This window comes from Haliotis cracherodii, unplaced genomic scaffold, assembly GCF_022045235.1.
Source record: "Haliotis cracherodii isolate W230 unplaced genomic scaffold, xgHalCrac1.p SCAF_11, whole genome shotgun sequence".
Classification (NCBI taxonomy): domain Eukaryota; kingdom Metazoa; phylum Mollusca; class Gastropoda; order Lepetellida; family Haliotidae; genus Haliotis; species Haliotis cracherodii.
In genome coordinates this window covers 41,710,355-41,782,443 of record NW_027266266.1, presented here as the reverse complement: position 1 = coordinate 41,782,443, position 72,089 = coordinate 41,710,355, and the positions used below count along the sequence as shown (strand labels likewise).

The following is a 72,089-nucleotide window of genomic DNA, read 5'->3' as shown; positions in this document are numbered from 1 at the left end:
TAAATGTTTGGACTGAAGGTCGAAGTACATATTATTTGTTACCTGTAGGTGAAATGGGGTTTAACGTTGCGTCCAAGATAATTACACTTATATAGATATGTACATGCACGTGTGTGTGGCTACTTGTACTGGTCCGGACTGATGCCGATTTATAGTGCTAGCCCACTGAGATACCAGGCCGCAGTTTAACATAAATACCCCACTCAGACACTATATACTGACTCCGAGCCGACCAGTATTTGTTTTAGCCCCTTAATGCCGAGTGCAAGACAGGGTAATAACAAGTACCATCTTTTAACGTATTTGAGTTTGACGTGGCCGATGAACCCCGGGCCTTCCGCCCTACCATCAGACCGCAGAGGCGGTCTGCATATTATTTGGTATGTATTGCTTTAGAGTGTTTTCTGAGGATGGACTGATACAAAGGTGAAATGATACAGATCTTCGATATTGTTTAGGTAACAATGTATAGATGATTCCTGATTTTTTTAATTTGGTGGTTTCATCCAATATACACCAAAAAGAATTGCTTCAAGGGTTATCTTAAAAATGGTACAATATTCATATCGAGTACTAGGTTATTACGCAATAGTCGATTCTTGGCTGTATATTTCTTTCAATCTGGTTTGAAAAGGGTTAAGAAAATACATCCATTTTCTTGGTAAACCCAGGAATAGTTAAAACATGAACGAAATAGAATATGTCTAACATTACTTGTCCAGTTCTGTCTACCTACTGAATCAAGATTGAAACACCATTTCGAAATCCGTTTCAAGTCTGAAAGTGTAATGAAACTGGAGAACTTTGTTTGTTTGTTTGTTTGTTTGTTCTCTAACGCCGCACTCAGCAATATTCAAGAGGTCACAAATATAATCGAGCCTGGACCAGACAATCCAATGATTGCCATCATGAGCATCGACCCACGCAATTGGGATACGATGACATGCATCAACCAAGTCAGGGAGCCTGACCACCCGATCCCGTTAGTCGCCTCTTACGCCTCTAGTCGCCTTTTATGGCAGACATGAATTGCTGAAGACCTATTCTACCCCGGATCTTCACGGATCTCATTACATGAATATAGTTTGATATTTGGTGATTATTTTGTATATTTTACGCAAATATGCAGACTTTTCTGGAGCTCCGTGATTCAGAATTCGTTACTCCCGTGAATGTCAAAAATGTGGAAATGTGTTTTTTTCGGAACAATCTATTTTTCCCCAATTGGAGCCAACAAACTATTTATTTACTGAGCACCAGCAAACACCTTATTCATTTTCACCACAAAACATTTGACGTTTGGGTACTTTCCAACCGAAGAATCTATTAATTTTTTACCACTGCCAACAAACTATCCTTTTAAAAAAATCTCCCCTCCCTCTTCCCAAAATGGGTGCTACCTTTCGACTGTCGTTGCTCTGAGCAGCGTTTTTAATGATGCCCTCATAAAAGGTACCAAAACGCTTCATACAAAAGAACCAAAGAGTTACTTCCCCTGAAAACGATAATTGGGTTTAAGACGCTTCACTAAATTTATTTTAAAAAAGCCACGAGGGCTGAATGGTTGTCGCATTCCGACGCAGGATAACGATAGGTTGGAGTGTGTTTGAATAGATTAACTTATAAAATAGAATGGTCAATGGCCACCCTAGGGTGACAATGATTGGACGCTGAAAATAGTCAATAGGTGTTTGGAGAGGGTTGCCATGTGTGGGTCATGTATTTTAAACAAACTTATGGATAAAACAATATCAGCCTGTTTTATAACTTCATTGTATTATCATTGCAACCTGCTACTCAAAAGTGGCTAGTTTCTGTGAGATTTCCTTACAGGTAACAATGAGAAATGAGAAATGTTTAAACTCTTCAGTGGGTTAACTAGCTACACAATGCAATCGCTCTGAACATGTGATGTTTCTCTTTCATTATTCTTATTTTGACCCATTTATTTTATTTAAAAAAACCATCTCCATGAACCAAGTAACACACACACAAAAAGACACACACTGTCATATGTTAACACACCTGGATATTAATTTCTGATTAATATATAACTCTAAATACTACTACTTTGGAGTGCTCTAGAAACAATGTCAGCATGGGTTAACTTCAGCTCTATGGGCCGATGGCCTACATCCAAGCTGAACTAGAGATAATGAATAATAACTGTCTATGTTTTTGTAATGTCTAGACCGCCTCCGTGGTCTAGTGGTAGAGCGTCCGCCCGGAGAGAGGTTTGATCCCCAGCCGCGTCAAAGACGTTAAAAGATGGTACTTGTTGTTACCCTGTCTGGCGCTCGGCATTAAGGGGCTAAAACAAGGACTGGTCGGCTCGGAGTCAGCATACTGTGTCTGAGTGGGTATTCATGTTAAACTGTGGCATGGTATCTCAATGAGCTAGCACTATAAATCGGCATCAGTCTGGACTAGTACAAGTAGCCACACACACACACACACACACGTCGCTATATAAGTGCAATAATCTTGGACGCGACCTTAAACCCAATTTCACCTCACCTCACTTCACCTCACCTCACCTCACCTTGTAATAGTCTATGTGTCTGTTGGGTAATGAAGTTCCATTGTATAATGTAAGACCTTGTATCTCCCAATTTTGTACATGTTTTTTGCAACTAATACAGGGTAAGAATTTGTCTCCATGTACAATGCTTACATAAAACCAAAATAATGCATAATAAGTATAGTCACGACTTAGTGAAAGTGTTCAATTCCCTATATGGGTACACTGTGTGAAGCCTATTTCTGATGTTCCCCGAAGTGACATTGCTGGAATATTGCTAAACTAAAAGCGATATAAAACTCAACCCACTCACTCACTGTTTACAAAATTGTAATATATTTATGTGAAACGGAACATGTATGTTGAGCCCCAATACTATCTACATATGTTCCAAATTTCATTCCAATTTTGCTAATGCCATACAATGTTTCCAAATGTTTCTCGAGGAACACACTAAATTCCTAATGTCATCATAAGAGTGAGTGAGTATGGTTTTATCCTGCTTTTAGTAATATTCTAGCTATCTCATGGTGAGATCTTCAAACATATTACCTACATGGATGATCAAACCCAGGCTTTTGGTGTGACAAGCGAACACTTTAACCACTAGCCTACCTTACCGCCCTCATCATGAGGAGAAACATGCAGCTTCCTCAGCTATTTCAGAGCTGACCGCAAAGCCAAAAATGTATATTGAGCAGAAATGAATGAGCAGTGACCATACATACAGCTGCTTTGGTGCCAGTTCCAGATTTCAGAAGGGTCGAAGTACAAAGGTCATATCAAGGTCAAAATAAAAGATATCTCAAAAACGCAACACATAGTTCAGCCCTATAACTAATTACACATGTTCCAACTCGCATTACATTTTGGACACAATGACTGAGTAATGGCCATCAATAACCTTTTCAAAATGGCTGTCGTGGTCGCCATTTTGAAAATCAGATTTAAAACTCTCACACAAGTTCAGATCTCATCACTGGTGGGAACAGGTATATCTTCATCATCCTCATTGGTCAAGTGGTTTCTAAGCACTTTATTTTTACAGTGTGGGAAAATTCATATTAAAATAATTTGGGAGCATGGTCGAAGGATGAAGGTCAAATGAAGGTCAAAATTTAAAAACTTGCAAAACAAAAATGGAACATATGTATTGAGCATGTTGGGGCTCACTCTTACCTACAAATAAAATATCTACACCAAATTACATTACATGTTTATATAAAATGGCTGAGTAAAAAAAGAGCATTTTCAATATGGCTGTCAAACCTCTTAGACAGATTGTCATCGCTTGTGGGAGCATAGATGTGAAGATTTGGTTCAGTCGTTTCTGATGAGATGATTACGACAAGCTCTGAACAGAGTGAGTGAGTGAGTATGGTTTTACGCCGCTTTTAGCAATATTCCAGCAATATCAGGGCGGGGCTTCACACTTTGTACCCATGTCGAGAATCGAGCCCAGGTCTTCACCGTGACGAGCGAACGCTTTAATCACTAGGCTACCCGACCGCCCCTGAACAACCAGACCACAAAATAAGCAAGATAAGCTAAATAAAGTCATAACATTTTTTATTATCACTAAACTTGTTCATGAATATCCAAATAAACCAAGAAATAATAAAAGTTTGACTTAGAGCACAATCATGTTAAAAAACATAAAACAAACATAAACAAAGTCTAAGATCTTTAATCAGTCTTTGAAAACAAGTCTGGCTGTTTGGATTTCACTGATATCATCTCTCTTGTTCCATCCAGGAAAACACCCGTCAAGCACTTTCCATACACACAACCAGTGTCAAGGCCGGTAGCATATTGATACATCTGAAGACCACGTACCGCATCATGACCGAAGTACACATGATCAGGGCCCGGCCACAAGGAAGCCCAGGGAACTCCGTCCTTTGAACTCTCAGATGGGATGAGGGTGGGATACAGGCCATGAAATACTGTATACAACTGTTCTATATTCCTCATGTGAGTCATAGCCGTGAAGTCTTGCCCTTCGAATCCCCAGCCCGGAATGAGACCTGCGTGAACTATGGTTGCGTTCAAACTTGGAATGGATATCGTGTATGGTAAATCTTTTAAATATTCAAAATCGGTCCATGGTAGGTCTTTTATCCATTTATTTTTATCCTTCATAACGCAATTTGGGTCCCCGATGGATCTGTAATATTCATGGAGGACCACATCGTCATGGTTACCACGGACTGAGTAGCAATCCATGCTTTGAACTAGTTCTAGTACTTCCTTGCTCTTGGGGCCCTTGTTGATTAAATCTCCAACAAATACACACAGAATATTGGGCTCTTTCTGTTTAGCTTTGTCAATCAGTTCACACAGTTCATCATAGCAGCCGTGAACGTCACCGATTACGAAGACTTTCCTGTCCCGAATGACGTCTGCTCCCAATTCAAGATGGCAGACCCTTGGTTGAGGGAGGTTGTGTTTGCTGGCCCTGGGTGGGGGTCTTCTTTTCAGAACAGATAAAACATAAGACAGGAGGGATGTCATTTTCTTGTAAGTGTACTTTGTTCTTTCAATCAGTGCACTTTGACTTCAGTGAATCTGGAAGAAATTCAATAAATTCTCACACATCGCGTTATAGGTTTGAATGCCGAGAACTATTATGATTTGATACATTTTTATTATTGCAAATAATATTTCTAAATTATAAATTTGACATTTTGGATAGTAATCTCTATTCTCTGACAGAAGTAGAATAAAGTTACACCTGCAAAAAGAATGGCTGGCCATATTCCCAGATTTTAATTTTCAAATATTCAACAAAATAATGCTGACGACATGTATAAATTGAAACTAACTACTTGTTTCTTCTTGCAAGGTTTTTATATTCATGGGTGTGAAAAACTATTTTTCTTGTTTATCATGACAGGAGTGTTAGATGATGACGTGTTAAACTCCAAATTGTTTTTTTTGCACTGGATTTCTGTTTTTCTGTACATGCTGTACCATTCATCATCCGGACGAGGATCGGGATCAGGATCGGGATCGGGAAAAATTTAAGGATTGACTGTGTATTTTTCATTAAGGTATGAATCGAAAAACCGATGTGCAAACTTTTGTAAGAATCCGTGTTACATATTTGATGGTTAGGAGTGTAAACATATTTGATGCTTAGGACTGTAAACATATTTGATGGTTACGAGTGTAAACATATTTGATGCTTATGACTGTAATTACTGTAAACATATTTGATGTTTACGAGTGTAAACATATTTGACGCTTAGGACTGTAAACATATTTGATGGTTACGAGTGTAAACATATTTGACGCTTAGGACTGTAAGCATATTTGATGGTGATATAGTACTGTGTCAATCAAGCAGGGTAGAGAATAGACCCAGGGTATGTGTAATAATAAACTGAGTAAACAACACCCTGGATAACTGAGGATGTCAGGTCATGACAAGTCAAATGTCTGACATCTATGGAGAAATACTTGAATATTTATAAACAGATGAAACAGAGCATGTTCTTACCTGATGAAACTGTCTTGTCAAAGTGACTTAATCTTCTCGACTGCAAATAACAGACAGATCAGCATTTGATATTCTGTTGAACAACCAGCATGACTTCTAATAACATCAAAACACTTGCAACAAGAGAAGGGAAGTAGTACACAGCCTTGCTGTGTCCCCTACAGTAAACATGTTAAACAGTCACATACAGTAAACTATGATTAAAACAAACACGCTTATAAGACCTGGCGGATATATAATGAACTGTTTTTTTGGTCCCAGCCATTTGCTGTATATATGCTGTATATATGTTTATAACGAACTACGGTTATAAAGAACTAAAATTAGTGGTCCCTCTGAGTTTGCTATAACCGGTGTCTACTGTACTTATCGTCAATGAAAAATAATTTGTTTGTCTTCAAGGATATAGGATATGAAGCTTGGTCAGCCCTGCTGAGCGGTTTGTATCCATTGTTGTGTTTATGTTAAAGGTCAAAGAGATTAGCCACTGTTATCTGGAAAGTTTTAATGGTATTGTTATAAACTGATAAAGGTTCACAGTCTACTGACACAGATACTCAGGTTCACTGATATTTTTTATATACATGCGATGGTGAGACATCTTAAATATTTTTTTGTGATAATTTCTCAAATTGTTATGTTGATTGGAATAATGTGTTTTAATTAAGTGGGTTGGTTCTTATGATAAATTTTCAACAAGTTTTAATTGTATTTTAATTACTTTATTTATCATGTTTATATTGATCATGTTGATAGTAACCATGGTAACAGTACATGAGTATTTCTTAAACATTTTACTTACTTCTGGGTGGCAGAGTACAAAACACACTGATTTTCATTGTATTTTTTTTCCACATTTAATTTTTTTAGGGACTCAAGGGACTGGTTGACAATGAATTTATCTTACTGGCATACCGTATTCGACGTAATAAGCGCCCAGGGCGCTCTCAAAATAAGAAATAGGGGGCTCTTATTAGAATATTATTTTGAGTTGAAAGATCATAAATTTTGTGGTTTATGCTGACAGCCTGAAATGTTTATATACGACAGATTTATTTTTCCAGGATTTAATAGCCAATAATTAAGGGTGCATGTAACATACGAGTGCATATTATACACAAATAAATAAGTCTTGTGTACATTAATCAATTGGAAGGGGTGCTAATTGAGATTGTTCACTAGCCAATATATTAACAAATATCGTCGTGGGCGCTTATTAGAGCATAGCGCTTATTACGTCGAATACGTAATTGTCATTTGTGTATCTAAAATGTCTACATGGGCACGATGGGTATGGCTAACGAACCATTTCATGGACATCTCGACGGCTAGTAGACGACATTAAACACAACCAGTTAATGCCCATTATAATGTGTTAACTTCTCGAAACTGCATTTGACAGGTTGACAGGTTCTACATAACATAATCCCATCATATATATTGATAAGAAGTCAGCATTTCCCAGCAGGGTATATGAGATTGGAACCACTTGGGGTACATGGGACAAACTGCCTGTTCAGTTACGTGAGTAGCCAATCAGAAATGAGTATTTCAATGCAAGGTAAGATGATTCACTAGGTGAGCAACGAGGCACCAGATTATATTTTTGAGCATTGAGTATTTACTCACAAGTAATCCTTCACATTGGGTATTGATGGTTTTAATTGGGTAGTCCATACATTTTTACTCCCTTCGGTCTAGTCTATTGGGTGAGGTGAGGTGAAATGGGGTTTAACGTCGCGTCCTTGATTTTTGCACTTATATCATGACGTGCATGTATGTGTGTGTGTTTGTGTGGCTGCTTGTACTAGTCCGGACTGATGCCGATTTAAAGTGCTAGCTCACTGAGATACCATGTCGCAGTTTAACATGAATACCCCACTCAGACACAGTGTCCTGAGTCCGAGCCGACCAGTCCTTGTTTCAGCCCCTTACTGCCAAGCGCCAGGCAGGGTAACAACAAGTACCATCTTTTAACGCTCTCCGGACCGACGCTCTACCACCAGACCACGGAGGCAGTCCCTAGTCTATTGGGCTTTGTAAACCAATGCATAGTGAGTACTAGCCCCAAGTGTGACACATATCATATAACCTTATAGCAATACATGTCTAAGTTACATTAAGCAAGATGTTGCACATATGTGCATTATTCACTGCAGTAGAGTGCATGTATATGTGATACCGGCATTCAGCGAGTAAAAGAATATCTGTAAAGACATATGTACGCAGCTGAAAAAGCTACATTAGATATATCACATAGTGTAGTTATCATGGTTATACCATTGGGTAAGAAACATTTTTCATGTTACTTGTAAGAAATAAGTCCAAATTAATTAGGTTATGGTGATTCTATTATAATTTGTGTATCTTATGCAAACATGGCAAATACACAGCTTATTTGTAACCCTGGATGTATTTACCAATCTTTGGGGTAAGATGACACACCAACTCAAGCAGGTCACAGACAAGACTTAGGCACTCATTCAATACACACTAACTAGACATTCTGGCAAAACAATACCCATTTCCGTAACAAGCACTAGGCACTGTTGTCAGGATTCCAGCTGCCAATGCACTTATCATCTTCAAACAGATGAGGTAAGTCAGCGCCATTGATGAGTGGGTCAAAAAATGCTTTGAACAATATTTCAGTTATCATGTCTGGTCATATTATGATGTGTCAACTTACTAGGGATGTACTGTGATACTTTATTTGCACCAGGTTTTTTTAAATTCTCCATAGTCCATAGGTTGCAACATTTTTCAGTGGTAGAAACTAACATTTTCAGTCTACTAGTCCTTATAATGAGGGGCGGTCGGGTAGCCTAGTGGTTAAAGCGTTTGCTCGTCACGCCGAAGACCCGGGTTCGATTCCCGACATGGGTACAATGTGTGAAGCTCATTTCTGGTGTCCCCCGCCGTGATATTGCTGGAATATTGCTAAAAGCGGCATAAAACCATACTCACTCACTCACTCACTCCTTATAATGATAACATATTGCCAAACCCTTATTTCTACTAGTCCTTATGATACCTAAACTACTGAGCAGTTTGGCAAGGACTACAGGACTGGTGCCAGTTTCTAACACTGTTTTTGTGTTTCAAAGTAACGTTAGCAATCGTATTTGTCGTCATGCTTCTTGGCCAGGTTACAAAATGTAGAAAATATCATCATATATCTTTTTAATAGATACAGAATTAGAACATGAATCTAAACACGGGTAGATCTAGTAGGGTTGGGACGGGTGGCGCAGGTACTCGGGTCGGGTGGGTACTGAGTAGGACCCAGGTACCCACAGGACTACCTGGACCTGTGGTTAGTCATGTGATGTATTGTTTAATGACAAAATTGATCTAGAAAACTATGGTTACACTATCAGTGACTAATTGTTTGCATTTCTTTCTGACTATGCACAAATTCCTTCTGACTAGGCCTATATGATTGAATAAAGATAAAACTTTATTTATCTCGTAGTACTTGTTTACCCGTTTGATTTCACGTGTAACATGTTATCCAGAAAATCAACATTAACCTCGGCTGTTAAGACCATAGCGAAGAAATAATCTTGCTCTAATTTCACTTTCGCCGTTTCAACAATGACAATAAGGCCACCAATATCAACATTGTTGGACTGAATATTGATCGTGTTATTTGGACTCAGAGCAAGTATAATTTTGTACCATGGAATCGAATATCAGAAAATGAATATGCTATGCTCACCAACAATCATGCGTAGGACATCAACGGAATAATCGAGCGAACCATTCATGCTTATAGTTTCTCATAACGTGTCCACAGCCAAGTTGTGGGAAATGACTTCAACAAAGGGACGTCACTCTAATAATTTTATGCTACTCTAACAATTCTATGGCAAAGTTGTTTCCGGAACACCGACACAGGTTCGAACCTGCGAAAAGTATTGCAAGCATAAACCTCATTAAAATGAGGTTATATTGATTTCTTACATTTTTTTCAATTTAATATGAAATTGTGAACTCACAGATGGTTGAACCATAAATGCATTTATGTTTAAAATTCTGTGTAGTGTTAAATGGTAGTGCACATGTATTTTATTGTTGAACAATGATTGTAACTGTGTTGCAATGTTTCTGATGAGGTTTGGTAGACGCTCACTGTATTGTGTGTGATTAGTTGTCAGAAATGTAGTACTGTTTAATGTAAGCAGTTTTGAGAAAGTTACTATGTTTAGATACTTGTGCTGTGTGTAATCTTCCGGTATACCGTGGACTGATGTGTAATATTCTGTAATGTTCTGATGCCGGTAGACTGGTGAGGGCACTGTGTAGAAATTCCAAGTAGCTAGGTATAACTGTATATAAGGGGACAAGAGTGTGTTTACGTATCTCTAACCCATTTAATTACATCAAGACCAGCTTTCGTGTGAAGATCACTCATCACCCCTGATTCCCTGCCAAGGCCTTTCTCAGAAGCTTGACCACTGTCGCCGCTGAGTGAATATTCTGTTATAACTGACTTTTGCTTTCACCACTGTATTTCTGTATTTGATACGTACCACTGCCATCATATCATATTGAATATTGTACTAACGCTCTATTGTGTACTGCCATTGTAATTGCTGCGCTGTGTTGATTTTTAAGCCTAGTGAATTTTGTATTACATTTGTTGATTGTATACCTTCTGTTGTTTGTTGGTTGGTTTCACACTTAGTTCATTTACGTAGAGATTTCTGGAATAACGTAGTGTTTCAATTTGGGAATCGACACGTAACAGCAGAAACTCCAATTTGAGGTTTCAAACGATAGGGTAGCCTAGTGGATTAACCGTTTGCTCGTCACACCGAAGACCCGGGTTCGATTCACATGGGTACAATTTTTGAAGCCCATTTCTGGTGTCCCTCGCCGTGATATTGCTGAAATATTGCTATAAAAAGCGGCGTACAATACGTACTCACATCCCGTATACATGGAATACGTTGCTCTTCCTCCCCTACTCCTTTAATTCAAGAAAAACGGAAGCATGGAACCGTATATGTATGTAATCGAGACGAACAATAAAGGAAACAGAGCTTGCATAGGCTTGTAGTTATTCTACAACTTGGTATCTAACTCCCTTGGGCGTGCCAGAAACCTATGATTGTGGGTTCGAATCCCGGTTCGCCCCGATTATGTTTCTAAGTTTGTCAGCACCATGCCCGTGCTCGTGGGTTTCACTGAAGTGGTAAACGTCTGAGACCTGCATGACAAATCGACATTAGATGTCGGACAGATCAATGCCGTGTCTAATCTCTTCTTTTTCACACTCGTATCTAAGGTCAAACAGTTAAGGTTCGATGTCTGACGTATTGTCTCTAAAACCAGTTTATAAAAGATGGATACTCACCTTGGGAAATAACGCTTAATTTACCTGACCCCTTACGGTTGTGGATACATGGCCTCTCGTTTCGATCGGGCGAGACTTTAAGAACACAGTTGTGTCACTGATTTATAAAGAATGTTTCACGTTAGTGCCCCGAGATGCCACACTCTAGACTTGATATGATAGGGGAGGAACTTTCAGACTGAACATGTAACCACCGTTTTAAGTCTCTCAGGTACTGGTGATTGGGAATGCCCGGGGTTATGTCCCTTGTCTTTGCTTAGCGAACCAGCTTTGCGTGTGTAGCGACTACGTGCCATTCAGCCCGCCATAACTTATCTGTGGACGAAGAAATCTACCCCCAATTTTGTTAAATGGTATTTTTTCCAAGGGGGGTCCAGAGGGGGTGGGGGACTCCCTGGCCTCCCGTTTACCTATCAGTGCTAATTACCCCCAGGCTCCCGTTTGCCCATTGCCCATTAAGGGCGGTCGGGTAGCCCAGTGGTTAAAGCGTTCGCTCGTCACGGCGAAGACCCGGGTTCGATTCCCGACATGGGTACAATGTGTGAAGCCCATTTCTGGTGTCGCCCGCCGTGATATTGCTGGAATATTGCTAAAAGCGGTGTAAAACCATACTCAATCAACCACTGCCCATTGCCATTTACCTATCAGTGATAATTTAATTCCACCATTTGTTATCTTATTACTTTTGTTGTTCTTACGTGTACATGTATATGCTCTCTGCCTCATATCATTCATTCACCTGATGAAGGAGTAAGCATATACTCCGAAACGTTGTGTTCCTCATAATAAAGAAGTTGACATCCATAAATTTTCATCCTTAATTCTGATACAATTTGAATTAAAAAATAAACGACGAGTGGGAGTTGTTTATTTCTTATATGCGATATCAGCAGTATGAACATCCTCTTTAAGGATGTTGACAAAATGTACAAGCTTGAAACATATTAACCCCTATCTAAATAATGATGACTCCCTCAATAGAATCCGACCTCGGCAACGACGGACAAGTCCATTTTATGCACAGGTGGGTATTTCCCGCATTTTTTCACAATCATCACGTCGACTACCGGTACCTTTTCTCCCAATACCGATTGTCATATCTCTCTCGCTTTTGGGCGCGATCGTTCGGCAATTGCGTTCATCTGCGTTGCCCTGCTGCATCTATAGCAAACAACTCACTATAGATGCTCCCCTCTAAAAAATGACGTCGTCAAACATACGACATCATCAAATTGCGAGCGCATGTTCGAATCTCTAGAAATAACGTCATGATAGAACAATGTTTTATCGTGAAATAAAGCACGCTTCGTTCTTCATTGTTCTTTGCGGTTTACCGCGTTGCTATCTTATATAATGTAATAAATATAGAATTCTAAACGAGCTCCCGTGTAATACCAATTTTATGAAACGAATGAATAGTTAGCGAAATCGAGTCAGATACCACAATTATTCATGAGTTTCATAAAATTGGTTTTACACGGGATCGAGTTTAGTATTTTATTTATTACTTGCCATTTATAACGTTTTTAGAATTCTACTGTTGAATATGAATAGGCCGACACCTACACGATCCACGGCATAGTCCAATTGAGTTTAACAGAATAATACTTCAAACACGTCAAAAGTTGAAACGTACGAAACATACAGCGGTCCACCTTTAGAATTCACAAAATTATCGTAGGGCCAAGACTATCGCAACTGACATACTTTAACTTAGACTAACGACTGTCGTTGCGCTACAATACGATTGCTTTGTGGAACGAGCCTTGCACCTCAAAGTTTACAATAATGTCACAACACCCGATGACGTAATTTGTGGAATTTTGTTGCAAGATCCATCGGCGAAACAATGCCATGTGACGTCAGCCTAGCAACAACGTTGCTGGGGCCATCGAGTGTGCATAAGCTCCTCTCAGTGATCTATCAACTCCATACACAATGTCGTTGAATAAGCCAAGGGATGTTGAGAGCTTTCAATATTTGTTCGTGAAACGTGTTCCGAGAGTACATAAGCACGCGTTTTGGTATTACACAATGTGTAATACAGCTGTATGTTTATTAAACGGGTGATCTCTTCACGGGCAAGAGATAATACATTTTACATTTAAGAATTGACCTTCACTTTGTGTGAGTTCATTGGAGTATGACCCTTCATATAGTGATGGCCAAACTGTATGAACGGAGCTTGCGACGACGTTCATACAATGTTTGGCCCTCACTCTATGAAGGTTCATACTCCAATGAACTCACACAAAGTGAAAGTCAATTCTTATAATTTTTTCATCACAATTTCTTACCTCAAACGATGTAGGCCAAGATCTAAACACAATACATACGTGTGACTTCATGTTTACACTGACAGCCATACAACAACCAGCTATATCGCGGAGTAAAATAGTTCCTCAAAAAGAGAGGTGACATGGGCCTATGGATGCACAACTTGCTCTTCAGAAACATCTTAAGCAGCACATGTTTTCAAAGCATATCCTCATTAGATGAGAAAGGTCTGTAAAGAACTACCTCAGTAAGTCAGTCACAATGACAGCGCATCGTAATACATTTACATCAAGTACAAGACGTCAAAATGGCAGACACCGATAAACGTGACGGGAGAGATTTCCGAAATTGTTAATGAACGTGTGGCGGTTACATGTGTACGTCATCATTGATCAACTGGCCGATCATTGAAAGGTGAATAAAGATGCGTCAAACAGACACTAAGGTAAATTCATAGATTGCTGGAGACGGTCAATGTCAGCCTTGGCACGGATCGAGTCGACACTACGATAGTTTAGATGTACATTTCATCGTTTGTTCATTAGGATAGGCCGCAGCGAGGATATGCGTGAACAATCAGGCAGTCACGCTCTCTGATATTTCTCATCGTATACTGAAACGCTGAGACCAAGAATAAAGGTTCTAAATGATCAGAAAGAACGCTTATGTGTGTTTTCGTGCTAGGGAATTCCCAGGGGTGACCAACCTCTCGTCCAATGGAAAAGCTGTATATCGTGTAAACTTCAAATTAAAAAATTATTTAAGAATTGACCTTCACTTTGTGTGAGTTCATTGGAGTATGAACCTTCATAGAGTAAGGTCACTTATGAACGTCAATTTCGCGGTCATGTGACCGACCTCTCGTCCAATGGAAAAGATGTATATCGTGTATACTTCAAATTAAAAACTTATGAACGTCAATTTCACGGTCATGTGACCGACCTCTTGTCCAAAGGAAAAGCCGTATATCGTATAAACTTCAAATTAAAACATTATTGGGAGATATCCCTACAATGGATAGCATCACAATGATTTGAAGACCATTGTGACGTCATCGGTTACCATGACGTCACAACTACTCACCTCTGTAGCTGGTTGGCATACCCTTTACACTCAAGACACTGGTTGGAAGGCTGATTTTGTATGTTAAAATAACAGCATCATGTCTTTTGGCAAGCCTCGCAGTTTTAAACTTGTACCGATTTGTTTCCATACATTCGATATCAACGACACTGGGTGAGATGTTCTATTGGTTTGGAAAAAAAGCGACATCTCGATTTTCACGCACCACAATACGAAATTACACCCGAGTGTACTATCAATGTAGAGCCTCAATTACCGGGGCCCGTTCAGTCGGGTCATTTGATAACGCGGGTATGAGTGATAGTTAAAAATAACACGCCCGTCTTTACCCTTGATCAAAGACCATACGACTCGGTATATGGTCTCTGCCTTGGCATTTAATGGTGGCAGAAGAGGAACAGGTTGACACTGAACACATACAAAGATGATAGCATTGGGAATTGTTGGTGTCTTCTTGATAGCACTGGCCATCAGTGTCTTCGTCTTCAAAGTTCTTCCTCTCGCCAGGACACTGCGGAAATGGCACACTGGGTTGGACGACAAGTTTCCCCATTTTCCCATTCATTGGCTGTGGGGAAATTTGAAACAGGTACGTGGTATAATATACGAGAAACGTACTGTGATAACACTGTAACATTGTGTAGGATGTGTGTTGAGGACATAGAGGAGTGCGTGGTTGAGATCGGAGTTAACGAATCAGCACGAAGTGGGAATTATATGGCCTTGGGCATATGGTCAGGGCCTGCCACTTCAGGGCCTGCAACTTCAGGACACATTCAAATTTATGTTTGCACCAGAAAGAACTGGTGATTGATAGCAGGAGCAGCAATCCACACATTCAGGGTACAGTAGTATCCAGTCGGGGAGGTGACCACTGGATCCCCATTTTGCATTGTACCTGTGACAGGTAATTGGAACTAGACTCATATTCTGCATATCAGATGAACTACAGATCTAAATAATATATATTATATCCAAATCATTTCCTATAAGCATACAACATTCAATACATCCTTGAGTATCCAGTTTCTTATTTCTCCATTATATTTTGATGAATACGTTGCACCTACTCTGATCCTGATTGGCAGCATGCTATCACAGGGGGATGGAGGAGAAAGATGGAGGTGGTCACTTTACTCCACAAATGACACTAGAAGGTGAATAGAGAGGAGAGGAGAGAGTGTACTAAAATAGAGTGAGTGAGTGAGTGAGTTGGGTTTAATGCCGCTTTTAACAGTATTCCAGTTATATCGCGGCGTGTCAGCTTAATGTGGGAGGAAAGCCCGAAGTGATGCAGGTCTCAGACGTTTACCACTTCGGTGAAACCAACGAGCACGGGTACGGTGCTGACAAACCTAGAAACATAATCGAGGAGAACAGGGATTCGAACCCACAATTATAGGATTCTGGCGTGCCCAAGGGACGCAAACTAAAATATAGATATCATACACTGGTAATCAAGGATGATATTTATGTATGTTCATTACTCATATTAATTAACAAACTCAAGAAAGAAAGACATTTCTCAATCACGTAATAATGTGCTCAATTTGTGAATTGTTAATAATGTGCTCAATTTGTGAATTGTTTTGGTCAGATTAAATTTTCATGTGCCTTCTTTTTCCTGACATTTTATTTATATTGTTTATTGTTTAAAAATCTCATTCAGCAATATTATCGATATATGATGGCAGCCTGTAAACAATCCAGTGATTGGTGTTATGAGCAGCGATCCATGTAGGGGTACGATGACATGGAATCAGCCAGCCAAGCCTGACCTCCCAATACATTAAGTCCCCTCTTGCAACCAGCAAAGCAGGGACATATTTACAGCTTGGTCTAGAAGTCGGTCAGGATGCGTTTTCTTGCAGCAGGATACTTATACCGTGAATAGAACTCGTGAAGATACTGAGTAGAATAGGTCTTCAGCAACCCATGCTTGCCGTGAAAGGTGACTATGTTTGTCGTAAGAGGTGACTAAAGGGATCAGGTGGTCAGGCTTGTGGACTTGGTTGATGCATGTCATCGATCCCAATTGCGTGGATCGATGCTCATGATATCAATCACTGAATTGTCTGGTACAGACTCATTATTTACAGACCGCCGTCATATAGCTGGAATATTGCTGAGTGCAGGGTTAAACAAGAAACAAACAAAACAAACAAAACAAACAAAATATCAATGATCTTATAGTGGAATTAAGTATATGTCAAGGCAGTATTATTAGACCTGTACTCTCTTACAGTTCCGGTAGGTTGAAATGTTCCATTTTTTTTTTTTGCAGATTAAAAGTATCAAGACCTTTTTTGAGGACACTATGGTATTATTGAAAGATGGATCTCAAGCATATATGTTCTGGATTGGGTTCTACCGACCTGTTGTAGTTGCCGCCCACCACGAGAGTGTGAAGGCCATTCTGAAAACATCCGAACCCAAGGCCAAGGGTGGAGGTGGATATGAATTCTTGTTGCCATGGCTAGGTGAGTGTAAACTACACATCTGACTTTGATTGGCACAGGGCGCCCAGTGGGTTGAGGTGCTGCAATTTGCTGTGCAGAGTTACGTCCCTTAGTGATTCGATTGTGAGATGCGAATGGTTAAAGCATCTGCTTGTCATGTTGAAGACCTGCATTTGATTTCCGACATGGGTACAAGGGGCGTAAAACCTCTCTCTCTCTCTCTCTCTCTCTCTCTCATCAACACCCAAACATACTCATTAGGTTACAGAAAAGTTTTGTTTGTTTGTTTGTTGTTTAACACACTCAGCTATATTCCAACTGTATGACAGAGGTCTGTAAATAATCAAGTCTGGACCAGACAATCCAATGATTGACATTGTGAGCATTGATCCTGTTAGTCGCCTCTTACGACAAACATAGTCACCTTTCACAGCAAGCATGGGTTGCTGAAGACCTATTCGAATCCCGATCTTCACAGGTCTGGTAACATCTACAACAAACATCTCTCTGGGCCCTCCTCCCTCATCAGTACTGAAATTCTGTTCAAAATAGTGTTAAACCCAACAAACTCACTCACTCATTTGTTACCTTGGCAAGGTGAATGTTAGATTGTCATTTCAGTTATATGAGGTGCAGGGAGCACATTGTTTAAAGGACCTGCAGTGTAAGGACCTGAGTTGTGGCCCTTAGTCATGCCAGGATCTGATGATCATCTGTTTTGATCTCGGATTTAACCTGAATAAGAATCTTGGATTGTCAGCACAGCCTTTTCACCAAAGTGGTAAAAATCTACACCCTACATTACTTTAGGGTTTAGGGCGATTGGCTAGCCTAATGGTTCAAAAGCATTGTTATGCTGACAACTTACCAGGGCAAGGGAGCTGACAGACTTTAAAAGTCCAGTTTCCATCCTTGCCAAACTAATCCACTGGTTGTGTTTCCATGGTTACAGGGGATGGATTACTAGTGAGCGATGGTAAGAAGTGGGAGAGAAACCGTCGCCTGCTGACCCCAGCCTTCCACTTCGATATTCTTCAGCCATATGTCAGGGTCTACAACCAGGTCGCTCAGACGTTCATGGTAAATGTGACTTCAATACCTTGTTAAACAGATGTCGGCAAAGTATAAGCTCTAAAGCCTCATCTTCAGTTATTTGGTATGTAATATCTTTGTCCTATCTATTATCAATAGCCTGGACCCATTCACTACCTTGCTTAGTGTTGAGTCCCATGTTGAATGACAAAACGTTGAGTAGCCTCCGAAACTGGAGAAATTAAGAGAGAGAGATAGTCAATCTCATTAAAATCAGATCTTAGTTCTCGCTCCCGCTAAACAAAGATCTGAGGATACCCCATTACGGGTCACGTCAGACCGACCTTGCACGAACTTTGACCGACCAGTGGAATGATCAATCAGAAGGCAGCTTTCTCGTGCTTTACGGCACCAATTTTAAGTTGGTGTTTACGCTTCGAAACATATTTTGACAAATTCTCGATTACAGAATTGAAACCTGAACAAAAGAACATTCTGGAATGGCTAATAGATGGTCTAGATTGTATGGATACAGTCGTTGAACCCGTAACTATCGTTTGGAGTTAAAGTTTTCGAGTCTGCATGATCAGAAATCACATTCCGACTGTCACTTTCATAATCTGGTAAGCGATGCTCTGATTGGTAGGATGAAAGGTCATTCTGACGTGACCCGTAATGGGATGTCCTCAGATTTTTGTTTAGCGGTAGCGAGAACTGAGGTCTAATTTTAATGAGATTGGAGCGATTGTCAGTTGTCCAGAGGATTTATTAATATTATAAAATGTAATAATAACACTAAGATAAAATACATTGGATAATCAAGGATAGAAATGAAAAAACTTGTGAAAAAGCAGATAGGATTCTTTGTTTTGTACCCAAATATGTTACATAAACTGCTCGAAGAAAATAGTACATGGAATGTTTATTTTTAACTCACTGGGTCTACCCATGAAAGATCCATCATTCACTTTATTTGTAGTTAAGTAACAGTTTTTTCAAAATGTTAGAGTCTATATAATTAGCCTTTGAATTTTGTCATGCCTTCCTTACAACTTATTTATCATTCTCATGCATCTCGATTTCACAACTTTCTCTACGTTCGGAATCTTTCAATAACCTGGCACAAGTTGGTGTGTTGCAGTATCTAATTAAGCCCAACACGACTGCAAGTTGCACCCAATCTTTTCTATCTTCAGAGAAATGTGGAGAGCCAAAGTAAGGGAGGTAACTCCGTTGAAGTGTTTGCCCCGGCTGGACTAGCCACTCTGGACACGATGCTGCAGTGTGCGCTGTCCTATAAGGATGACATCCAGGAAAAAGGGTGAGAGGCTCCAAAGGCATTAAGGGGTGGTCGGGTAGCCTAGTGGTTAAAGCGTTTGCTCGTCACGCCGAAGACCCGGGTTCGATTCCCGACATGGGCACAATGTGTGAAGCCCATTTCTGGTGTCCCCCGCCGTGATATTGCTGGAATATTGCTAAAAGCTGCGTAAAACCATACTCACTCACTCACTCCAAAGGCATTAATGAAGAAATACAGTGAATTTTTATTATCTCGGTGGGTTATGTAGACTTTAGGGCTGGGCTGAGTCCAAATTTACTACCCGGGTACACTTTTACCCGACCCTACCCGGGTGCCCGCTGCACGTCTCAAGAGATAGGTCCAATTGTCCGACTGGGAATAGTTTGACCGTAGCCCTGGCAAAATGTATTTAGATACACGAATGAAAACGATCTGGTCATGCATAAACTGAACTTGACTGAAGTTCTATCTTTAATCAAACAAATAAAGTCAGAAGGAATGCAAACATTAGTCACTTATAGTGTGTGTAACCATAGAGTTCTAGATCATTTCAATCATTAAACAATATATCACGTGATTAACCACAGGTCCGGGTAGTCCTGTGGGTACCCGAGTCCTAATCAGTACCCATCTGACCCGGGTACCTGAGTTACCCGCCCCAGCCCTAGTAGACTTTGTTTCAGCCATGTGACTCTGACATGGTCTGTCTGTAGAGTGGATGGTTGGATCTTTAATATCTCGGGTGTTATGTTGATTTGGTTTCAGCTGATGTGACACTAACATAGTCTGTCTGTAGAGTGGAAGGTTGGTGGCTCGATCCCCAGCTCTGTCATACCAGGGGGCACGGGTGGCCCAGTCGTCTAAGGCGCCCCGATCGCACTGCAGAGTTGCGTTCCTTGGGCATGCCAGAAACCTATGATTGTGGGTTCGAATTCCGGTTCTCCCAGATTATGTTACTAGGTTTGTCAGCACCATACCCGTGCTCGTGAGTTTCACCGAAGTGGTAAAGGTCTGAGACCTGCATCACTTCGGGCTTTCCTCCCACATTAAGCGGACACGTCGTGATATAACTGGAATACTGTTAAAAGCAGCGTTAAACCCAACTCACTCACTCACTCACTCACTCTGTCACACCAAAAGCTATCACTTGCTGTTAACCTGACACCAGCTTTTAGGGGATTAGGACAAGGATTGGTCGGGACGGAGTCAGTATACTGTGTCTGAGTGGGGAGTCCATGTTAAACTGCGGCATGGTATCTCACTGGGTTAGCACTATAAAACCAGCATTAATCTATAAGTTTGAACGCGACATTAAACCCCATTTCATTTGATAAGCCTCCTATCAACATCAAACATGCTTCTCAGGTGTTTGACTATGTTTGATTATTTTGATGTTACAAGGGTTTACTACCTGTGAAGATCCTGGGTAGAATAGGTCTTCAGCAATCCATGCCCTCCGTAAGAGACGACTATGCTTGTTGTAAGAGGCGACTAGCGGGATCGGGTGGTCAGGCTTGCAGACTTGGTTGATCTGGTTCATCTTGGTTCATCTTCCTAAGGCAAGGGAGTTAACTGACCTTAAAAATCAAGTTTCCACCCTTGCTGAACTCTGAATTTCTGGGCTCGACCTTAGCACCACCAGCAATCTCATTAAAATCAGATCGTAGTCCACGCTACCGCTAAACAAAGACCTGAGGACATCCCATTACGGGTCATGTCAGCTGACCTTGCTCAAACTTTGACCGACCAATGGATGACCAATCAGAAGGCAGCTTTCTCGTACTTTATGGCACTAATTTCAAATTGGCGACTACGCTTCGAAACATATTTTGACAAATTCTCGATTAAAAATTTGAAACCTGAACAAAAAACATTCTGTGATTGGTAATAGATGGTCTAGATTGTATGGATTCAGTCGTTCAGCTTTCATGTACGGGAGCCATGCCAATTTACCCTTGTCAGAGGGGTACACAAAATATGTGATGTTGACTACCAGTTGTCGGTCTTTCATTTTGTGGGAGCCTCGGTGGCTCAGTGGGTTCAGTCGCTGACTTTGTGTGCTGGCGATTAAGTGCCTCACTCTGGCAGTAGGGGTTTGAATCCTGGACAGGACTCGACCCCAAAAAGTACTAGAATCTTTACCATGAAAGTGTTATCCTAAATATAACATTTGTAATCTTGACTTGCTGTCCGTAAAAGGTCATTCTGACGCGACCTGTAATGGGATGCCCTCAGATCTTTGTATGGCGGTAGTGAGAACTACGATCTGATTATAATGACGTCAAGCATGCGTATCTGAGTCTTCTTCAAGTGATGTGGGAAATTTGAACAATATTTTTTATTGGCCATAGAACTGACTGATGCACAGACTTAAAGTGACACACTGATGCCTCACATACAGTTCCTTGTTTTTCACACTTATGGAGTTAAGATGCACTTTTATCTAAAATACCTCTTTGTTCCAGACAGAGTCATCCTTATGTAAAAGCTGTCATCAGATTGTCAAACCTGGTTCTGGCAAGATCCTTGTAAGTAATTGAACAGCTAATAAATGATGCCACTGGTTTGCTTGACGTTCTGTTTGCCTCATGACTGACTGGTTAACTGGAGATGTTGGATTTAGTGTCTTTCGCTGGTTAACAGGACATGTTGGTTACCTTGTGTCAAGCTGGTTAACTTGTCATGTTAGCTATCTTGTATCGAGCTGGTTAACTGGATATGTCAGCTATCCTGTCTCTAGCTGGTTAACAGGACGTGTTAGTTATCTTGTATCGAGCTGGTTAACAGGACATGTTGTTTATATTACGTGTAGCTGGTTAACTTGACATGTTTGTTATCTTGTATCAAGCTGGTTAACTTGACATGTCAGCTATCCTGTCTCTAACTGGTTAACAGGATATGTTTTTTATATCACGTGTAGCTGGTTAACTTGACATGTTAGTTATCCTGTCTCTAGCTGGTTAACTGGAAAAGTCGTCTATCCTGTCTCTAGCTGGTTAACTGGAAAAGTCGGCTATCCTGTCTTTTGCTGGGGGCAGTCGGGTAGCCTAGTGGTTAAAGCTAGTGGTTTGCTCGTCACGCCGAAGACCCGGGTTCGATTCCCGACATGGGTTCAATGTGTGAAGCCCATTTCTGGTGTCCCCTGCCATGATATTGCTGGAATATTGCTAAAAGCAGCATAAATCCATGCTCACTCACTAACTGTCTCTAGCTTGTTAACTGGCCGTGTTGTTTATCTTGCGTGTTGCTGGGTGAAAGGCTATTTGTGTATGTATTTTATCGGTGGTAGTTGTATGCACACTCACCCACGTCCTCCGTGTTCCAGGAACATCCTGCACTACATCCCTTTCATCTACAACCTCTCGGCCAATGGGAAGGAGTTTGCCAAGCTCTGTCAATATGTTCATAAATTCTCGGAGGACATCATCATGGCTAGGAAAAAGGCACTGGTAAGAATTTCATTTGTAGTCAATATAGACACTCATGATGCAGTAAGTATCCTACCTGTTGGTGGTTCTAGTAGCACTGTGATGAGAACGACGAAGATTGTCACAGATAGTCAAGGTGACCAAGGTAGCCAGGGTGGCTATGATGTACAATTTGGAAAGGTGACCATAATGTCCAAGGTAACCAAGGTGACCAAGGTGATCAAGGTAGTTAAGGTGACCAATGTAATCAAGGTGATTAAGGTGACAGAGATGACAGCTTTAGATGGTCCTGGTCCGTGGTTGATCAAAGCATCCAATATGATCAAGGTGACTTTTGTAGCCTTTGTAGTCAAGGTGACCAAGATAGTCAAGGTGACCAAGGTAGTCAAGGTGACCAAGGTAGTAAAGGTGACAAAGGTAATCATGGTGACCAAGGTAGTCAAGGTGACCAAGGTAGTCAAGGAAATTAGGATGTGACCAAGATGACCAAGGTTTCCCAGTTTGTGATTATCATATACCTCCCATGCTCACAACAGTATTAGGGGGCATGGGTGTTCCAGTTGTCAATCACGATTACTTCATGAAACTCCTGTTAGCATTCCAGGTCAGAATAGGTTCCTAGTAACTTGTTTAAACCAACTAAAATGAAGATTGGATGGTCAGGCTCAATAACTTGTCTAATTGTGAGTCATCGTTCCCAGATACTATGTTTGCCTAGGCCAAACTCGATCATTTACAGGCAGCCAGGATAAAGCTTAAATGTTGCTGACAGAGTCCAGTGTTTGAAATAAGTTTAGAACCCCACAAGCCGGTCAGGCAGGTGACCCATAAGTGTTGCCTGCCCTTCTTTAAAGTAACCACCAGCAACCCATATCTGCCGTAATAGGCAACTATGCTTGTCGTAAAAGGCAATTAACGGGATGTGGTGGTCAGGCTCGCTGACTTGGTTGATGCATGTCATCGATCCCAATTACGTAGATCGATGCTCATGATATTAATCACTGGATTGTCTGGTCCAGACTCGATTATTTACAGACCGCCGTCATATAGCTGGAATATTGCTGAGTGCGGCGTTAAACAACAAACCAACCAACAACAACCAACTTTAAAGTAACCGTCCTGCATTCAAGAATTATAAATATTGAAAAATCACAATAAAGTAAGAGACAAATTGTGTCTTGATTCAATTCAGTTAAATTAATATTATTAACAATTACTTGAGAATCTACAGGGAGTTATAATAAAACTAAATATGTAAGCAGTCATAAAATATCTGTCAGACAGTTGGGTAGGTGGGAGAAAATTTCATGCAGCCTGACAGAAACAGCCTGGCAGGCGGACAGGCAGTTATTTGGGACACTGATTGAGTGATTGACTAACTTTATGAACATTAACTATATGATATATATGTTTACAATGGTAATATCAACACTCCAGCAATGCAAAAAATTGGTAGTCTGGAGTATATTATAGCTTTTGTTTCCAGGAATCAGATCCCGAGTTACTAAACAAGCGTCGTTTGGACTTCCTGGACATTTTGTTATCAGCGCGAGATGATGCAGGTCGAGGCCTGACTGACCAGGAGATCAGAGACGAGGTCGACACATTCATGTTTGAAGGTAGGGCACATGATACAGGCTTCAGAGATGAGGTCGACACATTCATGTTTGAAGGTAGGGAACATGATACAGGCTTCAGAGACGAGGTCGACACATTCATGTTTGAAGGTAGGGCACATGATACAGGCTTCAGAGATGAGGTCGACACATTCATGTTTGAAGGTAGGGCACATGACGCAGGCTTCAGAGATGAGGTCGACACATTCATGTTTGAAGGTAGGGCACATGATACAGGGTTCAGAGATGAGGTTGACACATTCATGTTTGAAGGTAGGGCACATGAAGCAGGCTTCAGAGATGAGGTCGACACATTCATGTTTGAAGGTAGGGCACATGACGCAGGCTTCAGAGATGAGGTCGACACATTCATGTTTGAAGGTAGGCACATGATACAGGCTTCAGAGATGAGGTCGACACATTCATGTTTGAAGGTAGGGCACATGATACAGGCTTCAGAGATGAGGTTGACACATTCATGTTTGAAGGTAGGGCACATGATACAGGGTTCAGAGATGAGGTCGACACATTCATGTTTGAAGGTAGGGCACATGAAACAGGCTTCAGAGATGAGGTCGACACATTCATGTTTGAAGGTAGGGCACAGATTCAGAGATGAGGTCGACACATTCATGTTTGAAGGTAGGGCACATGATACAGGGTTCAGAGACGAGGTCGACACATTCATGTTTGAAGGTAGTGGCACATGATACAGGCTTCAGAGATGAGGTTGACACATTCATGTTTGAAGGTAGGGCACATGATACAGGCTTCAGAGATGAGGTCGACACTTTCATGTTTGAAGGTAGGGCACATGATACAGGCTTCAGAGACGAGGTTGACACTTTCATGTTTGAAGGTAGGGCACATGATACAGGGTTCAGAGATGAGGTCGACACATTCATGTTTGAAGGTAGGGCACATGATACAGGCTTCAGAGATGAGGTCGACACATTCATGTTTGAAGGTAGGGCACATGATACAGGGTTCAGAGATGAGGTCAACACATTCATGTTTGAAGGTAGGGCACATGATACAGGCTTCAGAGATGAGGTTGACACATTCATGTTTGAAGGTAGGGCACATGACGCAGGCTTCAGAGATGAGGTCGACACATTCATGTTTGAAGGTAGGGCACATGACGCAGGCTTCAGAGATGAGGTCGACACATTCATGTTTGAAGGTAGGGCACATTATACAGGGTTCAGAGATGAGGTTGACACATTCATGTTTGAAGGTAGGGCACATTATACAGGGTTCAGAGATGAGGTTGACACATTCATGTTTGAAGGTAGGCACATGATACAGGCTTCAGAGATGGTGGTAAAGGCACATGACACCTTACATTAGGGTGCATGGTATTACCAGTATATATGTAAAGTGAGGTTCATTCTTTCCACAATAAGTTTCACAAATCTACATTTTAATGCGCAGTATATCGGGTGGTTTCAAATAGTGATTTATATCATGTGTTTAATGTTATACACTTACCAAATATCTTCAAAAACTTTCCATAATTCTAAAATGCAGGTTTGTTTCCGTAATTCCAAAATGCAAGTTCACAAAGATGTAGGTTAATTCTGAGTTACCTCCCTTATGTGCCTTCGCATTTGTACACGTCATCAACATACGGGAGCTTCAAGAAAAGACGAATTGTGGAAGCTCTATGGTCTAAAATACAGATGGCAAACTTGATGGACATATATTGCAGTCTGTCACGAGTGTGCTTCTGAATTTAAAATTTAGAATTACAATGTATCGTGCTACGTATAGCAGTATGGCCTTGTGCATTTCCCAAAATAGTGTGATGCTCTGTAAACCCCCTATACACGTTCCTATACATAATAACTGACACAGTTTTTACTTCACTCAGTATTGAAAGACATCTTTGTATACACACAGATTATCATTTAATGGCATAGTTACTGTCATACTCAAATGTTATTAAAATTCAATATTACACAGAATTTTCATTCCATCACTTCTCCGTTTGTCGAACCACCTCCATGGTCTAGTGGTAGAGTGTCTGCCCAGAGAGCAAAGGTCAGAGGTTCGATTCCCGTCCGCGTCATTCCAAAAGACGTTAAACGATGGTACTTGTTGTTACACTGTCTGGTGTTTGGCATTAAGGGACTAAAACAAGGACTGGTCAGCTTGGAGTCAGTATACTGTGTCTGAGTGGGGTATTCATGTTAAACTGCGGCATGGTATCTCAGTGGGCTAGCACTATAAATCGGCATCAGTCCGGACTAGTACAAGCACCCACACACATGCATGCACGTCGTTATAGAAGTACAATATAAAAGTGCAATAAAGTGCTGTTGAACCCCATTTTACATCACCCCACCTCAGACTGATTTAATAAGACGTGTTGTCTGTGCCCAGGCCATGACACCACCTCGTCGGCCATCAGCTGGTGTCTGTACACGCTGGCCAAGTACCCTGCCGAGCAGCAGAAGGTGCTCCAGGACGTCCAGCAGGCAGTCGGGGACAAGAATGAAGTCGAGTGGTAAGGAGGTGTTTGTGGTGACCTGTGTACCAGCAGTTACTCTTTGTCACACACCGTCTCTGTATTTATCAATGTTTATCACCCACTGTGTCAGTGTTTACCCATGTTTATCTAACATTGTACCAGTATTTATCAATGTTTATCACCCAGTGTGTCAGTATTTACCCATGTTTATCTAACACTGTACCAGTATTTAGCCATGTTCATAACCCACTGTGTCAGTATTTAACGATGTTTATCACCCACAGTCTCAGTATTTACCCATGGTTATCACCCACTCTCAGTATTTACCCATGTTTATTCCACAGTCTCAGTATTTACCCATGTTTATTCCAGTCTCAGTATTTACCCATGTTTATCCCACAGTCTCAGTATTTACCCATGTTTATCCCACACAGTCTCAGTATTTACCCATATTTATCCCACACTGTCTCAGTATTTACCCATGTGTATCCCTCACTGTCTCAGTGGTTATCCATGTTTATCACACACTGTCTCAGTATTTACCCATTTTCATCCCTCACTGTCTCAGTATTTACCCATGTTTATCCCTCACTGTCTCAGTGGTTACCCATGTTTATCCCTCACTGTCTCAGTGGTTACCCATGTTTATCACACACTGTCTCAGTGGTTACCCATGTTTATCCCTCACTGTCTCAGTATTTACCCATGTTTATGCCTCACTGTCTCAGTGGTTACCCATGTTTATTACACACTGTCTCATTTACGCATGTGTGTCACACATTAACCGTATTTACCTTTGTTTATCACACACTGACCAGTTTTTGTCCATGTTTATCACACACTGACTAATGTACCTGTTTCAGGGACGATCTAGCCAAGCTCAAGTATTTACCCATGTTTATCCGTGAGAGCATGAGGCTGTTTCCCCCTGTGCCGGTGGTCAGCAGACAGCTCAGCCAGTCACTGGTCATTGACGGCGTCCAGATTCCCAAAGGGGTGATAGTCGACATCAACATGTACCAGATGCACCGGAACGCTAATGTCTGGCCAAATCCCATGGTAGTATCAGATTTCAGATTTAGTTTAAATATCTCAAGGGGTTCAATTGGATAGGTTATACTTTGTATAGTCTCTTTTACCTACTTATGGGCACACTTGCATAAAGCAATCTTAGCACTAAGATGATTGGAACTCCCATACTTTAACATAGGCTTCCAATAGTCGTAGCGGTAACATAGCTTTGTTCAAGTGGCCCCTGGTCTTTTAATGGTTGTTCATTCTTTTTGAGGGGCGGTCGGGTAGCCTAGTGGTTAAAGCGTTTGCTCGTCACGCTGAAAACCCAGGTTCGATTCCCGACATGGGTACATTGTGTGAAGCCCATTTGTTGGGAAAAATATGTTGGGAAAAATATCCCAAAAATCGCCCAGGCTTTTAGGCCAAATAAATTTTTAGATTTTTATTTTTTAAAAAAGTGGGGCAAGAGGCTTTTTTTTCAACAAAGTGTTGAAGGCAAATGTGTAAACAGAGATGTATTCACATTTAAGTCAATTTATTCCCAACACAGACATGTTTTTGGAATGGCAAGCTCTGATGAGCAACATGTGCAGAATGGTCAACATTCAAAACGTCCTGTCTTTTTATATTTGATTTGTTTGTCTGTTGTTCAATGCTGCTCCAAGCTATGGGCTGTAAATAAAAGATTCTGGACCGAGCTATCCAGTGATTGATATTGTAAGCAATGATCCACGCTGTACAATGACTACCAAGCCACTAAGCCTGAATATAGACCCGAAAAGATCAGGGGTAGAATAGATCTTCAGCAACCCATGCTTGCCGTAAAAGGTGAGGTGAGGTGAAATTGGGTTTAACGTCGCGTCCAAGATTATTGCACTTATATAGCGACGTGCATGCACGTGTGTGTGTGTGGCTGCTTGTACTAGTCCGGACTGATGCCGATTTATAGTGCTAGCTCACTGAGATACCATGCCGCAGTTTAACATGAATACCCCACTCAGACACAGTATACTGACTCCGCGCCGACCAGTCCTTGTTTTAGCCCCTTAATGTCGAGCGCCAGACAGGGTAACAACTAGTACCATCTTTTAACGTCTTTTGGTATGACGCGGCCGGGGATCGAACCCCGGACCTTCCGCTCTCCGGGCAGACGCTTGCCGTAAAAGGAGACTATGCATGTCGTAAGAGGTGACTAACAGGATTTGGTGGTCAGGCTCTCTGACTTGGTTGATGCATGTCATCATATCCCAATTGCCTGGATCGATGCTCATGATGTCAATCACTGGATTGTCTGGTCCAGGCTCGGTTATTTACAGACCACTGTCATATAGCTGGAATATTGCTGAGTGGGCATTACACAACAAACAAACAAAAATATGGTCACCTCTTACGATCAGCATAGGTGTTGTGGACCTATTCTAACCCGGGATCCACCAGGAGAATTTGATGTATTTTTCAAAAAGAAGTTGTGTCACAGATCAGATAGCCTCTGCCAGGTGTAGCCAGGTGAGCTACAGTGCACTCATTGCCACCCTTGTTTCAGGAGTTTGACACCGAGAGATTCAGTCTTGACAGAGCTGCCGGGAGGGACCCCTACTGCTTTGTGCCATTTTCTGCTGGACCAAGGTATGACATGCTCGATCATCAAGTCTACTATATCACCATGATGAAATATACCCTGGACCCGTTCACTACCATAGGTTTGTTTTGAGTTCTGTTCAAACGAAAACTTCTAAAAATAGCATCCAATCAAAATACAGTCCTTTGATGACTGCAACAAGGCAGTAATACCAGGAATTGAGGTGTTGTAGTATTCAAGCCTTTGTCTCAAGTACAACAGGGAACACCTGGAAACATGAGTACTTTCGTCTCACTGTCTAGATGTTCCCGGAAACATGAGTACTTCCGTCTCACTGTCTAGATGTTCCCAGAAACATGAGTACTTTCGTCTCACTGTCTAGATGCTCTGGGGTACTTCAGTACTTCCGTCTCACTGTCTAGTTGCTCTTGGAAACATCAGTACTTCCGTCTCACTGTCTATAGTCTGGAAGGTAATTTAAGGTACTGACGTTTACTACAATATCTGAAAAACTATCGGACCTACTCCAGTCAAAGTTGGTATGAGATTATTTAACAGTCATACATAACTGGATATTACATTTAAAGACAATCGGTGCATGAATAAAAAATCTGTCCATTTAGCTATCACTATATTTCATCAACAACCAGACCTGTTCGTCACGGGTGGAACGAGCATTCATTGAAACGGCCATCTGCATAATGCTACCCCTGTGTCACAGGGCCATATGGCACAGTTGAACCAATCAACTCAACTCGTTCCACCCGTGATGAATAGGTCTGGTTGTTGATAAAATATAGTGATAGCTAAATAGACAGATTTTTTATTCATGCACCGATTGTCTTTAAATGTTAACAGATTCTAGGATGTGATGATGAACAATCAAATTGGATGATTAGGTAGATATAAGAACATATTTTTAGCAGGCCATTATTTGTAATATCGTATCGGCAGATGAAAACCACAAAAAAAATTACAGATGGCCACCTTAGTTACATATAGTCACAACCAGGTCCATATAAGACAGTCATCGAGGGGATGTTAGTTTTCAACAGTACTATATTTAGGATGTTTGTGTTGTTTTTTCAGGAACTGTATCGGACAGAACTTTGCTGTGAATGAAATAAAAGTGATGCTGTGTCAAGTTGTTAGACGGTGGGTGTTGAACAATTGAAGGAGACCAAAGTGTCATGATCTGAATACATGGTGATATAATTATTTCAACAGAGCATGGCCATATGTGAAGTATTGTGAACAATGCTAATGTTTTGAACAGATGTTACTGTATGTGGTATGCCGGACGCCAGGAGGGTAGGGGTTTGGCACCCTCGTTGACAGCTCCAGCAGTAGCTTACTGCATAGGAATAACCCCATGATACATGCAGAAATATTTCATATTTTCTGCTGTATTATCATCACACTACTCAGGAAATAACTGCGGGACAGATGTCAGTTATGTTACTATTAATTCTTTGCTTTTTTTCTGTAAGCTGCAATTTTGTAAGCAGTTAAAACTGGCAAATTGAAGGATGAGTAACTAATGTATTATACTGTATTAGTACAGATTTAAATGGAACTTTCAACAAGCTTTGACATGAAAACTGAGTCATATAATGGAATATTTCACTTCACAGATTTCACATCGAGGTTGACCCTGCTAAACCTGCGGTGCCTTCTCCAGAGGTCGTTCTTCGGGCAGAAAATGGCCTCTATCTGAAATTCTCCGGCAGGAAAAACACATGAAAGAGAGTCTTTTTGTTGTTCTGTGATTGGGACATCTAAGCATTGTACAGAACATGCGCAGAGCAACAACATTGTGGGTCAACTGTTTCTGCTTCGAGGACGGGGACAATTAGGGCTGGGACGAGTCCAAATTTACGACCCGGGTACTCGACCTCTTATTACCTGACCCTACCCGACCTCTTATTACCTGACCCTACCCGGGTACCCTATGTAGGTCTCAAGAGTTGGGACATAATGTCCAATTTGGAATTGTTTTCCCAAAGATGCTATTTATATACACGTATAAAATGATCAGACCATGCATGCACTGATGTCGACTGAAACAATGTGTGCATAGCCAGAAAGAAATGCAAACATAAGTGACTTTTATTGTTTTTGTCATTAAACAGTGTATCACGTGACTTACCACAGATCCTGATAGTCCTGAAGGTACCCATGTCATTCTCAGGACCCACCCGACTTGAGTACCTGAGTTACCCGTCCCAACCTTTGTGTCAATGTTATTTCCATTATCAATACTTCACAGGGTATATATACACTGAGTACCTCAATCGCGCATAAGTACACTCGGTTTGTAAGAACAAATGAAGTCATGACTTAGTTTCAGCAAAGGATTTAGGAGCGAGTGCTCAGATTACAGCAATATTTCTTGGACAGCTTGCGCCATAGCCTTGCAAGAATCTCCACATTGCTTCAATTTCATCGACACCTTGCATTGATATAGGGCAATGTAAGGGTCCACACAGTTCCGACACAGGTGATAGAGGAACTTGGTGTATACACACCCGGAAGCACTGACAATGTGTTATTTCCTGCTGCACTTTGTTGATACTTGGCAGTTACTGATCATGGCCATTGAGTTTAAGTGATTAGTATTGATTTTGCTTGTTGTTAAACGACGCACTCAGCAATAGAGAAATGACGGAGACCCGTAAATAATCACATCTGGACAGACAAATTAGTGTTTGTTTGTTTGTTGGTTGTTTAACGAAACACTGAATATTCCAGCTATTTGACAGAGGTCTGTAAATAATCGAGTCTGGACCAGACAATACAGTGATTAACATCATGAGCATCCATCCACACAAATGGGATACAGTGACATGCATCAACCAAGACAGCAAGCCAGACCACCTGATCCTGTTAGTTGCCTCTTTCGACAGGCATAGTCGCCTGATTAGTATTAAGGCTTAATTGTTTGACCTGTTATGTGAGTGAGTGAATATTGTTTGATGCTGCTCTCAGTAATATTACAGCTATTTCACAGTAGCTTTAAATAATCAATTCTGGGCTAGATAAATCAGTAACTTGGATTATTTACAGGCTCCTGTGATTTAGCCGAACACTTCTGATTTTGGTGTTAAACAATAAACAAATCTTACCGTTTATTCTTTATCACTGACAGTTGCAGTAATAACCTCAACTGATTGCTATGTTACTTGGTGTCAATGTTTCTGATTTGTGTGTCAGGATAATGAAAGATCATTCCAATTTATAGCTGTCCCTATCATTGAAATAACTCTGTTGTGTAGTGTTTTGCTACTTTCGAGTAAACCACTTTTATATGCCCATACTGTGCCTTATCATTGCAAATGTTTTACATTTTCATTCGTGTTGTGAAAATGAATCTTCCCAAGAAAGTGTTAACACCATTGTCAACAGATTTAGTAAAATCTGAATATTTTTTACATTTGCATACTTATCCTGCATTACGAAGTCTAAGTGCCCTCCCTTCGCTACACTGCCTCCCCACGAAGTTTCAGATGTTGTGTTTAAAGCAGTTATGTGTTTTGATGTTACGTCATGACTTCCGGGTCACGTGCCGACTGTGTGAGAGGGCGCTGCTGCTTCCTGTACCAGTGAAACAACTTTCTTCAGCAGCTGGATCTCACACAGTTCGTCTCTCTGTCAAAGACAGCAGTAAATGCAATACGGAGTAAATGCAATACGGAGTAATGCAGGATAAGTTAAAACATTTGCTACTTTCCCTATAACGTAATATAGCCTAGATAGGCCAAACAAGTGGTTGATAACATGAACACCATGTTACCATGGTTAGGGTACGGTGACAGTCAACCTGGTCACAGATCACAAAGTGCTGAATTTTATTTTGTCCGAAATCCCAACACGGCAGGTAATCTGTGTGTCAGGACATTTGTTTGTGTTCATATAGCCCCGTCTCATGTGAATAAATAATTTACCTGAATATAAATGTCCAGACTCAATTAATTGCAGGCCTCCCTGATACAGCTGTAATATTGTTTCCTGACTATCACCACACCATAGAAAACAACACTCCCCAAATTCTGAAGATATTGAATAGATCGCTAAGTGAACCCTCAATATGTCATACACACAACAAACATGACATAGAAAACAACACTCCCCAAATTCTGAAGATATTGAATAGATCGCTAAGTGAACCCTCAATATGTCATACACACAACAAACATGACATAAAACATAACACTCCCCAAATTCTGAAGATATTAAATAGAACGCCTACTGAACCCTCAATATGTCATACACACAACAAACATGACATAAAACACAACACTCCCCAAATTTTGAAGATATTAAACACAACGCCTACTGAACCCTCAATACGTCATACACACAACAAACATGACATTAAACACAACACTCCCCAAATTCTGAAGATATTAAACACAACGCCTACTGAACCCTCAATATGTCATACACACAACAAACATGACATAAAACACAACACTCCCCAAATTCTGAAGATATTAAATAGAACGCCTACTGAACCCTCAATATGTTATACACACAACAAACATGACATAGAACACAACACTCCCCAAATTCTGAAGATATTAAATAGAACGCCTACTGAACTCTCAATATGTCATACACACAGCAAACTTGACATAAAACACAACACTCCCCAAATTCTGAAGATATTAAACACAACGCCTACTGAACCCTCAATGTCATACACACAGCAAACTTGACATAAAACACAACACTCCCCAAATTCTGAAGATATTAAACACAACGCCTACTGAACCCTCCGTGTGTACAACCACAACACAACAAACATGATGTAGAAAATTTGATTTATTTGAAATGATAAATGATGTACATGAATAATGACAATGAATGACTTGACATTATGAACTGACCCAGTAGAAACCCTGGGTGCACCATATGACAGTGCGACGTGGCAGTGTTAGCTGTAGGAAGTCCATAGTCCAGCATCCTCGCATACACAACACTTACTATCAGTCTTCATCCATGATTAACCCTATGTGTCCCTAACATACTTACCGGTAATGTAATTACCTCCGCAGTTCAACTTGAATATCAAATTATCTGTATCAATGGGACCTGTGTTCGAAACATCCTATTTCCATTTTTAACGCTGTTAACTGTCAGATATTTAAAAGTTTAGCTCTACGCCTGAAATCCCCTTTGATAACATTACATATGCTCACAGTGTTGAAAGGAGTTGCATCGTTTAAGTCTAGGGTTGCACATGATGGTAACACAGTATAAATAAATTCATTCAAAGCTTCTGTAATGGTCCACTAGGTGTCCACCAGGCCTTCCATCTATGACATGTGCCAATTTACAGATTTCCCAATCCACCTCACTCCAGCCCCCCGTCTACCAAACCAACCCACACTCGACCATACATATCGCCATCCCACCCCATTTTCCATTCCTGACCCGACATTCCAACCTCGTCCATGCAAATCCCCAACCTACCCTCCTCATACCACTCCCATATTTCCCAGCGCCCACTTCACCAAGCTAACCCACACTCGATCATACAAACACCCACCCAACCATCCTCATACCACTCACATATTTCCCAGCGCCCACTTCACCAAACCAACCCAGACTTGATCATACAAACACCCACCCAACCATCCTCATACCACTCCCATATTTCCCTGCACCCACTCCACCAAGCTAACAAAGACTCAATCATACAAATACCCACCCAACCATCCTCATACCACTCCCATAATTTGCAGCCCTCACTTCACCAAACCAACCCAGACTCAAGTCTAAAAATCCCAATAAATACCAACCGGCTAATAATAGTCCATATGATAACACTAAAATCTACTGAAAAAGACTCTGAAATACAAGGCCTGGCTAGATGACAGATTACCACCCCTCATTCACTCAAACCTTCCCATCCCAAGCCAGCATCCCCAACTAAACTCCAGCATCCCCACCCTCCTACCCAGCAGTGATCCACCCCCACCCCCTGCCCTTGACCCCCATGGTCTTGTCACCAGATCATCAGTTGACTCCTCATAGTGGACAGCACCTTGAACATGTCACTTTCAGAACCTGCCATGTACATTGCACTCATACTGAAGAAGTCAATGGCTTCCCAGGTGGACCAAACTTGTCAATATCAACACTTGAAACGTCTTGTTCACCAGGAAGGTGCTGTGTTGGCCAATCTTCGCATACGTCTGAAAACAAGATATAAATACTGCATGATATGAAATCCGAGTAAGAAAGGAGGGGGGTCCAGTGATCCTTGAGATTACCTTAGATAGGATTTAAATCCATGGACCACAAAAATTAATTTGTAATATTTAGCATTATGGCAATGGCAATGACGTCTTGAATTTGATGCTTAAAAACTTCAAAAGTCAAATTGTAGGATGTAGAACCTAATTTGACTTGCAACAGTTCCCAAGACGGGAAAAGCAGTCTAGGAGACTATTTGAATCCCATCAGACTCAGTTTACAGGCATATTTCCTTAGCTTTCTAAAACACACCCCATGTGATAGTACTGGCAGGAGACTAGTTGAATCCCATCAGACTCAGTTTACAGGCATATTTCCTTAGCTTTCTAAAACACACCCCATGTGATAGTACTGGCAGGAGACTAGTTGAATCCCATCAGACTCAGTTTACAGGCATATTTCCTTAGCTTTCTAAAACACACCCCATGTGATAGTACTGGCAGGAGACTAGTTGAATCCCATCAGACTCAGTTTACAGGCATATTTCCTTAGCTTTCTAAAACACACCCCATGTGATAGTACTGGCAGGAGACTAGTTGAATCCCATCAGACTCAGTTTACAGGCATATTTCCTTAGCTTTCTAAAACACACCCCATGTGATAGTACTGGCAGGAGACTAGTTGAATCCCATCAGACTCAGTTTACAGGCATATTTCCTTAGCTTTCTAAAACACACCCCATGTGATAGTACTGGCAGGAGACTAGTTGAATCCCATCAGACTCAGTTTACAGGCATATTTCCTTAGCTTTCTAAAACACACCCCATGTGATAGTACTGGCAGGAGACTAGTTGAATCCCATCAGACTCAGTTTACAGATCCAACTCTGGAGTTAACTAGAGTCCGTGTCGTACCCACCTTGTGTTTCTGTCTTGATCTCGGATCTTCTTCTCCATTTCTGCATCGGTCAGTGTCTCCAGGAATGGACACCACTGGTCAGCCTCGTTCTGGTTCCTGAGAGCAACTTCAACAATTGGCAGTGGTGCCTCGCTGCAACATCAGAGATTCATATGAAGCCTGATTTCACCACCAGCTCGGCAGTCGAAAGTTGGAAAACATTGTTACGTTTCTATGCTTTTCCTTCATGTTGTATGTCTGTAAACATTGTGAAGATGTTATTACCTAAATTGTCAAATAAGCAGTATTATTCACTTAAAAGCCTATGTACTTGTCAGATATTAATGTATTATCGCCATTTACCAAGTTCTTAACACGTCTTTTCAAGAACTGTTCCTCTTAATAAGTGAGTGAGTGAGTGAGTGAGTTTCTGCGATACGTCACATCGGCAATTTTCAGCCATATCGTGACGATCTTAATAATTAATTTTGTTAATTTGAGTCTGTACATCTTCATGTGGCAACTCAAATTATGATGTGAAAAGTTTTCTCATTTAGCTCACATGGCGTTTAATGCAAATAAACCTGTCTGTCTTTCTAAGTTTTATCATGCTTATATTTATTTTGTTGAACTATTGAAAAAGACTCTGATAAAAAAGGCCAGGCTAGATGACAGATTTCCACCTCAAACCTTCCCATCAAAAGCCAGCATCCCCAACTCAACTCCATCATCCCCACCCTCCCAACCAGTAGTGATCCACCCCCCATGAAAAATGTGTAGCCCTGTTAATCCCCTATTCCCAAATGTAAAGGAATCATGATGTTTATCTGGCAATGTCTGATAATATCACTAATTCTCATAATTCAGATCAGAGATAACAAAGTTAAAATGTAATATATTCTCTTGTTTGTTCATTAACTTGTTTGTTGTTTGCACTCACCAACATTCCAGCTATATGATTGGTTGGTTGTTTTGTTGTTTAACAGCGCACTCAGCAATATTCCAGCTATATGATGGTGGTCTGTAAATAATCGAGTCTGGGCCAGGCAAGCCAAGGATAGACATCATGAGCATCGATCCACCCATGTGGGATACGATGACCAAGTCAGCGAGCCTGACCACTTGATCCCCTTAGTTGCCTCTTACGACAAGCATGAGTTGCTGAAGACCAATTCTAACCCAGATCTTCACAGGGGTGTCATATTCTGTCAACCCCTTCCACTTACCTGAAGGCATATGTTCTTTGATGCCAGCTCAGCTGACCTCGTATACTATATGCAATCGCCGTCACAAACTCCCCACCAAGACCTGCAACATTTCAACACATGTACCGACATCTACATACCTTTTTGGTATAAGGCACAGAATAATAAACTCAAAAGCCAAGGGGAGACAATCCATACATGTGCCATTCGAATTATCTCCCTTTGATAATGTTGCTACATTATTCTGTGTGTGTGAGTATGTTTTTACGCCACTTTTTGCAATATTCCAGCAATATCATGGCAGGGGACAACACAACTGGGCTTCACACATTGTGCCCATGTGAGGAATCGAAACCGGGTCTTCAGCGTGATGAGCGAAAGCTTTAACCACTTTTTTTAGAATTTCACTGTCCTGTCACTGTCATGTATGAATAGGCAGACACCAACATGATCCACAACGTAATCCAATTGAGTTTAATAGAACAATACTTCAAACACGTCAAACATTGACACATATTAATTCAATAACATACAACCTTTAGAATTCAGGCGTCTGTTCCACAAAGTTATTGTAGCGCTAAGGTTATCGTAACTCACATACTTGAACAGAAACTTTACGACTGTCGTTGGCTACAATATGATCGATCGCCTTGTGGAATGGGACCTGCACCACAAAGTTTACAATCACGTCTCAATACCCTATGACGTGATTTGTGGAATTTTGTTGCAAATTCCACCGGCGAAACAATGCCATGTGATGTCAGCCTAGCAACGGGGTTGCTTGGGTCATTGAGTGTGCATAAGCTCCTCTCAGTGATCTATCATCTCCTCACGCAATGTCGTTGAATAAGCCAAGAGATGTGGAAAGCTTTCAATGTTTGCTAGTGTAACTTGTTCCGGCAGTACATAAGCACGCGCTTTGGTATTACACAATGTGTAATACAGCTGTATGTTTATTAAACAGGTTATCTCTTCACGGGCAAGTTATAATGGTTATTACCAATAGCTAAGCTGTCCTCACGCTAACAGTCAGGTATGCTGCTTTGTTCAGTGTTACCATCCAGTCATTAGCATTGAGATGATTCTTACCTAGCTCTGCACATAGTTTGGTGGAGAACTCCTCGGGACTGTTTTCTGGCTCGGAGAGGTCCCACTCAAATTGGTCCACTAGTGAGATATTTCCTACATGAATGTTTAACTGGAAAAAAACATCTGGATATCAATTCTGGAAAATAATCAAACCTGAACCTTATTGCTAAAACACAAAGAAACCTTCCTAGTCTACAGTCATCCAGATAGACACGGGATCGGTGGGTCAGGCTCGTCGACTTGGTTGATGCATGTCATCGATCCCAATTGCGTGGATCGATGTTCATGATGCTAATAACTGGATTGTCTGGTCCAGACTTGATTATTTACAGACCGCCGTCATATAGCTGAAATATTTCTGAGTGCGGCATTAAAACAACAAACCAAACCAAAACCAGATAGACAAGTCGAGATACTTCCAAGCAGGAATCAGAACTTCAGATTTGAGTAAAATATGCAAAATATATCGCCATTACCCAATTAGTTTTGAGTTGTATGTGTACAAATACGCATTAAAACTTTCTAAAACCCAATGGCATAACACCACTGCGTAACTACCCAGTGTATCCTTTTCATACTGTACCTGTATTTCTTTACATATATTTTTCGGTTCCAGTGCTGGCATCACACATACTTGAACTCTACTGCAGTGAATAATGAGTAAGTGAGTATGGTTTGAGGCCGCTTTTAGCAATATTCCAGCAATATCACGGCAGGGACACCAGAAATGGGCTTCACACATTGTACCCGTGTCAGGAATCAAACCCGGGTCTTCAGGAATCAAACCCAACGAACGAACACTTTAACCACGAGGCTACCCGACCGCCCCGCAGTGAATAATGGATAAACAAGGCTCCATGTCTCACTCATTCTTAATTAGACGTGTATTTCTAAATGTGTTTTATGGTTTATTTGTCAATATGTACTTAAATTGTGGTGAGGTGAAATGGAGTTTAACGACGGATCTATCACTATTGCACTTATATAACCACTTTAAGCATGTGTATGTGGTTGCTTGTACTAGTACGGACCAGTGCCGATGAATAGTGCTAGCCCACCGAGATACAATGCTGACTTAAACAGAACCCCACTCAGACACAGTATACTGACTCTGAGCTGACCATTCCTTGTTTTAGCCCCTTAATGCTGAGAGCCTGACAGGGTAACAACAAGTACCATCTTTTAACATCTTTTGGCATGACATGACCGGGACATGACCCGGATGGATGCACTACCACTAGGCCACGAAGGCTGCCTAATGCTGCTGTGAACTGTACTCTCGGGTGAAGCAATTCCATTTGAGTTAAATTGCACTTAAATTTGAGTTAAATGAGTTTTGTATGTATTTTATACCCTTAGGAATTTATGAAACATGTTACACACTTGGGGCAGCATAGGAACAGATACATATCTTGCTTTATAAGGCTCTCCTAGTGTGTTGTCATAATAATCCTTGAAAACAACTGGTTTTGAGGTTATATTTTGTTGATATCGCGTTGTTTACTTTGAGTATAACTCTTTGATCTTTCTGGTCCTCCACTATAGTGTCTGTGGGCGATGCTTCGATCTGCTGCCGGATCGCTTGGGCCACAGCTGACACAAAGTTGATTGGGTTAAGGTCAAGGTCATCACATAATACTTCAGCAAACTGTTCAGGTGAGATGAGCTTTTCTGAAATTACATGACACATGTATTGAAAAGTCTGTGAACTATAGATTTTACATATATACATCCTGCCATGTCAGGTATTTTCCAGTAATACAACACCAACTTACAAATAACTTACAAATAAGTAACACGTATCAAACAATTCTGCGATAGATCTTTGGCAGCTGCAAAAACTTACAATTTCAAGTTGATTTGTTTGATGTTTTACACCGCACTGAGCAATATTCCAGCTATATGTCTGCAGTCTGTAAATAATCGAGTCTGGACCAGACAATCCAGTGATAGACATCATGAGCAACGATCCTTGCATTTGGGATACGATGACATGCATCAACCAAGTCAGCGAGCCTGACCACCTGATCCCGCATAGTCGCCTTTTACGGCAAGCATGGATTGCTGAAGACCTATTCTACCCCGGATCTTGACAGGTCTAGAATTTATCCCAAGCAGCCTATGCTTGTAATATGATTGTGCATATGACCTGTGCACTTGAGCCACCAGCTTTTAAATTGTCAAAATTGTAGACCTCAGCATGCTGGATGTGTTGAATGAACAGAATACATGAGACAATGCAGGCGAAAAATCAACCACCGTCACACACGCCCAAACCGCTGCAGCCCAAATTGAAAAGAGGATGTAGTCTGGTGGCTTTGTCAAGTAGAACAAGTCGAGATAACTGACTGGTGTTTAGAAATATGTATAGCAAAATATAGAGTTGTGTCTTGTTTCCTGAAGCTAGAGGATAACAGGTAAAGGAGTAATGTTATACAGTGCTTTCTCATCATTTCCTGAAGCTAAATGATATCTGGTGATTAAAGCATGGTGAGTTTTATTTTAAAGATTACTGATACCCAATAATACCTGTGCACAAAAAACATGGGTGAGGTAAAAAGGAATTTAATATTGCATTCAAGAATATTTCACTCATATATGCAAGCAGTTCACCCCTATTATGTTTCTAGGTTTGTCCGAGACCTGCATCACTTTGGGCTTTTGTCCCGCATTAAGCGGACATGCCGTGATATAACTGGAATACTGTTAAAAGTGGCGTTAAACCAAACTCACTCACTCATATATGCATGCATGTGTGTTTGGCTGCTTGTACTCATCCAGGGTTATGCCAGTCTTAGGTACCATGACGCAGCTCAACATAGATACCCTACCCAAACACATGACACTGACGTCGAGCCGACCAATCCTTGTTTTATCCCCTCAATGCCGAGCGCCAGGCAGGGTAACAAGTACCATCTTCTGACATCTTAATTACCGTTTTTATTCCATGTGAAACAGTCTCTCAGTTTTTGGCCGTCAAACTCCATATCAAGTCTGATTGGGATGAGGGATTCATTTTGGCCAGCATTCTCGTGGATAGTAGCTGGATTCGTGTCATCAAAGCTACAACAAACATGTGGTAGGTCAGCAACAAACGCCAATATTCACACAACTGTCTCCTTTGTAGTTTCGTTCCAACATCAACTGCAGCAATGCAGACCAGTAACTAAGGTTTCAACTAGTCCTTGTGACGATTCTAAAAAAAACCTCGAAATTCTGAGGCTAAATCTGCGAACATGTTTTTCGAATTCTATCAATCAATCAATGTTTACGATTCTGTTATTTGTAATATACCTGATGCAGAGAGACAATGCTCACATTATGATGCTCATATTCTAATTCATGACTGATGTTTGTTTGTTTGTTTGTTGTTTAACGCCGTACTCAGCAATATTCCAGCTATGTGATGGCGGTCTTTAAAATAATCTGGTATAAACCAGACAATTCAGTGATTGACATCATGAGCATCGATCCACGCAATTGGGATCGATGATAGGTATCAACCAAATCAGTGAGCCTGACCACCCGATCCCGTTAGTCACCTTTTACAACAAGCATAGTCACCTTTTACGGAAAGTATGGGTTGCTGATGGGTCTTCAAGGGTTTCCTGACTGATAATTCATTGATCATCTATTGCCTTTATTTAAACAAATGATCCATGATAAATCTTTAATCAATTCTCATCCTAAATTCTAGCATGTTTGTGTCTAGACGGCCATGATTACTAGGTAGACAAAATGACAGCTTTCCTAACACCATGTACACTGTTTCTGAGAGTTCTACCATCATTACTTCCTATCACTATTTGACAAGTATATGGCAGCAGAAATCCATCCAGTCTGTTGAGGCCATCGGTTTACCATAGAGGGAATGTCCGCACTTTGCCTTTGCCAAGTCTGTTTCTGTTGATGGGAGTCGAACAGGGAACAGCATCAAGATGGTGAGAACTGCTTGGAATTGTGGGTACCCAGGTACTGCGTTTTGTCTTTGAATCTCTGTTGAAAAGAATGATTCAAACATGTTAGTTTGTTGTTAAACGCAGCACTCGCAGATATTCCAGACACATAACCGAGACCCATAAATAATCAAATCTGAGCAGACAAACCAGTACTTTGTTTGTTGTTTAACGAAACACTCAGCAATATTCCAGCTATTCTGTAGTCTGCAAATAATCAAGTCTGGACCAGACAATCCAGTTATTGATATCATGATCATCAATCTACGCAATGGGGATATGATGACATGCATCAACCACGTCAGCGAGCCTGACCACCCGATCCTGTTAGTCACCTCTTATAACAAGCAAAGCCGCCTCTTATGGCAAGCATGGGTTGCTGAAGACCAATTCTCTACCCAGATGGTTCCAGACAAACCAGTAATTGGTGTTACAACAGTGTTGTTGGGGTACAATGACATGGATTAATGAAGTCAACTAGTCTGACCATCCGATCCACTTAGTCGCCTTGTATGACCAGCATAGATTGCTGTGGACCTATTCTAACCATGGTCAAAATTAGAAATAGGGGGCTCTTATTAGAATATTACTTAGGTGAAAAAAAACAGAGTTGAAAGATAAATTTCAAGGTTTATGCTGACAGCCTGAAGTGTTTATGTACGACAGATATATTTTTCCAGAATTTAATTGCCCATAATTAAGGGTGCATATAACACACGAGTGCGTATTATACGCGAATAAATAAGTCTTGTGTACATTGGTCAATCAGAAGGGGTGCTAATTGGGATTGTTCACCAGCCAATATATAGGCAAATGTCGCCGTGGGCGCTTATTAGAGCGGGGCTCTTATTACATCGAATAAGGTAATTTAAATTTCTTTTTGGTTCATCTTAAAGAGTTCATTATGGACCTACAGCTCCAGCAACTTTGATGTAATTCAATATGGAAACAGATTTAACAGTAAAATGTCAGGAGGAAAACAGGAGTGAGTGATAAGTTGCTTTTAACAGTACATGTATTTCAGTTATATCATGGCATGTCAGCTTAATTAGGGAGGAAAGCCTGAAGTGATGTAGGTCTCAGACAATTACAACTTTTTTGAAAACCACGAGCATAGAATTGGTGCTGACAAACCTAGAAACATAATTGGAGCAAACTCGAACCCACAATCATAGGTTTCTGGCGAGGCCAGGGGAAGAGGAAAACAGGAAGAAGACATTCTAAAATAATCAGTCACTAAATAACATAGTTAACCATGTTAATGTGAACCCCACTTGTATGAACAGAATTCACTGTTGGACTTCACAGTTTGACTGGCAAACCAGTATATTTTTTCTGTAATCCACTATAATGGGTAACAAAAATTGAACAAGTTCCATTATTCTTTGTATCACTTAACCTGAAATCTACACAGAAATTCATGTACAAATGATGTTTCCCTACGAAAATGATTGAAAAAACGGTGGAAACGTGGAAGTGATTTTTCTCTCACATTGTTATCTCCCCTGTATCCATGACAATGTCATGGCGTCAACAGACCAAGCTGAGTAATATTCACTTCAGTGTATAGAAAATAGAATCAGCATGTACAATAAGTGTAAATCACTGTCAAACGCTTTAGTTCCCAATGTATCACAATAATACCAGTTTATTTTGCTGATACAAAGCCCTAACACGTTATGACTTTCTGTGAAGCTTAGGTCATGGCCCAATCCTGGAGATTCAGAAGATGATGATGAGGGTAATTTGTAATCTGAAAATTGATATAGTTTTGACAAGGTTGATTGTTTACATGTTTACCTCGTAAATGACGGTTCACTACTGATGGAGACAGCTTTGTATTTGTCGTCGTTGCCCTCGAAGATCTCGTCCACCTCGACTGCCTTCAGCAGGGTGATGTTTGTCGCCAGAGAATGCTGACCGAACCCTGCGAAAACTACAGTTCTCCTGATCTATACTGGACAATTCACAGACAGCACAAAACACCAGCGGTGCAATAAGCAAACATCAACATGCGGGCTGAAGATGAACAAACACTTCCTCCTGATTACCTGGCAACTAAATATAGATTACTGACTACAGTTAGTTTTTCAAGGCTGCACTCAGTAACATTCCAGCTATATAAGGCTAAAAAAGATAATAGTCTTGGTTCCCAGGCACATTCTCCTTCTTTATTGAAGCAGTTACCAGTGGCATACAAGACGCCTCTACAAATCCATATCATGAGCATTACTAGGGCAATTATTATTTTCAAATAAAGAATTTGAAGTGACATTTCCTGAACGTTGTGAAGACTTGGGGCTGAATATCGGTCCAAGAGCATGTCTAGATACATTCCATTTCCAGTGTTGCAGTGAGTGAGTGAGTGAGTATGGTTTTACCCCGCTTTTAGCAATATTCTAGCAATATCACGACGGGGGACACCAGAAATGGGCTTCACACATTGTACCCATGTCGGGAATCAACCCAGGTCTTCGGCATGACGAGCGACCGCTTTAACCACTAGGCTACTGACCACCCATCCAGTGTTGCATGCAAGAGTTATTTTCCTCCTGCAACTACAACTGGTAACTAAGAATGAGTGGCTAAGATAATAGTTCCACTTATCACTTATCGAGTTCCATCAGAAGGCAATTCTTCATCTTCTTCCCACATGTAAGCAGCAAATGTTACAATGCAGAGAATGCAAGAGTAATGAACAAGAATTCTACCATGACATCTTAGAAACCTGCATTCTGATTGGCCTGGCAGAGATACTGGATCAATGATAGACCATGATATTGCTGATGACTGCATTACCGCGAAAAGAAAATATTTATTCAGAAGCACTTCTTTTGCAATTTCAAATACCAATCTTACTTCCTTAACATTGCTAAATGTGTTGCAGTTCCTACATAATTTACAGCAAGTGTGGCCATATATTTCAGGTGGAAAAATTGATGAACAGATACTAACAGTGTATTGTAACTTCAACATGGCTTGACTTCAGATGCTACTTTATCACATTGTGACATCATGTCTACAACGTCCAAATAGTTAGACTTCCCATCTGTAGAACTTTATGACATCACAACATTTGTATGTAGTTTAGAACTTTTTTAATAATGCTTGCAGGTGAGTGAGTGAGTGAGTATGGTTTTACGCCGCTTTTAGCAATATTCCAGCAATATCACGGCGGGGGACACCAGAAATGGGCTTCACACATTGTACCCATGTCGAGAATCGAACCTGGGTCTTCGGCGTGACGAGCGAACGCTTTAACCACTAGGCTACCCGACCGCCCCTTAATGCTTGCAGGATATATGCAGATTAAAACTGATCTTCACTAATCCCTCAATTCACCCTTTCAGCCTACGAAACAGTTAAGGCTCAAACGATGCCACAACACTAATCTTTCCCATAACCAAAATGGTCATGTTTGTTTTGTCACTGTGTCATGGTAGAATGGAGATAAACATGGTATGTTTTCAACGTAGAGGTTTCAAACTTCAATTTGATACCAGTACATTTTTTCAATTACGAAAGCTCATGCAATTGCATTCTTTTTCAAATGAAATTTACAGGTATCAAATCTATGTTTGAAACCTCAACATTGAAATCACACTATATCTATCTCCTAAAAAGCATATAAAATCCCAACATGTCCAACACAAAGCATCATATATGGGGGTGACACAAATCATGGTTGTGTACAATCAAATCATGACATGGAACATATGTTTACCATTTACAAACTTCTTGAACATCTAGTGTAGTGTTTAAGATACCAAAGACTGAACTGAATACAGTTAACACATCACCAGGACAAATCAACATGATCAAATTATCAGACTTGCAATGAGAATGATATTTTCTATGTTGTATATTCTTCTGCATGTTCTGAGAAAGAAATATTTGGGTCGAACACTATCACTTTACAGATTTTTGTACAACAAAAACTGATTTAATGAATGTTGAATACATCCATCCTCAATTATGCTTCAAATTGTGTTTATTTGTCGTTTAAGTGAAGACTCAGCAATATTCCAGCTATATGACGGTGGCCTGTAAATAATCTCGACTGGACCAGACAATCCAGTGATTGATATTGCTAACAACAGTCCACACTGTCTTGGTCTGATCTGATGACACACCAGCAATCAGGTCATTGACCCTGACCAACTGATGCATTTGGTTGCCTCTTCCAACCAGCACAGGTTGCTGGGGATCAAGTCTAACCTGGCATCCCCACGGGATTACCAATTGTGACATCACATTTTTCTCAAGCCAAGCACAGGGATATCCTATACCCTACCCTGAATATGATTCTTATGATATACTTTGCAATGAAGCCAAGCTGACCAGATCCATGAAGCTGTTTTGTACAGCAAAGCCTTAAGACATGTAGGAATGGATTCATTTATTGATCTACTCGAAAGAATCTATTCTCAGACGAGAGTGATTGGCATGTGTTTGAATTACAATATTAGGATATACACAACAGCGATTTATGTCTGAAATAATAATGTATGAAGTAAAGACATCGATGCAGGATGATTTTATTCTGATGATACTGATCATGCAGAGAAAATAAATTTATCAATAAACAGCTTATTTCTAGTCTGCCACATATATGCAGATTCCAAGTAATAAAATTCAATAACCACTGATAATATAGTATGAATACCTTGTCAAGTAACAACTTTCAATCTGGATCATGTACATGATGTATTGATAAAAGTGAGTTATTAGAAATGATAAAAGTATATCAGTTGTTTTATGAATTCAGTGGACATTTAGATTCCAATGTAGGAATCTTTGAATATTGGCAATATTCAATGGACTTTTTATCAATAGCTGTGACCACATGCAAAGCACACAACTGAATGCACATAAAACAACATAACATCATTCAATGTTGCCACGGTAACCATGGCTGTGGCCAATATGTGCATAATAATGGTAGATAAGACAGCGAGGTAAAAGCTATTTTTTTAAAAGTCAATTCACACCGATTGCATTATCATGACAATCAATGATAAAAAATACCCAGTCAGATGAAATTTACTTCATCAGGGGAAAATAATAGGCAGTCTTAGCAAGCTGCTTTAACATACTCATTATAAAGGTGAAACAGCCCAATAAGGGTGAACTCTTCTGACAGTTTTCCTGTACATGGTATACATTGTAAATGCCATAATGAAAGGTAACCTGTAATTTCCTGTAAGTACCTAGCAGGGAATCAGATATAACAGTTTATCTTTGGGTAAATCATTGTCAGTGTTTGTTTACCCATGGTAGCAATCTTCTTCCTTTCCTCAACTGTCACCAGTCTTCTCCACATTGATGGATACCGCTTGTATAAGGACCCTCGGAACATGCGAAGGTAGTTGCCCACCTGTGTCAGAACGAATCATTGCCTTTAGCACACATACTTTTGCCTTCTATGTTTGTTGTCTAACGCCAAATTCAGCAATATTACAGCTATATGACAACAGTCTCCAAATAATCGTATCTGGTCTAGACAATCCAGTGAGTTACATCATGAACATCTATCCATGCTATTGGGATAACATGCAATCAACCAAGTCCTCAAGTCTGACCACCCGATCCATTTAGTCGCTTAACTCGTACGAAAAACATAGGTTGCTGGGACCCATATTCTTACCGGACTTAATTTATATATCAGATATATGTGGAACATTTCATTTATCATCATGAGAAAAGCTATGTTTTCTTTCACCATCACAAACACTGCATCATGAAAGACTATTATATTATTATCAGCTGATCAAATTCATCATCACTGCAGAACTTCAGGTACACATGGCTCTCCCATCAGAAAATTTTCAGTTTGTTGTCTAGATACCTGTCTTATTGCCATCTAAGATATATATTTTACTATTTTGTTCATGATACAGAAAAATGTCCTATAACATAATAGCCAATCATGAAAATAACCTAGACTCTAATGCCAGTAGGCTAGTTACCAATTAGTCAAAGGCGCGTTTTCAAACAGCCGATCTAAAGTATTTGATATCATATGACAATGTCATACTATCTATTGTCATGAATTGAAATATAGTGACTCGGTAAATTTCAAAATCAACATGACGAATAGGCCTTAGAAATGGGGAAAATGTGATGGCAAATTTGAAACATTTTGAGTGTAAAACGTGAAACTTTTCATAAGTAGTACGATAAACATGATAAACAAAGACGTTTGTCAGTTAGTATTATAGTGAAATCTCAGAAATAGTTTAATATAAAGCTAAAACTAGGCCGGCCTATTGGCTCAAAGAACTAAGAAGACGTTTTTTGTTATGCCGGTAAATCACACAGGATCATAGAGCGGTTGAAAACATGAAAGATATAGCTTAAATGTACCTCTGATCCGATGTAGTAAGTCTCTCCACCTTCCTCGATTGCAAAACATTTTGGTTTGTCGCCAAATGTTTTAGTTCCATTAGTATTTACTATTTTATCTGGCTGCTCTTTCTCGGGCTTAGCTACCGACGCCATTGTTCCCAAAGTGAGTTCAAACTGGGTGCGGTGTGTGCTTTCAAGCAGCTTACAGTGCTTACGGATAACCAGGAGCGCATGCGTTTAAAAGAAGAACTAAATAGTTTAAACCTTACTACTCAGGGAAAGGTAACTCTAAATTTGACTCTTTTCATACGTATTCAACACATTGCATTTGAATGAAACACAATAGCGTTCGAGACGAGTATCCTTTTGATATTGTTGAATAAATTAAGTAATTACTGAAAATGCGGTTACCTGAAAGATAAACTTTTATTTTTTTTAGAGTACAAAATTGATCATCGATAACTACATGCTATTTATTATATTGACCATTTCCAATATCATCTATTTCTTTCTAACTGGCAATTAATTAAAAAATATATTAACAATGCATACGGCATCTGACTAACCCGTACAAAAGATTTAAGATTGTTCTCGCTTACTTCTACACAATAATTCGTACGTAAGATAATATACTCGTACAAAGTTGTCACTTAGTTGTGAAATACTGTCTCCTGCCCACAATATTTTTTGGACTGAGAGAGAGATAGTTATAATTTCTGTAAAGTGGCCACGGTCCATTATCCGTATATAGATATGTAACGATGCATAGAGCCCTTTTTTTTTATATCAAAACAATATTGCTACTTGCATCACCGGGTCTAGGATCACATCGACAGGTGTGTATTGGGTATCTTAATGTACCGTGATTCGGAGCATGGACCTTCTGATCCGAGGTCGGACGCCTTGTCCACGTGACCCCGTAACCCCGTCAGCACACTGACAGTGTAAGAATGTCATGTGTGGGATGATTCCACGCCCTGCTACATAAATATTATGTCAGTGAGATTTTGGAGAGCATTGTGATTGGATCTGACCGACTTTTAAATCTCTGTTAGATAACTATATCTGCCCAAGACACGACGGCTGGAACAGTGACTGTTTTCCATTTCACCCAAGATTATCCTGACGTCACAAGTTTTGTATACACAATTTACAATGTTCACGACTTTCGCGTGCGTAAATAAAGCCAATTTATTACATACTGGTTCCAGTCTGTATGTGCTCTGCGTCTCATTTATGAGTAGCGACGGATTCCATTCACGAGTTCATGTATGAGATGTACCTATTCTTAGCTGATAGTAATTTTAGGGCTTGGCGTCTTGTTCAACACCCATAATCTATTCATGATGTATGGACACATTGTGTCACGTTTTGGGAGTTGATAACCAAAACTTACTCTGAAAAACTGACACATTTTGGAAATGTTATCTTGCACCTTAGGTTTCACAATGTACACCAATTCATTGTCTAAGCTAGACTTGATATGTCCGTCTGTAGCTGTGGACATGGTTTACTGCTGCGTACGGGATTCAAACATGCACCAAATGACTATTATCAATTTGTTAAAGTAATTCGGATTCAGTTTGAATCTCAAACGTAGGAAGTAATGATTTTTATACAAACTTACGTCATATTAGTTTTGTTTGTTTTTCGAATTCTATCAATCAATCAATGTTTACGATTCCGTTATTTGTAATATACCTGATGCAGAGAGACAATGCTCACATTATGATGCTCATATTCTAATTCATGACTGATGTTTGTTTGTTTGTTTGTTTGTTGTTTAACGCCGTACTCAACAATATTCCAGCTATATGACGGCGGTCTGTATATAATCGAATCTTGAACAGACAGTCCAGTGATTGACATCATGAACATTGGTCTACGCAAGTTGGATACGATGACATGTATCAGCGAAGTCAGTGTGTCTGACCACCCGATCCCGTTAGTCGCCTCTTACAAGGATGGGTTGAGAAAGTTAGATAAGAGATCATTCACCTACATATTTATTTTCTCTTGTGATACTTGATATTAGAATATCTAATTTATATTTCATCAATGAGTCAATGTTCGAATTCACGGTTATCTTCACATAATAAACATTTGAAATAAAAAACCAGACAGCAATAGAAGCTCTCGCAAAATGTAGTGTTTGCGAGCGCAGGGGAGGCTCTGATATATGTGTTATGTCAAGGACGGGTTGACCGATATCGTTGTGTAACGCGTACGAAACGGGACAATTTATGGCTGCGTTCGCGTGCCTTGTTTAGGGCCCTTTGTTTCAATTGTTTTAAATCCCATTGTCAAACTAATGGAAAGAGTGAGTGAGTTGGGGTTAACGCCGCTTTTAATAGTATTCCAGTCATATCACGGCGTGTCAGCTTAATGTGGGAGGAAAGCCGCAAGTGATGCAGGTCTTAAACGTTTACCACTTCGGTGACAAACCTAGAAACATAATCAGGGCGAACCGGGATTCGAACCCACAATCATAGGTTTCTGGCGTGCTTTGCAGGCAGACTTTGTATAGCATCGAAAATGAAACAGAGGCTGGTTATTCGATGGTGAATAGTTGAGACTTGGACCCTAAGTGCGCAGTGTTTCGGCGAATGTTTTCAGCCTGGTATGGTTTTGATAACGTTAGTAATGTTTGGTCAAATCCAATGTTCATGTGTACACTTTCTTTTGACGCTTATTTCACTTTCCATAAGAGGCGACTATGCTTGTCGTAAGAGGCGACTTACGGGATCGGGTGGTCAGGCTCGCTGACTTGGTTGATACATGTCATCGTATCCCGATTGCGTGGATCGATGCCCATGATGTCAATCACTGGATTGTCTGGTCCAGACTCGATTATTTACATACCCCCGTCATATAGCTGGAATATTGCTGAGTGAAATTGAAAGACAAAATGTTTTCTAGGGAAGCCTTTTAGGGCCATTTGTTTTATTATTTTGCTCTTGAAATTTCAAGATACTAAGTTGAAACATCAAATTATTATTTTAAAATTTCAAGACGATTATCTTGAAATTTCAAATTAGTATGTATCTAGAAATTTCAACTTAAAGAAATTCTTTTTAAAAAACAAATGACCCTTAAAGGCTTCCGTAGATTTCCCTTCTAAAATGAAATGTTTGCAAATACGAAACACTTAATTGCGATTATTCTTCATAAAAAAATCACCCGGGCCTTTAAATGTCAACCATCTAATTAACATGTACTGGTACATCTGTGCTAAGTACAGATCACAACACAATGTACAACAACATATGCATCCATCCTGTTACGTCACACAAGTGATGAAGCTGGTCGGTCAGGATGGGTCAAGCATGTGCAGCTGCCTCCGTTTCCTCACAGATGTCACGTGTTATGTAACACGAACACAGCATCATATCAAATCAAATGACATCTGTCTGATCACTATCACAGACAGATGAGACTACTAGAGGCTGAAACAGACAGAGAGACATGCATTAACTAATATGTGAGCCTTTCAACGTTCCACAGGATGTGCTTAACGGCTCTATCGAAAGCGAGCATGCAACACAAAACGTACATTGACCAATGAGCGCAAACGTGTGTGGTTCCACCGGAAGCGCTCCTTAAATCCTAGTATTAAAGGACTTTCTCTAAAAGCAACTTAAGGTTTCAGATTTTAGTTTCAAAACCAGTGGGTAGATGGCCAAAATAAAAATGGAAATGAAACCCCCCCCAATGTTTTAAAGAGTTGAATTATGCCCGATAGGGTAACAAAGGATAAGTGTTGATATATTTCATATCAGTAGACACGAGGGTGCGATTTTATTTATCATCCAACATCATTCTTCCAACTTTTTCAATTTGTAGACAGTAATTAGCAGTGTCTTCAGTGTAAAAAGTATTGCTAACAGCTGCAGCTGCAGAGCCATTAGTGATGTCATTTGATTGTGACGTCATGGTAACCAGTTGCATCACAATGGTCTTCAAAGCAAAGTTTACAATAACGTCACAATACCCGATGACGTAATTTGTGGAATTTTGTTGCAAGATCCTTCGGCGAAACAATGCTATGTGACGTCAGCCTTGCAACAAGGTTGCTGGGGTCTCGAGTGTGCATAAGCTCCTCTCAGTGATCTATCAACTCCACACGCAATGTCGTTGAATAAGCCAAGTGATGTCGAGAGCTTTCAATATTTGTTCGCGTTTTGGTATTACACAATGTGTAATACAGCTGTATGATTATTAAACGGGTGATCTCTTCACGGGCAAGTAATAAATCGCTTGATCTAATCCAAGCGATATCTCCCGTGGCAGCCAGTTTTGAATGAAAAATAAACATGTCGAGCTACTTGGACTGTTTTTAAATGATAAGTCAAAAGGTTAATTTGGGTTATTATTAATAAAAACTGATGTTGTGCATATTTTATTTTACGTTTGTGAGGGGTTTCTTCCGAAAATCCGCAACCAAAGTTAATATAAAAGCCTAAGTAATCAATGTTTCCTAAATAAGGTTTTAGAAGGCATTTTGTGATTATATATAACGCTCGGCGGTATTTTCGTTATAATCATTTTAACTGTTACTTTTTTATATATAAAATAGGAATATCATTTATTTATGAACAATATTTTTAAAACGTCGGACTGGGATCTAGAACATACAAATATTGGAATCTGATACGGGAGACAAACATATAAATGCGAGTGAATATCAAACTACCTGTACTTAAGTATGGTTATTATGTGCTCTGTCAATCTCCACAGGTTCTCACCGTTATTCAGTGTCAACATAACGGTATAAACAACACTTATCTTATCTCACCGAGAAGACCTGTTGTTGTTAAACCTGGAGTGAAAAACACAAGTTATCTCGATCTGGGTGAAGGTCGTTTGTGTCAAATCAAGGTACATAACGACAGAATATAAAGATCGTTCATCCATACATTTCGGGATATTTTACCTGTTATATTTTTTTACATCTAATACCCAGTTCATATGCAGAATTATGCATTGTTAAATATACCATATATGCAAATGTATTCATGTATATACGTCCTATGTTAATATTTTCTATGGGTACATGTGTACTGACATATCACGTGTGTATCTATCATTCTGGAATCATTTCACAGTTGTCCATCAACACGGAAACCCGCAAAAAGATATTTCGAGATATTCTATAGCAACAATAGTCGTTTTCGTTCGCAGGTATAATATCAATATAACATAGTCGGAAGAAGAAATACAAAGCTGACTCCACCAGTTGCGAACTGTCATTTACCACCTGCTATCAGAGGCTGAAATAAAAAGAGAAGGGTACGTTTGCCAGTATGTAAGTCTCAACCGGAAGTGCTAACACGGCTCCATCGAAAGAGTCCTTGCAACACATGACATACGATGACCAATGAGCGTAAATGTGTTATGGTTCCACCGGAAGCGCTCCTTAAATCCTTAAAGGGTGGCCTCTCTTCATTAACAACTTGGGTTGCTGTGGTTACCAGTGGGTAGATGGCCGAAATAACAACAGAAATGCCAAAATGTATTTTTTTTAAAAGAGTAATTATAAAAGTATGGCCGACGGGGTAAAAAAAAAGGATATTTAAGTAAACGTGCCCTGCTATTCTGACTGTTCATTAATTATAACAAGTCAAAGAGTTAGTACGGATGTTTATTATTCATAAATATTGGGTATATTTTGCATATTTTATTTCACTTTTGTGAAGGGTTTCTTCCTCAAATCCATAAATAAATTTGATATAAAAGCGTAAGTAAGCAGTGTTTCCTAAAGGTTTAAAATCAATTTCATTTTTTTAACATTTGTTATTTTTCAAGTTATGAAATACGTTTCTTGTTTATCATAAATGTTTTTATATAACAATTTGGTCGAGTAAACGTTTTTTGTAATTATTTTTACTGTTACTATGATTATTAAAAAAGAAATACTATTAAAATACATTACTGGGATTAAAGAAATTTAATAAAAAAGTAACTACAAATTTGGGAATCTGGGTCCGACGATAAACATTTATATACATGTATGTCAATGAACATTCAAGATTGATGTAAATAAGTTAATAAGTTCCCACCATTATACAGTGTCAACATGACGGTACAAACAACACAGTTCTTATCTCACCGAGATGACCTGTTTATGGGTAACCATATGGTGTTTGTCTGTCCTGACCTTAAGTGAAGATCACAGCTTATCTCAGCCGGGGTGAAGGTCGTTTGTGTCAATTCAAAGTACGCCATGACAGAATATACAGGTCGGTCACCCATAGATATTGGGATATTTTTTACATCAATTGTCTTTTAACATATTTTCAATGTTGTGTTCATCCAATACCCCTTTCATATGCAGAATATAGTTAAATATAAAAAAACAACACACTACATATGCAAATTTGCTCGTGTATATACGTTCTAAATATACATTTATGGGTACAGGTGCACTGACATCTCACGTATGTAATAGTTAACTTGTAATTATTTCACATTTGCCCATCAAGATGGAAACATCGCAGTAGAGATTTTCCTGCATGATATTGCAATCGTTTTCGGTCGTTTTCGGTCTAAGGTCTTGTTTTGTGTAGAGGAAGGAGTGAGTGAGTGAGTGAGTGAGTTGGGTTTAACGCCGCTTTTAACAGTATTCCAGTTATATACACGGCGTGTCAGCTTAATGTGGGAGGAAAGCCCGAGGTGATGCAGGTCTCAGACGTTTACCACTTCGGTGAAACCCACGAGCACGGGTATGGTGCTGACAAACCTAGAAACATAATCGGGGCGAACCGGGCTTCGAACCCACAATCATAGGTTTCTGGCGTGCCAAGGGACGCAATTCTGCACAGCGAAGTGCGGCACCTTAGACGACTGGGCCACCCTTGCCCCCTGTAGAGGAGGAGAGGTGTAAGAGTGAGTGAGTTGGGGGTTAACGCAGCTTTGAACAGTATTTCAGTATTATCACGGCGTATCATGTTAGAAAGCCCGAAGTGATGCAGGTTATGACGTTTACAACTTTGGTGATACACACGAGCACGGGTATGGTGCTGACAAACCTAAACATAAGGAAGAAACGGGATTCGAACCCACGGTTTGTTTCTATAATTGCAACGTCGTAGACAACTGGGCAACCAACCAAAAAACTGACCGACCCACCCACCGACCCTCTTTAGGAGTAAGCTGTGAGTACAGTGTATATAAGATGGTGAGCAGCAATGACCGAAAATATAAGAATGAATAAGGAAGCATTGAATTAATGACGATCGATAATGTATGTATTCTTTCGTCTTCCTACAGCTGTAGTATGCTCTTTCTAGAAGACAGAAAAAAGGCACTGATGGATATAGCCAAAAAAAACCCGACTCAAAAGCAAACCCCTTAAATAAATAAATAAATAAATAAATAAATAAATAAAATAAATATTAATAATTATAAAAGTAGTAGTAGTAGTAGTAGTAGTAGTAGTAGTAGTAGTAGTAGTAGTAGTAGTAATAGTAGTAATAATAATAATATATAATACACAACAAGAGACCAAAACAACCCAACAACAACCAACCAAAGAAGCAAACCAGTAACAATATCATGTAACAGTTATTGATATCAATATAATTTTATATCTTTATCTCAAGAATAAATATTTTTATTGAAATATTCACTTTCAGCACCACAATATATATGTATACTTGTGTGCGTGCGTGCGTGTTTATTTATATAAAAAGGAATTTAAATAATTCAAATTAAATACGTGTTGATTATGTTTACAGTTATCCTCTTTATTTTTTACAGACATTTTACTCTCTCATAATCTTTGCCGAGATGTCTATTATCTTTATGAGGGCTTTAGAGGTGAAAAGAGGCATTATTATTCCCGACAATATCAATTAATTTATCAAAATACAGACACGAACCTTTTTTCCTGAACATGCCATTCTTACAATTGTATCACACAATATCTTTAAAGGGGAAGTGTACACGCAAAAATCACTTTCTTTCTTTTTCTAAACAAAACGCAGTTTTAGAATTAGCTAGTATCTGTGTTTGAAAATATACACTCATTTTTTTTCACCGTGAAAGTAGGAAGCTCACAATAGTGTGAAAGTGATATGCCGTTATGAGGCCTTCGTTTTACGAGCGAAATAGGCCAACTGGGTCCCTGTCTATTCTCAACGCAAAAGATATCAAGGACCAGTTTGCGGTAAAACAACATGGTCTACGACACACTCCGGCGCAGTGGTGACTCAGCATAACACAATTCTGGCTGGCATCTGAGATGCTAGAATCACAAAACTGTACCTACACCACGTGAAGCGGCTCTAACAAATCATGATGACGTCATAATGTTTATCGATTGGCACCAATGACGTCATATTGCAAGGGGCATAAGCCATGGTGTTTTTGTTATGGAAATAGAACACTTGGTAAATGTGAAAAATATAAATCGTTTTATTGCAAAAAATATGTTAATTAAATATGATGTTTTCATATTTTTGTCTATGACACTTCTATGTTAACACTTTTAATGTGGAAAAAGTACAAGAAAAAATGGTTCATTTCCGTGTGAACTTGCCCTTTAAGGATACCTTATTTATATTTTTAAAGTATTGTTTAGATAAGATTGAGGGTTCTTCTATTAAAAGTTCTTGTTTATTTTATTGGTGTGTGCAGTAATGTGCACACTTTATCTCAATTTGTAACAAACTACTCTATCCTTTCATGGAAGAGAAACGAGAGACGATTGACCCTTGACCCCTGGCCCTTGAACTATCACGATTACGTGATGTCACAGGCAAGCTGCCTCGTTCTCAGTCCCATTTGTCGTTGTGTGTTGCTGGAGTAAGCTGCTTGCTGCACCGGTGAATCTTATACGGTAAGTACGCAATTTTATCTTTTTCAAATGCAGATAAGTAATTATTGGTTCATGTAGAATATTCATAATGAGTTCTATCAACCTATTATGTTGCATTATTTGTGCATTTCGATAATAACCAGTTCTATCACTGCGTCCTTGTAGTAGGACGAACTGACCTTGAACTAGCTCATTTATGAAGTCTAGGTCGTCTTACCTTGAGGTATCCTTACTTTGCAAGGACATTACATGGATTTTAACTACAGACAGTCAGAATAGCTCTACAACATCGTTTATACAGACGAGATGTCAATATTAGAGGGGTTATGCTACCGCATTCTGCTTTGTGCACTTTGTTAGGGATAAACAGGGCTTGTTGACAAATTTATAGGCCTACCTCCTTGTTTGACCGATCTTATATCAAGTTGGAAACCTATGTTTAGACAGCTCAGTTTACCGCACGTATTTGTCTGTCATCTTGCTATTTTGACTTACTGAAGTCTAGAAGTGGCAAGCCTCTCCCATCCCATGTAATTACGTATGTAATGACTTGCAGAATGCATGTTATTACTTTTATAGCTTCACTTTTTGATGGGACAAGTGGCACAGGCCTTTTAGATTTGTCCATTGATTGTATTGGCATTTAAACATGTAAACAAACCATGGGTTTTGATAAAACGAATGGAATATAAATATGAATAAAGGATGCAATTTTAGCCAAGTACGTGACAATGTGAAGCTATTCAATTTCACTTCCTTGAGCATGTTAAGTGAACAGGGAGTGACAGTTTGGACTGATGCAATAGATTGGGAAATGTTCTAGATCTGATGTAGTTTTAGGAACAAATTGCTTCACCTTTTACTTTCATTGAAAAATAGCTCTCTGAAAGGAAAAACTGTTCTGTCCAGATCAGCTTAATTTACAGAGTAGTTGTATGAGAGTAAGTACATTTTGTTTCATTACAGCGATAGAAACTAGCAGTTTTAGTCCATTGCTCCAGGTATATTGATAACATACAGCAAAACCCTTGTCCTTATAAAACCTTAACTTTTGGGCAGTTTCGCAAGGACTAAAGGACTAGTGCCAATTTCTAATGCTGCATTAGAGATGTGTAATACATGTAAAGAGCACATACTTTATTCTCTAACCATGATGACCTAGCTAAGGACATGCTTCTTCTGTCAAGTCTTTTGTCTTATTTTTTATGTTCTTATCATTTGTTCAAAATTATGATTGGTTGTTATTGCCCTAATGTTACATGTTCAGATTGAGGGGGACTCCCCACACTCAGATACTAATTACTATAGCCAGAGCAGGTGCAAACCCCAAGGTCCCCATTTAATTTTGGACACTGCGAATCGATCAATGAATATTTGATGACCACGTATATGATGTGTTGGGAACTCAAATGGTGACTAGTCCAAAACCTTGGTCAGGTATAATGTTTTGTGATTTAGTAAGCATGGTAAGATGAACTAATAAAAGTCCATTATGTCCCAGTGATTTTGCAACAGAAAAATTCATTTTCATGATGTTAAGCAAATTTTGATAGGACATTCCTTTATCTCATTATCAAAATTGAAATTTCTTTTGGGACATTTTGGATGAAAAGAAATCAGTGCCCCAGAAACTGAACTGATCTGTAAACCCTCTTTCCTGATTAGAAGCTACAGAAAATGATTCTGCTGGTATGTGGACGAACCATGGACATATCATGAAGGAAATGCATCTATATTTGTATATCATGTTCTATATTCAGTACTTTGAAAACCACCATATTGCAAAATGCAAGACGTGTAATTACTGAAACATGCTGAAAAGTCACCGGCTAACATTGATCAGTTAATGAACCATCTGTCACTCACCTTGTCCTTGATCTCTGTGTTGGGATATTGCTTGTTTGAAGTTAATCAATTGACAATGGATAAGCAATCATTGACTTTTTACAGGTAGTTCCGAACTGGAAGGTTAGTTTTATTTTTTTTGGGGGGGGGGGCCAGTGACCTTGATGACTGGATGCCCTTGGCAATCTGAAGCACTGTTACCCTTGAAATTGAGAATGGGGGATCATATCCTTACCATGATAGCTCTGTCAAGGACAAGGCAACATTTTGAAACGGTCTTGATTTTGGCATGACTGTAGGTCAGAAATAAATTCAAATCTGCCTTGAAACATCATTTAAATTTAATAATATGACTTGAAATTTTGTCAACCATGTTATTGCTATAATATTCAAACATGTGCCTGGTGTATGGACCAGAATTGTACAAAAAGAAGCATTCTGATGATGAAATGGAGTAAGAATGTCGTAATCTGTCGTGACTAAGCAAGTTTTGGTGTAAAAACAGTATGATGGTGACTGGCAAATTTTTGTGTGGGAAATAGTCCTGTTGGCTACCCAAAACAGTAATAGTTGTCTCACTGTGTCCTAGATTCAAATACTATTGCAATGACCACAGCACATGGAATATAAAATCAAAATAGAATCCAAATGCGGTCATGACTGGTACCCTTGAGAACACCCCTAGCATCTGAAATTAACTTTGCATGGACACGTGCCATTACTGACCCAGGGATGTTGCATATTATAGATAGCGATATTTAGGTTCGTAAGGCTTGAAAAGGCCTTGAATTTTAAGATCCTGCTTGAAAAGCCTTGGCTTTTAGTGTCAACCTTGAAACACTTTGAAAATCTCCAAAATAGCTTTAAAAGCCTTGAATTTGTGCAAAATAAAAGCTTGTTTAAACAAAGTATTTACATTCATGGTAGACTAAATATATTTTATTTGTGGGTTGTGAAAATATATATCCTCAGGAAAATTTGGGGTTTTCATATTTTAGGTTTTACGACTGATATATAGTAAGCTGGATTTAGTAAAAATATTGACAGACTATGGCTAATAACCCAGTCTTGTAGATGACAGTTGAAAGCCTTGATAAGGCCGTGAATGTTAATGTTTCATATCTCTATGAAAAGGACATACATATGAACAATGCAACAGTGTCCGAGGACTCAACAGCTTGTTTTATGGCCAACTTTATTGCAGGTGGTTTAGTTTTTGTGAACTAAGACTCGATTATTCAAGGCTGTTATGATAAAGATGGAATGTTGCATAGTGTAGGTTAAGCCAACAAACAGTTAATCAGTGTGATCCTGTTAGTCTGGAACTGTCAAGACCATAAATGTAGGGAATGTACTCACACTTATGATATTAGTACATAGTATTACCAGTATTAAGATAGTACTTCTATTACCATTCTTATTACAGTTAAAGAAACAAAGTAACAGTATTAAACATATCCAAGGCTGTTTGAAATAAGGAATTTATTGATTTTTTTATGTGTTTCAGAAAGCCATGCCTGCTTTTACCCCAGCCTTGACTAAGGAGCAGGAGAATGAGCTCCGTGACATTGCCAATGCTATTGTAGCTCCTGGCAAGGGTATCCTCGCAGCTGATGAGTCAACCGGTGAGCTGAATAGACTAGGCCATGTGTCACAGCTGTTTTCGTGGACTATGCCAGTATTTTAACCTCCTCAGAGTTTACTATATACATTTTATGTGTAACTGTTGCATTTCCAGAGTGCATCAAAGAATAATTGCTTGAAAAATAATATTGTATGTAATGTTCAACTGTGTTCGAGATTATGCATGAAAGTCAAGGCGTTCTTGTAGGGTTAGAACTTACTGTAAAGCTTTAGTGGCCTGGGTAGAGGCTTTCATATGTTGTAGGCTATGAATACAGCCTCATTTTAGTTCAGTTCATTTTTAAGGACATTGACAGATTGTCATCTAAAATGTCGTCATTAATTTTTTATCGTGATATAGAAAAATGTCTATCAAGACTTGATAAAACCATTTGTCTCCAGGAAAATTACTGACAATGTGTTTATCCGAGTTTATGTGTACTTAGTGCAGTATGTTCAGTATATGTTACCCCATGAATCTTAAGTAAATGAAGTTGAAGTCGAGAAGTTGACTGGTCATATTGGGTTTTAAATGTGGAAAGATCTCTGCTTAAACTTACAAAAGTAATAAGTGTTTACAAAATTGACTAGTCTTGGACTAGTGGTGGGACGGTACTCCGATGCATCGGTGGATCCTGATTTTTTACTTTTTGATACAAGTATCGATCACAATCACACACTTAGTAAAAAGTAACGATTCTTACCTTAAATGTTTTCTTTAATAAATGTTACACCAAACACTAATTACAAGTGAAAATGAGTAGTGAAAATGTACATATTTTCATTCATTGCGCAATTCTTGACACTGCCAACAGTAAATTGTTAGTAAATTGTTAGTGCGTTATCTATGAAAAGACTATTACACACCACAGATAAGAGCATGTGCAATTATTGTGATATGTATCGGATCGTGAGCAAGGTATCGTGATATGTATCGAATCGTACAGTTGGTGTATCGTCCCAGCCCTATCTTGGACAGACTAGCATTTTTTCCACTCAAATCCTCTGGTTGTTTGTCTATTGTCATAACTTGTATGTTGGATTTACATTCAGCATATGAGTTGACCATGTTTTGTTTGTTTATTGTATGTCAGTCTGTAAATAATCAAGTCTGGACCAGACAATCAGGTGATTGACGTCATGAGCATCAATCTACACAAATACTATTGCATGCATCAAGCAAGTCAGACCACCAGATCCCGTTAGTCGCCTCTTACAAAAAGCATGGGTTGCTGAGGACCAATTCTTCTTGGATTGAGTTGTCCATTATCATGATGAACATTTATTTTCAGGCACCATGGGCAAGCGTCTCTCTGGCATCAATGTTGAGAACACAGAGGACAACCGCCGCAAATACAGGGAGCTTCTGTTCACCGCCCCCGCAGCTGTTTCAGAAAACATCAGTGGTGTGATCCTCTTCCACGAGACTCTCTACCAGAAGGCATCCGATGGGACTCCCTTCGTCAAGATCCTTCAGGATAAGGGCATCATCCCCGGCATCAAGGTTGACAAGGGTGTGGTCCCCCTTGCCGGAACCTTCAATGAATGCACAACACAGGGTAAGTTGTGTAGTGATCTTTTGTCTGTCATTTTGGTTGTACCTGGCAGCTTTTGTAGACAGCAAATGCCGTCCTGTGCTTAAGGTTACCAGACCCATATAAAAAAAATATATCACGGAGCATTTATCAATCTTAAAAATGTGTCATCACTAGTCCTGTTCACTTGTTCTCAGAATGGGGGGAAAGCAAGATTCAGATGAATAATAAAAAGAATCAATGACTATGTTTTTGTTTTCAATAAACATCAGAGAAATTGGCTATAAACAGTCTCTGACAGCGGTAGAAACTAATGTTTTTAAGCCACTAGTCCCTATAATAATAACATATAGCAAAACCCTTAAAAATGGCAAATTTCTACTAGTCCTTCAGTACCTTAACTGTTGGGCAGTTTGGCAAGGACTACAGGACTTGTGCCAATTTTTAACGATGTCTGATAAGTTCCTACATTTGATAAGGATTTGAAAGTGAATATTGCCCAACTGTGCTGCATATCAAAATATGAATCACTTGTTTCAAAATAATCAACGAATGTTACTAGTCAACAAAGAATAGCATCAGCACGATCAGTAGCTGTATTGTTTTGAAGTCTTGGACTAGTGGGCTTGTAAGAATTTCTAAGTCGGCCCTGCTATATTTTCTTTAGAAATCAGGTTCATCATTTTCACACACAAGTGTCTGTCATAATGATTTTTCCTAACTTGTTAGAATTCATGCATCAAATTTTTTGCTTTGCTCTTGCTTGGGAAATACAAACATTCTGACACATCACAGCAGTAGAAACTAACATTTTTAGCCCACTAATCCTTATAATGATTACATATAGCAAAACTCTTAAAAATAGCAAATTGGGCAGTTCGGCAAGGACTACAGGACTAGTGCCAATTTCTAACACTGCATCATTAAATCAGTGTGACACACAATATTATCCATGTTTGCTTCTGAATATGAATGTATATGGTAACTCCTCATCCCAAGTTTAGATCATGTGCCCTACTGAATACATAGTAGACATTATGCATGTCACAGATGGCTCAAATGAGATATTCCATCGCAAGGAATGAATATTAGCCAACCAAATCATATAAGTAAAGAGCTTCTGTTAACAGAACGTGTGTAAATACTGTCAGAGAAAATGCATTTGAGTAACGTATCATTTTACAGGTGCCACATTTAATGTGTGTCATTTAGCATTAATACATGAATTACATAAAATTTTGATACAATACTCACACCAAATATTCTTATGTACTCACACTTCTCGGAGTCACTGTTTATCATCAGAGAGGATGTTAGTTGTATTTTTACATGAATTTGATGAATCTGAAGCTTATTTCCGTCATGACTTATTTCAGGTTTGGATGACTTGGGTGCCAGGTGTGCCCAGTACAAGAAAGATGGAGCCCAGTTTGCCAAATGGAGATGTGTCCTGAAGATCGGTCCCCACACCCCTTCCTATCAGTCCATGTTGGAGAACGGCAACGTTCTTGCACGCTATGCTAGCATCTGCCAACAGGTAAGCTGCCTGTAACAGTCTGACATTGTAGCCGCTTGTCTGAAACCAGATTCTGGTAAAATTATCAAATCTTTAAAACAAAATTGACTCCAGAACCTCATTAATCTCGCGAAACAAAAGTGGTTAAAATTAACAGTTTCACACTGCTAGTCATCGTCGGCGATGGAACACCTTAATAGAAAGAAAGGACCACCTTTGTGGTCTAGTGGTTATTTACAGACCGCTGTCATATAGCTGGAATATTGCTGTGTACAGCGGTAAACAACAACAACAACCAAACAAACAAAGCCACCCAGTTTGTAAGAGCCGACTGAGATGAGACATCAGGTTCTCACAACACGTGACCTTGTTGACTGCATGTCACCCTGTCTCATAGGTTCCAAATAGTTTTGAAATATGGTCATACTCTTTGCTGTCCTCAATGTATTGGAAATGTAGAGTATAGATGAATAGGATATTTTCAAGCCATTGACCAGAGTTTATAAGTCTTTGTGAGGATTATGCTCATGAGCATGATGAGTATGTCTATCATTTCAGAATGGCCTAGTGCCCATTGTTGAACCAGAAGTATTGCCAGATGGTGAACACGATATCCAGACAGCGCAGAGAGTCACAGAGCAGGTAAGACTTCAGCACGTCATAGCACGACATACAGGGCTCAGGGTCATTCAGGGTCTTGTTTGAATCGCAACTTGATGATGGAGTGAAGAAAATCTCACAAGTACTCAATACTTGTTTGTATTTCATGTCAGTTAAATCTGATGGGAAAGCTGCAATTATTTTCAATGATTCCAACATGCATGCTATGTTCTTTCAGTCTTATTTGTGTGCATTCTATGCCTTTAAGGATTCTCTGCTGTTAAAATAATATCTAAAAAATGAAACATTACTAAAAAATGCCTTGGTATTTTTGAAAAATTTCCAAAATGATTCATGCTATTCTTACCCTAGAAATGTTCCATCCAAGAAAGTCTTCATAGAAATGGTGTTAATAAATGTTGATAGATATGAGTATTCATCATCTTGAAGATTGCGCTAACACCACCAGCTTCTGTTCCTGTAGGTGTTGGCATTCACATACAAGGCTCTGGCTGACCACAACGTCTTCCTGGAGGGCACTCTTCTCAAGCCCAACATGGTGACAGCTGGTATGAGCAGTGCTCAGAAGAACAGCAACGAGGAGAACGCCCGTGCCACAGTCCAGGCCCTCTCAAGGACAGTCCCACCTGCAGTTGCAGGTACTGATTGTCTTGATTGTATCTTAGATGTGATAATGATGACATAAAACAAAATGGCTTTGCTGTGATTGAGATGCAAAATGAGCACTTGTTGATAACAACACTGATTTATAATTTTCTGTGAGTTGTGTGGGGCACAAATAGGCCATCTTAGCGCCAAGATGATCTTAGTGCCAATATGATCATAGCTCCATAACTTTAACATAGACTTAGGAAAGTAGTCTTGCTAAGATCGCTTTGTGGAACTGGGTGTTGTCTCTCTTTGGCATGCCAGAAACCTATTGTTGTTGGTTCAAATCCTAGGTTTGAATCCAGGGTTTGAATCCCGCTTCACCCTAGGTTATGAGTGGAATGCTGTTGAGCGCTCCAGATGGATGCTGTATTGGCATATTGTATGGATGAACACTTGTCAAATACGAATGGGTTGCAAATTACGATCATATCAAATACATTGGCAAACAATACTTATATGTGCTCATTAATTGTTACTGTGGCATGTCTATTTATTCCCAAACTTATTCTTCAAAACATTGTTAAACTTCTGTTCACTGTATTGGGCATTGCCTTCCTCTTAAATGGGAATGCGTCATTTCTCGTCAGCAGCAAATGGATTTCCTCCCAGTCCTGCAATTTTATTGGCGTATAATAACACTCAAATTCTCTCGTATCGGTTATGTTTACGTTAATTTGGCACCAAAATCCACATGTACAACAGGAAGTCTTTGAATGATGGTGGCAGAGTATCATACCATTACTTGTCAATTCTGCAAATGAGCAATCTGTACTGTGTACTGCCGTGCTTTAACACAGACTTACGACAGTCGTAGGGCTATGATCGCTTTGTGGAACGCTGTTCTGGACTGCAACTGTGGACATTGTCGCATTGTCACTTGCTATTCATTAGTCATCACTGGTGTAGGTTACTTCAAATGCTGCATATCAGGGGGCACAGTCATCTAAATCACAGCAATTTAGTTGTAGTGTTGCATCCCTTTGATGTGCCAGGATCCTATGATCATAGGTTTGAACATTCCAAATTCATTCTGATTTTGATCATTGGTTTGTCAGCACCCTTGCTTGTGGGTTTCACAAAAGTGGTAAAGATTCAGAACTATACATCAATTCCTCTTTCCTCCCACATAAGGCTGACACACCGATATTACTGAACTACTGTCCCTGTTAGGGGATGTGGGGTAGCCTAGTGATTAGAGCGTTCGCTCGTCATGCCGAAGACCCAGGTTTGATTCCCCTCAAGGGTGCAAATTGTGAAACCCATTTCTGAATATTGCTTAAAGCATCATTAGACCATACTCACTGTCCCAATTAACCCCACTCCTTTTTACAGGTGTAACATTCTTGTCTGGGGGCCAGTCTGAAGAAGATGCAACACTCAACCTGAACGCCATCAACCAGTACCCTGGCCGCAAGCCCTGGGCTCTCACCTTCTCCTATGGGCGTGCCCTCCAGGCCAGTGTGCTTGCTGCATGGAAGGGCCAGGACGACAATATTAAGGCTGGTCAGGATGAGTTGCTCAAGAGAGCAAAGGTCAGTTCACTAGTTTCTTGTTTCATCAGGGCGGTGGAGTAGCCCAGTGGTTCGCTTGTCACCGTCAAGGCCAGGGTTCAATTCCCCACATGGGCGCAATGAAGCTCATTTCTGGTGTCCCTCTCTCTAATACTGGTAGAATAATTCAAGTACAAGGGCTGAAACGTTATTGAAACCAAATATTTTTTTGCAAAACAAGTTTAAATGAACCTCGCCTCAATAGGATTACCAAGCCAGCTGACATGGTAAAAAAATATCAATGTCTTTCAGGGGATAGCATTAAGTCAGGATAAATGGGATCATCTCAAATTACCTGGTACACATTTATCATCACTGCATTTCCATTGTCCCCTGAATGACTATCTAAACTGCAAAGGAGACAAAATATCTATTTAATTGAAACCTTCACATCTCTGTATGCCCTGCTGATGTTCTACACTCCGCAGTATTGACGGGTGTATAAATTAGCACTGATTTTGAAGGTTAAATACAGCTGGGGAGCATTATAGCGTGGTCAACTTATAGACAAAAATATCCTTTAGTCTGCTACATAGTATTTGTCTCCACATAACCCCTAAATCTTTAACTTTTAACATTGAGTGGGACCCCTAGACATGGACAAGGACCCCTTGACTTTCATGCTGAATTTTGACAGTGTATGCAGGCATGTCAAGGTAAAATGGTCATATCTGTATTGATGAATCTTATCAGTCTATGACGTAAGTCGCTTGTACGAAGCCCGAGTCGATTAAAAGTCTTTTCGGTCTGGAGTTAGCTCAGCTGATAATAGTACAATAACACTTAAATGTACTGAAAATGATGCTAAGAGTTATGTTCGGGCTAGTAGTCGCAAACGTTGTTAGTGCAAACTGTCAGACTGTCATTTCAACATGTTCAACATTAATACAGTATTGTATTGTATTGACATATTGTATTGACATATTTCATATTTCAGCGGCATCGCTACTTTTTTTCAAATAGAAATCGATAGTTCACTTTCCTCTTTTGTGTTGCAGGCCAACGGATTAGCGGCTCTCGGAAAGTACACAGGAGGTAGTGAGAGTGCTGCTGGCGGAAAGTCTCTCTTTGTTGCCAACCACGCTTACTAACCTGTTGACTTGAAGAACAGTTACAAGTTATCATCACAAGCTAAATATCTGAAATTTTAGGGTCAGCTCTGTGTTTGTAGCTAGCATTGGGATAGTGAATAGACATCCAACTGGTGTTGAAGTGATGTCTGACTTCTTCACAATACTATGCCAACTTACATCTCAACATTTTCAGCTTTATTCACACTGGGTATGCGAAATAAAGCAAATCTGCAATGGGTGAGTTTTAAGGGAGGGAAGTCTTTATTTAAGCCTTTTTTGTTTTGTACAGCTATAAATATATTTGCTCATCCTGGCCATACCATTGGTTATTGTATATATAATAATTTGTTCCATAATGTTTCTGTGATTCCCCTGTATTTGCCAATGGTATACTATTTCTAGTAGTCAGTTGTTCCAGTCCTGTGTCTTTGTTTTGATTTCTTTGAGAAAACTTCATAAATGAGGGATGGAAAAGAAGTACAGGGAAATATGATCTTGAGATCTGTCCTTTTCTGAGAAGAATGACTCATGTATTGCAATGTTATTGCATGGGCGTCTGGTGATTGTTAAGATTTGTGATATCCACTCTGTATTGTCTGGATTGTTCCCAGTGTATCGGATAAACTGTTGAACATAAACTTTTGGCTTTGTTTTGCTTTCTGAGATGATTTGTTGATTAAGCCAGAGCTACAGATAAGCAGCGTATTTGAGTAAAATACCCCCCTAAAATATTCAAAACCCAATTACTTTCAAATAACTTGCGTAAGTAGTATAGTCTAAGTCCGCAGGAACCTTTTTTGGTTGAGGGAGGTTGAGTGAAAATAGGGAAGGTGATTGGTTGATCCAAGTCACGTGATCGGATAGGATGACTCATGCATCAACAGCGCGTCACAGGTGAGGGGGAATGAATGGTGTGTGTTTATAAGGCAGAAAAGAATTCATAAGAAAACAAAAGTAAGGGGTTATGAATAGAGCTATGTGTATAGCGTGCTGCCCTAAATAGACAAGCAGCCCAGTTTGAATTGAGCGCGCTTGACAACTCACGTGGACCTATATTCAAATAACCCGCGCTCGCTAGAGCGTGCGACCTGGTTTGATGAATACAGGGTGTGTGTTGAAAGTACATCATACCACAATAGAGACGGGTTATGTCAACACGATATACGCCGGGTAATGTAGGAATAAAAAATGTACGTCTAGCTGGATCAAATTCATCTTAAATGAAAACTCAGATGTATAATAACAGTTCGCGTAAATACCCAATACGGCTTTTTCAGCATGTGTTCAAAGGAGCTACTTTCCGAAACCCAATAACAAGCTTATTTACTTTCGAGCCTATATATGTAGAACAGTTATATACATCTGAAACATTATTTCATTTTTTTGTAAATCTTAAGATGTTCACCAATTTTGTGAAAAACCCAATTGAGTGATGAATAGATGAGTGAAAAGATATTGGTCACCCAATGAAAAATGTAATAACCCTGCATCCCCCTGTGAGTTGGCTGTTTGATGTGTTTCCTAAAATTTGAACGTCACCGCCAACACTGCCCCACTTAGATTTCTCAACCGTGTGCTTGTAACAGATGTTATATTTATACATGATATACGTCCTATGTACCCCCGAGTAATTTTTCTGAAATATGGTTGGATGGTGGTCACTCATTTTGTATTTGGCATACAAAAGCTCGTACATGATAACTAAAGTATTTATGAATGGAATTAGATGAAACTCATGATCTCCTAGTCGTGGTCTGTCCCGACATGGGTACAAAGTGTGAAGCCCATTTCCCATTTCCAGTGTCCCCAACCGTGATATTGCTGGAATATTGCTAAAAGCGTATAAAACCATACTCATTCACTCATTCGTATTTTCTGTCAATTTTATTCAGTTCCAATTTGTAGCAAATTGAAGCATTGAGAACAGGTTCATAATTATAGCCCTCAAATGCAACTTGTATTGGGACTACTATTATTAGAATTTTACTTGTCCTCAGCACAATTAAGTAATTTCTGGCTAGTGGACTAACGTGAGAGCTGGTATGGATGTTGTGTGTGAGAAGAATGATTGTCGTTGTTCCGGACTGCATGGATTGTTCCCCATGCTCTCAACCTCCTCAATGATCTTCATGATGCAGACAAAACCAACATTGTTGGTGTTCCTGGTCCAGACTTGATGTTGCACAGGCCGCTGAGGTAAAGCTGCAGTGCTGCACAAAGCAACATTAACTCACTAATAATGTCTTTTGATGGGCATGAGTGGCCCAGTCGTCTGAGGCGTTGCGTCCAGTGGGCATGCCAAAAACGTATGATTGTGGGTTTGTCAGCACCATACTCTGCTTGTGGGTTTCACCGAAGTGGTGAACGCCTGAGACCTGCATCACTTCGGGCTGTCCTCCTACATTAAGCTGACACACAGTGGTATAACTGGAATACTGATAAGACCGGTCTTAAACCCAACTCACTAACTCACATGTTTTAACTGTAACTATGGTACTCCACATGTTCAATGGGTACAAGAGGGAGTGAATGAAAGTTATTGCCAGTTAGCAATATTCCAGCCATATGACATAGGCCTGTGAATAAGCATGGTCACTTATGCCAGGATCTGATTGTTGATAAGAATAACAAATGAGCCTAGAATGTGAACCTTGTTTTCTCTTCACCATGACATGCTGTAAAATCCCTGTTGGGATTCAGGGTTAGAATTAGTCAACCGCAACCTGTGGAGGGACCCGTTCTACAAAGCGATCTTAGTGCCACGACTGCCGTAAGTCAGTGTTAAAGAATGGGAGTTACGACCGACTTAGCGCAAAGATAGCTTTGTGGAACGGGGCCCTGGTCTTTACGGTCAACCAAATGGATTGTGTGACTTGTGTCATTGTACACTGTGATGTTCATCGTTGTTCAGATATCAATCACGGGATTGTCTGGCCTATCCTCACTTATTTACAGGCAGCCAAAACAAACGAAGCTGCTCAAAAACATCAGTGGCTGGCATGGCTTCCTTTCACATTAATTTGACAGCGGGGCGGTCAGGTAGTCTAGTGGTTCAAGCGTTCGCTTGTCACGCCGAAGACCCGGGTTCTATTCCCGACATGGGTACAATGTGTGAAGCCCATTTCTGGTGTCCCCCGCCGTGATATTGCTGGAATATTGCTAAAAGCGGCGTAAAACCATACTCACTCACTCACTCACCCCTTTCTCATTAATTTGACAGGGTGCTGAAATATTGTTCAAAGGCCTCTTAACCAAACATGTTTATGTTAGCAAAATATGCCACTCGTTAATGTTCTCAAAGTTTGAATAAGAGCTTTGCATGGACAATTTGTGCAAATGCTATTCTTTCTTCTTTTTTCCTAGACGTGACAAAATCTTCTAAAAATCAGTAATAACCATGAGCACAAAGGGTTAATAGTTGTTCTAATGTCTTGGTTCATTAGATCGTGGTTATTCTGGCCAGATAAGAATTTTCATTTGTTGCATTAAACTTACAGATTGTCACTTTAAACAAA

General features: G+C 39.9%; 4 protein-coding genes across 9 annotated transcripts in view; 2 read left to right on the top strand and 2 right to left on the bottom strand.

Moving 5' to 3' along the window:
- Nucleotides 1-9,837, bottom strand: part of LOC139456512 (bis(5'-nucleosyl)-tetraphosphatase PrpE [asymmetrical]-like) — a 13,280-nt gene extending 3,443 nt beyond the window's left edge. The window contains exons 1-3 of one of the 4 annotated variants that reach the window (XM_071238264.1): nt 9,745-9,837; nt 6,024-6,063; nt 4,139-5,089 (exon numbers count right to left, since the gene is read on the bottom strand). In XM_071238264.1, the coding sequence (XP_071094365.1) occupies nt 4,208-5,035 (828 nt within the window). In that variant the 5' untranslated portion in view covers nt 5,036-5,089; nt 6,024-6,063; nt 9,745-9,837 and the 3' untranslated portion in view covers nt 4,139-4,207. Of the gene's footprint in view, nt 1-4,138; nt 5,090-6,023; nt 6,064-9,744 lie in introns of those variants that run through there. The other 3 variants (XR_011652534.1, XM_071238265.1, XR_011652535.1) reach the window with 3 other exon arrangements.
- Nucleotides 9,838-15,015: 5,178 nt separating this feature from the next.
- LOC139456510 (cytochrome P450 4F4-like) lies at nt 15,016-36,068 on the top strand. The gene is made up of 12 exons (XM_071238260.1): nt 15,016-15,334; nt 17,030-17,225; nt 18,157-18,284; nt 19,433-19,557; nt 22,002-22,064; nt 22,862-22,985; nt 24,451-24,583; nt 26,966-27,089; nt 27,917-28,112; nt 29,611-29,693; nt 30,736-30,801; nt 31,281-36,068. Exons 1-12 carry the CDS (start codon nt 15,170-15,172, stop codon nt 31,387-31,389), a joined length of 1,512 nt encoding a protein of 503 aa, XP_071094361.1. The 5' UTR covers nt 15,016-15,169; the 3' UTR covers nt 31,390-36,068.
- LOC139456511 (SWI/SNF-related matrix-associated actin-dependent regulator of chromatin subfamily B member 1-like) lies at nt 34,465-49,504 on the bottom strand. Of its 2 annotated transcripts, none has more exons than XM_071238262.1 (10): nt 49,361-49,504; nt 48,266-48,371; nt 44,795-44,921; nt 42,900-43,034; nt 41,974-42,101; nt 40,543-40,709; nt 39,039-39,147; nt 37,971-38,052; nt 36,766-36,897; nt 34,465-35,846 (listed from the first exon to the last, which is right to left on the bottom strand). In XM_071238262.1, exons 1-10 carry the CDS (start codon nt 49,493-49,495, stop codon nt 35,807-35,809), a joined length of 1,161 nt encoding a protein of 386 aa, XP_071094363.1. In that variant the 5' UTR covers nt 49,496-49,504; the 3' UTR covers nt 34,465-35,806. The 2 variants fall into 2 exon arrangements, with proteins under 2 accessions (XP_071094363.1, XP_071094362.1); XM_071238261.1 differs by having other exon boundaries at nt 34,466-35,846; nt 44,795-44,930.
- An 8,572-nt stretch (nt 49,505-58,076) lies between these two features.
- Nucleotides 58,077-69,212, top strand: LOC139456508 (fructose-bisphosphate aldolase-like). Of its 2 annotated transcripts, none has more exons than XM_071238259.1 (8): nt 58,077-58,181; nt 61,513-61,630; nt 62,921-63,187; nt 64,540-64,700; nt 65,238-65,321; nt 65,764-65,938; nt 67,284-67,483; nt 68,500-69,212. In XM_071238259.1, exons 2-8 carry the CDS (start codon nt 61,519-61,521, stop codon nt 68,590-68,592), a joined length of 1,092 nt encoding a protein of 363 aa, XP_071094360.1. In that variant the 5' UTR covers nt 58,077-58,181; nt 61,513-61,518; the 3' UTR covers nt 68,593-69,212. The 2 variants fall into 2 exon arrangements, with proteins under 2 accessions (XP_071094360.1, XP_071094359.1); XM_071238258.1 differs by lacking the exon at nt 58,077-58,181 and adding an exon at nt 59,028-59,101.
- Nucleotides 69,213-72,089: the final 2,877 nt, after the last annotated feature.

Bases quoted from the DNA above. Each gene is read 5' to 3' on its own strand.
- LOC139456510 (XM_071238260.1), top strand. From the start codon at position 15,170: ATGATAGCATTGGGAATTGTTGGTGTCTTCTTGATAGCACTGGCCATC. The intron at 22,065-22,861 runs GTAAGTAATTGA...TCCGTGTTCCAG, and splicing joins CTGGTTCTGGCAAGATCCTT to GAACATCCTGCACTACATCC. The intron at 27,090-27,916 runs GTAAGGAGGTGT...TACCTGTTTCAG, and splicing joins GACAAGAATGAAGTCGAGTG to GGACGATCTAGCCAAGCTCA.
- LOC139456511 (XM_071238261.1), bottom strand. From the start codon at position 49,495: ATGGCGTCGGTAGCTAAGCCCGAGAAAGAGCAGCCAGATAAAATAGTA. The intron at 39,148-40,542 runs GTAAACAACGCG...GTTTTTTTCCAG, and splicing joins ATCAAAGAGTTATACTCAAA to TTAAACATTCATGTAGGAAA. The intron at 35,847-36,765 runs GTGGGTACGACA...TCTTGTTTTCAG, and splicing joins GATCAAGACAGAAACACAAG to ACGTATGCGAAGATTGGCCA.
- LOC139456508 (XM_071238258.1), top strand. The intron at 63,188-64,539 runs GTAAGTTGTGTA...GACTTATTTCAG, and splicing joins CAATGAATGCACAACACAGG to GTTTGGATGACTTGGGTGCC. The intron at 67,484-68,499 runs GTCAGTTCACTA...TTTGTGTTGCAG, and splicing joins AGTTGCTCAAGAGAGCAAAG to GCCAACGGATTAGCGGCTCT.